Source organism: Anastrepha obliqua, chromosome 6 (genome assembly GCF_027943255.1).
Source record: "Anastrepha obliqua isolate idAnaObli1 chromosome 6, idAnaObli1_1.0, whole genome shotgun sequence".
Classification (NCBI taxonomy): domain Eukaryota; kingdom Metazoa; phylum Arthropoda; class Insecta; order Diptera; family Tephritidae; genus Anastrepha; species Anastrepha obliqua.
In genome coordinates, this window is record NC_072897.1 from 24674708 (window position 1) to 24746796 (window position 72089).

Here is a 72089-nt window from a genome sequence, read left to right on the forward strand (position 1 = left end):
TCACTCAACCATTCATTATTTTTGTAGTTAGTAATGATGTGTGGGAATACTTTGTTGATAACTTCATCTTTCGATGAGACAAAGTTACACAAGTTCTCATAAAATGAAATCAATCCGTTCGATTCGACAATTACCCATAATCAGGAATTGCTCAAAGAAATCTTCAGCAAATGTATTATTAAGCAATGCAGCTCTCATCGTTGTGGTCAGCGGAAGTTTCTTCACGTAGTGCCATAGATTTGATGATTTGAGGCAAGCGTTTATTTCGTCAGCAGACGTTGATTTTGGAATTACTGGCAGTGTTTGGCCGAGATCGCCAGCCATTAAAATCATTGCGCTTCCAAAATATCTCGAATCATTGCGTAGATCTTTCAATGTTCGGTTAAGTGCATTCGTCCGTAAATAGAAGCATTCATCATTTTTTGGATGAACTGTATACATACGACCAAGAGCGTCAGTAGAACATGCATCCGGATAACCAGGAACCGCATCGCCTTGCTTGCGTCGTTCAAAATTCTTCGATGAAGCATTCCAAATGTAATGGCGTGGCATCTCCGAGTTACGCAAAGTTCGTGCAAACGGATCGCTTTAGCAGATCGCAAAAAAACTGGTGAATGTTGTCGCTGGAGATGTTTCAACACGTTGAAAAGCATTTCGAAGTCATGAAATATATTTATGGTTATCAAATTTTCAACCCTACTCAACCATAGACAGAATTACGTTAGCTGTCATTTGCGTTTTGTTATTCTATGTTTAATAATTGCAAAATTTTCAACCTTACTAACCATAGACAAAATTACGTTTAGCAGTCATTTGCGTTTTGTTGTTCCATATCAGATGTGATTTTGTTATACCAGGTATTATAGTGACTTGTCACGTCACACGGAAACGCGATGGAATGGGATAAAAGGTATCCTGTGTCCGCCTCCTGGTTCTAAGCTACATCCCCACCAATTCGGTCCAGCCGTTCTTGAGTTATAAATAGTGTAACTAACACGAGATTTTCTTTTATAGATTGTTCAGTTTGACTTCATTGCAGTCGTCAAGTTTAAATGTCTTTTTGAAAATAACGATGAACTCTGATTTGTTTGGATTTAAGAGCAACTCATATTGATGGACACAAAAGGACAACTGACATACAATTGAATATCATCGGCATAAACAAGAATATTGAAATATTTTAGTACGTTTGGAAGATCATTGACTTATAGTAAAAACAAAAGTGGGCCAAAAATAGAACCTTGGGGAACATCCTTAGTTATAGGCAAATAGCTGTATAAGTTGTGACTTGCACATATAGCTTGCTTACGACCACTAAGGTATGATTGTAAAGGGTGTTTTTTTTTAGAGGTTAGGTTTTCAAGTTGGCACTACTTTTTTCGTAGATGGTCTTTTTGACAGCTGTCACTTGATTTATGCTCAGTTTAGTTTGCCATTTCATAATGAAAAGACTTACACCTGAACAACGTTTGCAAATCGTGCAAATTTATTACGAAAATAATGGTTCGGTTCACCTAAAAGTCCTCGAAACGTGTCTTTGGATACATTAACAGCAACTGCTTCAGCTTCACCTAAATATAAATTCGACTTTGTCACAAACAAAACAATGATCTTTTGATCTTGCTTTGGAGCGGTATTCCTCGTCCGGGGAAGTCGTCAACCTTTTTAACTTCGGTATACCGTTGCACCCATTTATTTATGAACGTGTTCAATTTCTTCAAATATTTAGATGCAGACGCACAAGACATTTGTGGACGTTTACGGTATTTACATTGGAACACTGCTTCAAATCGGTTTTGCATACGCGGAACTCATTTTGCGCAAAAAACTTACGTTTTCTAAATTTCTCACAAAACTAAAAAATTGCACAACGCGCATTGCGACAAGGATACGCCTATTTAATGGTATTTAAATTTATTTTTGTAACAGAACTTTGAATTTGGATTTTGCCGGTCTATTAAACAGACTGTATGAATTTTTTCAATATACAAAGAACATATACTATGTTTTTGCATAAATAAATTGAGACATTGTAAATTAAAATTTTCAACCAAATCTTTTCGGTAATACATTTTTTTTGCAGTGCTTGTACAGTAGAAACTCGATATTGCCTCCTGCGATGTAATTTTATTTGTATTTAGCATCATGTCGTTAGTTCCTTCTGTTAAAACGTTCTTCAAACAAAGCTAAAGCCATCCAAACACTTTTTGCCTTTGTAGACAATAGGCATATCAATAAAAAAATTTAATTAACGCAGATTCACCGATTTCAAAATAACTTACAATTTCCAGCAGCATTTGTACAAGCAAGGAACGTTATTCTCTCCTTACTGATCTTGTGCCCCGGAGCAGAGGTTTCTTTTGACCGCACAAGAGTTTTATCGGGTAAGAGCTTCCAAATGAACAACGCCCTTTTTGGAAAGTCAAAAATCTTAAGAGTTCTCTTTTTTCCGGACCCGCATGCAGATCGCGTAACAAACTTCTTTATAGACTGATCTTCTGTTTTTATTACGAGTTAATGTTGTTCTATGCCCGTGAAAGTTTTTAGGTAATGCATTAATGGAAACTCCAGCTTTTAATTTGTTCAGAATGTCAGCTTTTTCTTGTAAGCGGCGTAAATTTTCGCTTTGCCATTATGAGACCACACCATGCAAAAGTTAACGTGAAACTGTCATTTCGTCAGCAAAGGAATCAGACGGTACTTGCCCTAAACTCATTCAATTCAAAAAATGTCATTACCAGACTGACATCGACGGTACTTCTCCGAGCTTTATTCATGCAAAGTAAAAAGAGCAAAGAGAAAGACAAAAGGCAAGTATCGTAAAAGTTTTCTAATGTAGAGAGTACTGAGTACGCAATGAAAAAAATAAAAAAAATACCAGTCTAACGGTTAGACGCGATAGAAGTGAAACCTTCCGTAAAACAAACTGAGAGAGAATAAGACGAAAGCAGCATTAGGAACGGGATAATTATAGGTTCATTATAATATTGCTATAAAGTTCATATTTTATTTTCTTCATTTTATTATTATTCCTCCTCAATGTTTTCAATTTCAACAAATGATACGAGTGGCTTATGATAGATAAAATATGATACAAATGCTTTGGTTTCGATGTTGTCAACATATTTTTGAAATACCGCGTCAATGGTTGTTTTTGATCGTGTTGTCGATTCAGTGCGATTGTTACACATTTTTAAATTGAATGTTGTATTGAGAACGTCAATTAAGGGGGGAAGCTGGTCTAGAATTTTGAAAAAATCGAAAAATTTTTTTTTGTCTTAAAAGGTGCTTTAGGGTCTTAGAAATAATATACCAAATGAGGGATGCAAGCAAAAATGTCTAAATGCCCAAATTTTTCATTCGACGGCAGTGCCTCGCAGGTATGCCCCGAACGCTATTTACAACTTTAAACGCGTTTTTCTCGAAATCACTTTTTTTTATCTGGCCGAAGACATAACTCGAACAAATCTTTACCGATTCTTACGAAATTTTGACAATACATTCGAAATATTATACCTTTCTCCGGAGACGTACGTAGGATTTTTTATTTATTTATATTACATAGTTTTTTTTTTAATCAACAATTTTATGTCGTTCTTTATAGTGAAAATTGTAACTTTTTGTTCAAACGTGCACCATTTCGCGAAAAAACAAAATATCGAAAAAATTCATATCGAAAATTCATATATTTTTCCTCATTTTTGCATCAGTAAAATTAAACAAACGCCGTAGCCGAATGGGTTGGTGCGTGACTACTATTCAGAATTCAGAGAGAGAACGTCAGTTCGAATCTCGGTGAAAACACCAAAATTAAGGAAAACTATTTTTCTAATAGCGCTCACCCCTCAGCAGGCAATGGCAAAACACCGAGTGTATTTCTGCCATGAAAAAAAGCTCCTCATAAACATATCATAAAATAAAATAAAATAACTGTATAAAAAAATTTTTTTCTTGTGATTCGAACCAAGAATTTTGGAAATTTGGATCGAAAGCTCACATTGCCGCTCGGCTATCGCGCCATGCTGTCGGCGCTGGCCTAAAAGTTATTTAGTTCGTCGCTACGTTTATATGTAATATTCGTAGCCAAGAGTGCCGCTTTTTTCGTTTCACTTTTTCTCAAATCACTCCCAACGATTCTAAAGAAGTTTTCACTTCAAAAATAAAAATGGTGTCGCAAGTATCAAGTATCTGCAAGAATCGAGTTTCTATTGTATTTACTTATTTGAAGATTTTATCTTGACAAAATTGTTCTAGTAACACTGTACTTAGGCAAACACAAAGTTGTAAAGAGCTCAATGAAGAGTATAAAGAGATAGCGAAGTAGAAGAGAGTTTCAGCATGCTCTCAAAAACATAACTTCTCTTTAGTGGGACTGATGTGTAGTTACAAGGAACTGTGTGTCAAGTAAATATTGAGAGTATGTTTGTATATATTTAAATAAGCATCTATTCGCGTGATTGTGTATGCAATGAGGTGTAGGTGTGTTGCTATTGATGCTGCCTTTAGGAACGCACTGAATCGAAGAACAAATGATCTTGTGTGCTCAATCCCAACCTGCTTTTCACAGCCCAGCGTAACAGCACCGACGTTTGAATGGCTTATTAGTTGTCTGTAAGGTTGTGTGTCCGTCCATCCGCCTGTCTGTCTATCTGCCAGTCATACCTCTACTTTTTGTTGTAGTTGTGTTTCATTGAATTTACGTTGGTGTTGTTGGTTTTCTTTCTGTTGTATTTTTGCTACCGCTGTGCTTCATACGTGCGCCCATGCTTGAAATCGTCTCTGCTCTAGCTACAGTAAGCAAACATTTCAAACACAAGTTGTTTGCGCTTGCATCCATGCTCAACTTCCTGATATTCAGTACGACTGTAACGCAAGAATAGGGTGCACGCACGCGCTTAATTCGTCCACTTTTGTCACACATATTTACACAAATGTACATACTTAACTACAAACACACTCATAAAATTAATATGTTGCGATTTAATTAAATTTCCACATATGTTATACATGTCTTGTTTTGCACTAAAGATTGTGACGAGTTTCTTTGTGTTGTTTATTCTGCCATGTTACATTTGAAAAAACTATAATAAATAAATACAAAAAAAACCTAAATAATCTATTACTTAATTAGTCGCTACTTCGCTAAACTAAATCTGCATATCTTTTTTCGAGTAAAAAATATGTGTTTGAACTAAATGGAAGTACTAAAGCAAGCATAAACGTAACCACAACTCTAAACACCGACGGCAAATCACTTAATATATATATGTGCATTTTCTGGATATTAAATAACTAATTGGCTAAATAGGAATAGTGCAAGTAAATTAATTTTATGACAATGGTTTTAATCAATAAAAATGGCTATTCGTGCTTGTGAAGAATAAATATAAATACATTTTGAGAGATTTCTATGGCTAACTCTCGATAATTGTAGCGACTTGAAAAGATCGGTTGGATTATAATGTGCAAAAATATTTAATGCCTCTGATCATCGATTAGTGGCCGATACGTGCTTGCATATTTGTATAGCGATATTCAATAATAACAACGAAATCTACATATATAAAATGTATATACTTATGTATACATAAATAACTAGATTAGAAGAAAAAGTAAAGACAGGCACATCAGTCGCATGATTACATTAAAAAAGGAATGGATGCCTACACAATACCAACATATTTTCCATTAGCGTAAGTAATTCCTGTTGTTTTTTACCAACAGTAACATAAATATTTTACAATCCACCGAAGCTAAATAATGTTATACTAATATATGGTTAAATTTCACGTAATTTATGGTATATCGTATGTTTGGTAAATGAATAAGTCTGTGCTGGATGATTATATGTAGTACTGGTTTACATAGATCAGAAAAATAGGCAACTGTAAGATCTGGTGGATGATTTATTTTTCTTATAACTCTGTAACCGTATGTCGATTTGGGTCAGGCACCAAAAAATTTTGTCAATTGACTCTCTCCTTCCCTTGACTGATTTCGCCTGACACATTCCCAATTTTTGGCCGGTTAATCGGCCGACGGGCAAAGAATTTGCCGATGTCGATTTCTTAGAAATCTACTGAACATAAATTAATTCATGAACACATGTTTTTAATCAACGTTTATAATAGCAAAAGAAAAACATAAGCAGGTAACTAAATCACATTGTAGAACAAATGAGCATTCAATAATATATTCACTTATTTATGTACATACTTAAATACTTAAGTATTAAAAAAGAGGATATCACTTAAATATTGTATTGCAAAACTTTGTACCATATTATTTTTCATAATTACATACAGATAGTAAAAAAAATAAATATACGGCCGCGGAAGAGAGAAGGGAATTGGTCTCCTGTACTGGCGACACGCTTTGCGCTTCTGATTCGTATTTCCAATATTAAAGAAATTTTTGACAGTTGCTTCATTTGTTTTCTTCTTTTGTGGGAGAAAGTTCTAAGTTATGTGTTGGTTTTCAATCAAACGGAAGATAACAACGCTGACAAACATCCGAACGCTGCTTAGGAAATGCACGATTATTTTTGCTAGTAAAGTATTTATAATTTAAAATAGTTATGGGACATGTTTATGGGGAAAAACTTTTCTAGATACTCAAGTTAATTATTTATATATGAAGTATTAATAACAATTTTTTTATTCAAGTACTAAAATTTATATATATATATATGTAAATAAAAAAAACAACAAATTATTTATTATTTAACCAGTTTGCATTCTTCATTGAAATATTTAAGAATCTGTTGACGAACGTTCTCCGCCTTACATGTTAGCGGGTTGTAGAATATATTCGAACCAAAAGATGCTAAAGTAGTACACGTCAAAATGTCGCTGAAAACACGAAAAGAGAATTTCCAGTGTCTCCCTTCCAGATGTCTCCGTGCGTAAATCGGCACATGGCAAACAAAGATAAAAAGGCACTGGAAGGATTCAATACAACTATTATGAATATTATCTACGCCCATTTTCACGGTAGATGTAGAAGGCAATGGAATGATGATCTTATATAAATAATTAACTTAAAATCAGCTTGAGTATCTAGAAATGGGGGGAAAAATGAGAATTCAACATAAACATGCCTCATAAGGTTTTTAAATTATACCGACTTTACTAGCAAAAATAATCCTGCATTTCCCAAGCAGCTCTGTGATGTTTGAGAAGAAAGAAGAAAACAAATGAAGCAGCTGTCAAAAATTGCTTTAAGATTGGAAATACGAATCAGAAGCGCAAAGCGTGTCGCCAGTACAGGAGACAAACTCCCTTCTCTCTTCCGCGTCCGTCCTTCTCCGGCGAACAAAAGGTTTCCCTACCAAATGCTTCCCTGTGTAAATGGGCACCATCTACGTAAAAAGTAAAGGTACGGTCTTAAAAGTACGGACTTTATGAGAATTTGTCTAGTGTGTCTGCTTGCCCACTGACTGTCGAGGCTACCATTTTTGGTTTCTGGGCGAATCTATACAAGGTGATAGGGCTACCTTTGTTGTTTCCAAAGCGAATCTATACAAGATTTTTTTTGTTTTAACACTTTTGTAGTTTGAATATCAAAGTTTCAATCAGAATGTAAGAAAATAATCAAAGCAACAAAAATCACTTTGACGTTCAAACCAACAAAACGAAAAAAGAACAAATCCGCTGCTCTAGTACCAACTTCTTCTATTTTTTCGCCTTGATTAGTTCTTAAGTAGAGAGGTTAGAAATTAGAAGTCCCAACAGTAGTGGTTTTTCCAATACACAGATACTCTTTGTGTGTTGCAAAGATATACTTTCTTGGTTTTGTCTTGGTTCAGCGCTAGACTGACCACTACTGTTTTCTTCTCTAAACTGAAGAAATTTCTGTTACTTAGATACTTTTTTGGAGAATGGTTCAATTGAAGAAATCTCACAAGAGTGAATTGCTTTGTCTAAAGACTCGTTTTGTTTCAAAAAACATAGCTTTCGACTATCCTTAATTTTCTGCGTGCTCAATGGGCCCTTATTGGCAGCTATTCTTCATACTATGAAAAAGAGTCTTAAAATCCGTGAAAAGGCATTTGATGATTTTGCGGAGAAGTACTTCTAACCAAAAATTATCCGAACTTGCTGAAATTTATTAGAAAATTAACATGTTAATCTAATAACATCTTTTCCTTAGCCAGCTGCCTCTTTTAACTAGCTTCCCATACAGTTGTCAGAGTGTGTGTACACCACACATTGCAAAATTTTTTACCAACACTCATACATTTTCTAACTACCAAACGAATTTTATAAATTTATTTGTTTCGTGGCGTTAAAATACATATGTTATTGCGAGAATTTCAATGTCACTTAGCAGTCGGCGAGAGTAACGAAAGTAAGCTCGCTGTATATGCTAACTACACGAAATTTAGAGTTTTTTTCGCACAAATTTCCAATATTTGTGGTTAAGATATCATTAGAGTGGTCTTAGAAAGTGCGTTCAGGAAATATATTATACATATTAAGACAAACAATATATTTATTATCATTCTACAAAAAGATTATGCGTGGCTTGTTCAATAATCAGCTTTAAAAATATTTTGGTATTAACATACATATGTATTATTTAGTTACACCCGACTACGCCTTGCCGATCTATCTGATTAAATAAAAAAATTAAAGAAGAAATAAAGCGTTTCTTATACATTTGTTTGATTTCACAATTTTGGAGTATAGTATGCAATATTATTGGGTTTTCCACTGTTTGCGCAAATATACCAGGTGTACTATTTATATAACTGACATAACATGGGAAAAATAAGCGTTGGTAGTTGAAATTGGTCTTTTTATTCAAAATATTGGTCTTATTATTCAAAATATTATCCACGATGATCAATACAATTTTGCATTCGTTTGAACCAATTTTCGAAATTTATCGGGATTTCCCAATAAATACAAGGTAATCTCGGGATCTCCGCGATTGAAAAGCACTAGAGGCTATCTGGTTTACCGACAGTAGAACATGAAAAAAATTAAATAATTTTCTATGAGAGAAGCAATTCATGTGAAGGCCCAAACCTCAAAGGGTTGACAGAACTTTTTTGATGGTAATTGTAAACGTTAATAGAATTTGGTCTTTGTAAAGTCTTGCTATGATTGTTGCGTCTTTGTTATTAATTAATTTTTTTAATTCAAGATTTATATATATAAATACATATATCCTGTATATAGTTCCTCTTGTTTATTTAGTAATCTTTTCGATAATCCGTATTTCGATACTCCATATCTTTATAAATACAGTCACACAGAAAGCGTCACATACTCCTCATATTACATTAATAATGCGTTCAGAAGATAATTAGTTTTATTTAAAAAAAAAAAAGAAAAATATTTATTCCGATAATAAAATTTAAAACTAAATATTATTTTTAAATTATATAAAAAACTGAAATAAATGCGTTTACAGTACAGAAAAGTATACGTACTCTATAAAAAAAGTACCATAATTTAATTATTAGTATCAAGTTGGGCCTCCCTCTGCTTTGCTACTGTCCTTAACATGATTTTGCATGAAAAAAACTAGTGTTTTTGTTGTATCGGATGTTATTTGGTTAAATTCGTTCTTCAGAGCATACCTTAGTTCCGGCTTTTTAGTATAAGTTCTTTTGCGTATCCGGCGGTATAATTTGCCACATAATTGTTCCATAGGGTTTATCATCGGACATTGTAGTGACAAACGGAGTTGATTTTGCACATTATAAGGCAACCATTCCTTTACTACGTTGTCCTGTTGGTAATACATCCTCCACTTAGATGTGACCTCGAGCTGTTTCTTTTGATTAACCTCGCTTATAATTAATTTTTTTCTCGACACTCAGGTATTATTACAGCTGTTGTTTTCGGATTCTTTGAAATTTTGAGCGGACGGCTATTTCTAGGTTCCGACCAGGTCTAGATTAATAACAACTTTGCGTCAAAAAAGTTTTTTAATATTGTTTACACCGTTGTTTTAGCACGACCAACAGTTTTAACGATCCAATTTAAGGAATTTTTCTCTTTTCTTAAACTCATTAATTGCTTTCGCACTTCAACGCGAATTGCCATTTTTATTTGCACCAATAATATATTTTAGATAACCTAGATAACTTCGTTAATCGAAACACAACTGAAAACTAATAGAATCTCCACCATATTAGAACAAAGTAGATTTTGTTCAAGTAAATTTCATCTTTCAGTTGATCAAATGTAGGGCGTATATCTATATTCATACCATAAATAAATTGTTGCACGACAAACAATCTCGTACATACTTAGTATATTAGATACTTAGTATCTCGCCATAGGTGCTTGTCAAGAGGTCAGCTTTTGTATGCAGAAAGTCAGTTATTTATTCCTTTCAAGAACTTCGAAAACTGTTCAATATAAAAAGAACTTTTTGTCCGTAATATTTTCTATAGAAATATACTGCACCATGAAAATCGACGCTCTGTGAAAAGTGTTCATCGCGCGCTCAGGTCAACTTATGGTGTACAGAACCGTCCTACGTTTATGGCTTAATGGCTACGTTAATAAGCAAATTGACGTATTTGAGCTGAAGAGCAACCCGAAGCCATTCAATAACAATCATTACATCCATTGAAAACAACCGCTTGGTTCGGCCTATAGGCTGGAGAAGCCATCGGCCCTTATTTATTCAAATATGAGTGTAACAGTGAATGGCGACTATCGCGCCATGATAAACGACTTTTTGGTGCCGGAAATTGATGTCCGTGATCTCCGCATCATCCAACAAGACGACGCTACTTGTCATACAGTTCGTGAAACAATTAAAATTAAACAAAATCTGGTGATATCACACCTTTGGACTTTTATTTGTGGGGTTATGTGAATTTTTCAATAAGTGCTTTGTAGATAAGCATTTGAAACTAACATTTCTAAAGTTATTCAAGAGACTCCGACCGAAGTCCTCCAGCGAGTCATTCAAAATTTACACACTTTTAGTTGTCTGTTCATACTTTCATTCGATTTAATTCAATGTTTCAGAGATTTCACCATGTGACAGTAAAGTTGCATATGCACGTGAAACTATAGATACTACCTATATAGAAGTGGTAATGCTGAATACTCAGTATTTCATTTCCTCATCCACATAATTTTTTAATAGATTTGAAATTGCTAAAGGACCAAATTTTCAAAAAATGGTATCATAACACGCACAGTGTTATAGTAGGTATACATTTACAAAATTTTTTTCGACTTTAAAGTAAATGAAAATTACCATTTTTTCAATTACCAATTTATATTTTCTGAAATAATGAACAGAAATATCTATCAAACTGAGGCGTACAAATCGATGCGCTCATATTCATGGAATTATTTTAATTTGAAGGATTCCTTATATCTACACTTCAAATAGTTGGTATTTCTTTACTTTAAAACCATAATTTTAAACAACCAGCCGGTAAAAACAAGGAGAATATGTATTACATAGAGTCAACCCTTTTACCCTGAATTAGACATTCGTTAAAATATTTGATTTTTTCAATTGGTGTGTAACCCGAAAGTTTTGAACAAGCTCAGACGCATATAAACACATCCGAGAGAAGCGAAAATTATGTTTAATTTATGAAAGTTTTGAAAATTTTGCAAGTAACTTGGCGCATGTCCAAGTCATTCCGCAAAGTAGCTTATTTGAAAGTTAAACAGACGTTTAAATGCATGACCCCCACGCAATACCAAATAAGGTTTGTTACTAATTCGCGATTAACTGTGCAATCAAATATGCATGTATGTATATATATAATTAGCGCGTACACCCTTTTTGGGTGTTTGGCCGAGCTCCTCCTCCTATTTGTGGTGTGCGTCTTGATGTTTTTCCACAAATGGAGGGACCTACAGTTTCAAGCCGACTCTGAACGACAGATATTTTTATGAGGAGCTTTTTTTCATGGCAGAAGTACACTCGTAGGTTTGCCATTGCCTGCCGAGGGACGACCGTTATTAGAAAAATGTTTTTCTTGATCGTGGTGTTTTCCCCGAGATTCGAACCAACGTTCTCTCTGTGAATTCCGAATGATAGTCACGCACCAACCCATTCGGCTACGGCGGCCGAATACGGCAAATATGCATACAGTTATAAATTTCAAGTGTTGAATATACCTACAACGAGAGAAGTATTCGAATAAGATATCAGCTTAGATAAATGTAGTACGCAATAAAATGGTATAAATATGTATATGTATTATTCGCATAAATGAGTATTGCGACAGTTATTAGGAAAAAATGTTTTTATTTATATATGGAGTCATGCAGTTTAATATACTCGTTTTATTTCCTTCTGCTTCGAATTATATCATTTCGTAGTGGTAGGGTCTTTTGTCTTTGCCCTTATTTTAGAACTCTGTAAATCTCTACTGGCCCCACGAAGCTCCCAACTGTCAAAAACCAGTGTAATATACAATATATCCAGATACAATATATCCAATATTAAGAGCGTGCTTAAATTATGGAGGAAACACTTCTCGAACTTGTTAAATAGTGACAGCTGCGCATGTTGTAGAAAATGTGCAAAATATGGTCGGGTGAAAGCACGAACCATAAGAAGGATGATTCTGCAATATTACCAATGTCTTGGAAAAGATACATGAAAGGAGAATCTTGTCGATTTTAAAACTGCGTTCGACAGCATGAACAGGAGTTACCTATATGCCGCGATGTCTCAATTTGGTATCCCCGCAAAACTAAAACGGCTATGCAAAATCACGTTGCTCAATACCAGCAGCGCCATTAGAATTGGGAAGAACCTCTCTGAGCCGTTTGATACCAAACGAGGTTTCAGACAGGGTGAATCGCTGTCGTGTGACTTCTTTACCTTGATGCTGGAAAAGATCGTGCGTGCAGAGCTTAATCGCTCAGGCACCATATTTTATAAGAGTGTACAATTGTTGGGCTATGCCGATGATATTGACATCATCGGCCTTAACGGTTTGTTTTGTCTCTTCAAAACTGTAAGGCAAACTAAGAGGCAAAACGAATGGGTCTGGTGGTGAACGAGGACAAAACGAAGTACATCAAACAAACAGTCGGCGCACTCGTGTATCAGCACCAACGTCACTGTTGACAGTTATGATTTCGAGGAAGTGAGATACTCCGTTTATCTAGGAACGAGCATTAACACCGATAACAGTGTTAGCTTGGAAATCCAGCGGAGAATCTCTCTTGGCACTTTCGACTAATTAGGCAATTGAGTAGTCCTCTCTCGACGAACAAAACTAACACTCCACAAGGCTCTCATCACGTCCTAACGAATGGCGCAGAGACTTGGAACATGACAAGATTCGGTGAGGCGTCACTTGGAGTGTTTGAGAAAAAGATTTTGCGGAAGATTTTTGGACTTTTGCACGTTAGCGTAGTCGTGTATGATAGGCGATGAAACAATGAGCTGTATGAGCTTTATGAATAAAGGTCCAGCAGCTTCGTTAGCTAGGTCATGTCGTCAGAGTGGATACAAACGGTCCGGCTCAGAAAATATTTGATGCGGTAACAGCAGATGGTAGCAGAGGAATAGGAAGGCCTCCTCGACGTTGGAGAGATCAGGTGGAGAAGGACGAACCGGTGCCGGTTATCATTAGAAGAGAATGACAGGCGCGCTTTGGTAAATTCAGCCAAAATTACGTAAGCGTTAGAATGTATGTCGTCAGTATATTATTTTCTTGTTCAAATGGTAGTTAAACAGTGCTTTTGGCAATCTCATCTACAATTTCGTTTTCTGTTTTCCGGGTAACCAATAGATGTGCAGTCGTCTGTCTACGGCCAGTCTTTCTATGGCTTCCCTCCTCGTAAGAGCTGAAATTTCATATGAGAGAGATGATATTTCATATGAGTTTATTGCCTTTATCGCCGCTTAACTATCAACGTATATATATTTTTAGTTTGAAGTTGCTCGATGTATATAAATATGTCAAACGTATTAGAACTAGGTTTCATGTCTTTTTTCCACTCTTCTTCTTCTATTGTTGTTCGGGATCTCTTTAGTCTGTTGCAATTTCGGAGTCGTATAATCCGTATTGACCGTATAGCTCATGCTTATTTAGCTTTGTCCGAATGTTTTGGATGATGTAGTTTTGGCTTCCCTTTATGTCCGCCGACTTAGCTACTTTCAACACCTTCCACACATCGGAAGGTACATCTTTGATCTTCATTTGTAGAAGACGCAATGCATGTTCCGGGTTTACCGTGCGCGGTGTTAACTCTTTTGCCTTTGGTATCGACTGTACACAGCTGTGATTTGCTATTTCGAGTTCAGTACCTTCCCATAGGCCTTCAAGCTTCTTCACACCTTCTTTAACCCATGTGAGAGAAGGGTCATCCTTACACTTTATAATTTTGAAGCCGTTGAACCATTCTGGTCCATAGACAGTCCGCGGTCCTTTTCAACTTCCTCTTCCCCGTGCCAGTCGTTACGCTTCAGCTTCCGTTAGATTAGTCATGCCAGTAAACCGGTCACAGATTTTTGCCGCAGTCTTGTAACGGGCTTTTGCTTGCATACCCTCCTTACTTAGCTTAGCTCAAGATCCTTTCTTGCCTGCAAAAAGAGGAAAATGCTTCCATTTATGTAAGAATCTCTAAATCGGATACTCAAAGTTTTATATAATTTATCAAGCTAAAAAAAATTCAATTTACTTATGTATTTAAGAAAAGAATTGCGGTGTCTATCACGGCCACCACACGGCCGTCGTAGCCGAATGGGTTGGTGCATGACTGCCATTCAGAATTTAGAGAGAATCTCCATGAAGCAATAAATGAAGACAAAGTTTTTCTAATAGCGGTCGTCACTTAACAGTCAATGGCAAACCTCGGAGTGTATCTCTGCCATTAAAAAGCTCCTCATAAAAAATATCTGCCGTTCGGAATCGGCTTAAAAACATCAAGACACACAACACAAATAGGAAGAGGAGCTCGGCCGAAAAGGGGTGTAAGCGTATATATATATACATGTATCTTAATATATAGGTGCGCAACTAAGTTTTCGCTGTTTTTTTTTTTTTGATGAAAATACAACTTTATTCTGAAAAAATGGTTACAAGTGAATCATTGCCATCGCTGGCTACTACTTTTTCCCATCTTTCCGGTAGATCTCGTATACCGTCGCGGTAAAACTGCTCATCTTTTGAAGCTATCCACAGATCAAGCCAGTTTTTGATGTCTTCATATGAATGAAACTGCTGGTCAGCTAGATCATGTGCCATCGATCGGAACAGGTGATAATCGGACGACGCATTATCTGGAGAATATATCGGGTGGGGTAGGTTTTCCCATTTCAGTGTTTCCAGGTAGGTTTTAACGGGTTTGGTAACGTGAGGCCGAGCGTTGTCATGCTGTAAAATCACTTTTTCATGCCTCTCCGCATTTTGCGGCCACTTCTCGCGCAGTGCTCAGCTCAATCGCATCAATTGAAGTCGATAGCGATCCCCAGTGATGGTTTTACTCGGTTTTAACAGTTCATAATAAATAACACCAACTTGGTCCCACCAAATACATAGCATAACCCTCGCAGCGAGAATATTCGGCCGAGGCGACGACGTAGAAGCATGACCGGACAGTCCCCATGACTTTCTTTTGTTTTGATTGCTGTAATGAATCCATTTTTCATCAACCGTCACGATGCGATGAATAAAACCCTTCATTTTGTGCCGGTGGAGCAGTTGTTCACAGGCGAAAAAACGACGTTCAAGATCCCTTGGTTTTAACTCATAAGGAACCCAAGTCCCCTGTCTCTGAATCACTCTCAAAGCATGCAATCGCTTGGAAATGGATTGGCGGGTAATTCCTAATACTGAAGCAAACTCTTTTTGCGTTTAGCACGGATCCTCATTGAGCAATGCCTGTAATTCAGCGTCTTCGAAGGTTTTTGGCCATCCTTCATGCGGACGGTCCACATTAAAACCGGAAACAAAAACGGAACCAATCTCAGTACGTTGTTTCACTTAAAGCAGCATCTCAATAAACCTTTTTCGAATGAAAGAGGAAAATCAACACTTCTCGCAAATGACGATTATTCGGCACAAAATCAAATATTTTCACAAAACCAAAAGTATATGATACCAAAACAAAATCACTAATGTGTCGAAGCAGTTTGTTTACCACGTGTCTAAGCTTGGTTTATTAGGTTTAGGTTTTGTTGGAATCAACTAGTACCTACTGTTGGCGGCATCTATTGACAAACAGCGGGAACTTAGTTATAATATAATATAATTATATCACGGCCACCATAAGGAATGTCCTGAAAAACTGCCTCTCGCGGAGCCATGTATATTTGCCATTAAAATTTGTTTTCCTTGTTTTTTAATATGTGTTTTAAAATGTTATATTTAATAGTAGTTTCGGTGAAGAGAAATATTTATAAACGTCTAATTTCGACGCCATCAGTGTAGTCTTATCCCTTAATAATAAATTAAAATTTAAATTTTAATATAATAAAGACGTATAGTCTTTGTCACTAATGTCCTTTAATGGTAACATTACTATTTATAGTTATTTGACTAGGCGGCTGCCATAGCCGAATGGGTTGGTGCGTGATTACCATTCAGAGAGAACGTTGGTTCGAATCTCGGTGAAACCAAAATTAATAAAAAAACATTTTTCAAATAGCGGTCGCCCCTCGGCAGGAAATGGCAAACCTCCGAGTGTATTTCTCCCTTGAAAAGCTCCTCATAAAAATATCTTCGGAGTCGGCTTGAAACTGTAGGTCCCTCCATTTGTGGAACAACAGCAAAACGTACACCACAAATAGGAGGAGAAGCTCGGCCAAACACCCAAAAAGGGTGTACTCGCCAATTATATATAAAAGGTGATTTTTTAAGAGCTATAGAAAAGTTTTTCAAAAAAACACACGTAAAATTCAGAAAAATGCATGCAATTTTTATTTAAATCGATAGTACAGTCTATATAATTTAATGTTTGAAGATTATTTTATGCAAATGTTGACCGCGACTGTGCTTCAAATGGTCCATCCACTTAGTTCAATTTTGGCATACTCTTTCCAATCTTTCGGCCGGTATCTCACATATAAATGCTTTAATGTTGTCTTCCAATGCATTAATTGAAGCAGGCTTGTGTGAATAGACATGAGCTTTAACATATCACCGCAAAAAATAATCTAAAGGCGTTATATCGCACGGTCTGGATGGCCAATTGGCAGATCCCGAACGTGAAATAAAATGTTCACCGAACTCGCCTCTCAACAAGTGCATTGTTGTGCGTGCTGTGTGGCATGTGGCACCGTCTTGCTGAAACCACATGTCATGCAAGTCAAGCTCTTGCATTTTGGGCAAAAAAAAGTTGGACATCATTTCACGGTAGCACTCACCATTTACAGTTACGTTACGATTCGCAGCATCTTTGAAGAAGTACGGTCCAATGATACCTCCAGCCCATAAACCGCACCAAACCGTGACCTTTTCTGGATACATTGGTAGATCTTGCAATTCTTCTGGCTGATCTTCACTCGAAAATCGAAAATTCCGCTTATTTACGTACCCGTTGATCCAAAAATGAGCTTCGTCGCTTAACACAATTTTTCGACTTTAAACTTTCTTAACAGAACACGTATTTTTATAATAAAATTCAATGATTTGCAAGCGTTGTTCGTTTGTAAGACGATTCATGGTTAAATTATAGACCAAACTGAAGATGTTTGACAGTGAAACAAAACACGAAACGTGCGTCAGCTGTTTAAACCAACTCTTTAAAAAGATAATAGCTAAAAAATCACCCTTTATGTATATAAAAAAATAAATAGAGAAACAATTTGAATAAAGACATCAATACATATTTAGTGGACGTGGTAATGCATCGGAAAAGAAATTGTGACGCTTGTGATGGAATTTTTTCTGATTTTGACAGCAAATTGCTTGAGAGTAATCGTGACAGTATTACTGGCCCTCGTTTAACATATGTTTGTAGATGGGACCACTGCACTATAACTTTACTGCATTACAAATAGCAGTAATCAGTAATATTCTACTGATAATGAAATTTAATTTGCATTACTCGGAAAAAATTCCAGTAAAAATATTTTTTTACTTATCACTGAAAGAAATTGTAGTAAAAATATTTGATTACTCAAAGAAATTGTAGTAAAAATACTGATAATATTATTTGATTTCTATTTGAAATCCATTATATTATCAGTAGATGGCCGCAGTGATCAAACAATTTAAAGCTTATGCTCGTTGTCAAGATGACATTTCTGATTAACAAATTCTCTTACTGTTTTCTGTTTGTTCCATTCAGTTTTAAGTTACAGGGTGTTAACAATGGTAGTCACAAAGGATTTCTTTTCCCCCAAACTAGTATTTACTGGTATTTACAAATCAGTACCCAACCAGTATATTTCATGAATTATTTAAGAAAATGCGAAATTTTTTTCGTTACTCGCTATTAGATTTTCTCTAAACAAGCATTTCAAAATTTGCATCACTGAGTTTTTGCCTTGTGGACCGATTTATAATCCCAGCAAATAAAGCAACCGCTCTACAGGTGCCGGTGACTATAATGGGGTATTATATTTGAGAAAAACTTTTTTTATAGCCTGATATTTGTTTCGACAACTTGTTGTTTCATCTTGTTCGGCCAGGTAAAAAGTATTTCCGAGTCAGTGGAACCATCAATGCTGAAATCAGCAAGACGAAAAAGGGTTGTAAGGAGTTTGTATTAATATCCAGCTACCAAAGTCTCATTCAATTCCTTGCCTTCGGGCATTCCTCGCTTAGAAGTTTTCCTCATTATCGATAGATGCTGATTGGTAAAATTGAGAAAATCTTCATCCGCCTCCGACTGGTCAGAACTACCTTCGTTTCATGTATGGTGTTTTCACAACATTTTATTGTTCCACCTATCCAATAATAGCCTGCAGGAACCTTGACACTTTTCTAAGAGGCCACCTTAATGGTGCATAGTTCTTCAGCCATCTAAACTCCTAAAATATTGCCTTGAAATATCCAGAAGCGACCGAAAAGAAAGTCAAGAATTCCTTGACTAATTTAGTGTTCCTGATTGTTTACTGATTCTGAGGTCTTTATTGCTGCATACATTAACAAATATAAATAATTAATGTATACTAAATAACATGCAAAGAGGTGCTAAAATTGGTCCGGATCCAAATTTGTATACCCGCGCACATTTTGGCTAACTTTTATTTGGGCTGCCCGTTAATTTTTGGAAATTCAAACTTTTATATTTTAGAAACTCAATTCAATGCTTAACAAATAAAAAGTAAGAGTGGTTTTTGTCCAACCTCTAAATGAGGTGAAGAGCAATACGTGTACCAAGTTTGGTCGATTTTTATTAAAATGTTTCTTCATCGTATTTCTGCTTTATTTTCTAAGTTTACTACTTTTACCAAATTTGGGTAATTTTATAAGTAATAGTAATGTCACGTTTTTTGCTTTATAATTACCGTCATATGAAGGTGGCCATCTATATACCGATTTCGCCCATTTTAAGCATAAACCTACATTGTATCAAAGTAAGGGTCGGTGCTGAGTTTCACAAAAACTATATGGTGGACGAAAGTTTATTATTAACATATAAAAAATGGGCGTGAAATCCATCCGATCTCAACAATATTCATGCCAGATCAAATTATATTAAAGTTTTTTTCTAATAGCGATCGCCACTTGGCAAGCGATGGCTAACCTCAGTGTATATTTCTGCCATAAAAAACTCCTCATAAAAAACATCTGTCGTTCGGAGGCGGAATAAAATTGTTGGTACTACCATTTGTGGAACAACATCAATACGCACACCACAAATCGGAGGAAGAGCTCGACCAACCACCTAACAAAGGAGGTTCACGTCAATTAAATGTATGTACAATATTTAAATGAGGTGAAGAGAAACGCGTACCAAGTTTAGACAAGTTATATTTTGCCCCAATCGATGTACGCATTTACCCAAATCCGGGCGTAACACCGCCCACCGCTTAGACATACGGACAATCGACTCTCTCATCATTCTGAGCCTTTTGGTATGATATTTAAATATCGGCAGATATTTATATGAACACAATTAAAATATCCTTTTTTTAACTAGTACGCGCGGGTATAAGAATAAATGATTTCTTACAAATTTAGCTGTTAGCTTAGCTGTTGATATTTGATACAGATATATTTAAGATATACACATAGCCCATAAAGTTTGCGTATACCTTAGAAATATTTTTCAATTGATTAAAAAGACAATATAAATTTATATTTCAAAGCATATTTTATTTATTTATTCTTTCATTACATTCTTAAGTTACGAAACCAAAATAAAATAAGAAGATTCCTCACTTAACGGAAAATAATTATAGCAACATATAAATATAGCAACGGGCATGTCTGCATACAGTTTTAAAACATACGGAAAAAGCTTTAAAAATAATATATCACGAAAATTAATATTTTGTTGGATAGCCATTCTCTCTATCCTCAGTTGTAATCGTCCCCCATTTTGGCCGATTAACACTTCGCAAAGCCTCCTTACTTGTTATTTCATGCTGTCAAATTCGTTTTTCGGATTAAAATCAGGCGAATGTGCGGGTGTTTTGAGCTGTTTTGGGGCGTTGTACACAAGCCAAAGCTTAATGATCTTGGATGTGTTCTTTGAGTCGTTATTTTGTTGGAACCAAAAACTTTCATTATAGGCCAAGATTTTCGTTACCCTGTTTCAAATTCCTTATTCAAATGTTCAAATACTCCCATTTATCCATTGTCGATTCAGTTAATTCTAACTGACCCACACCACTTGCCGCCATGCATCCCCACACTATAACTTCACCACTGCCGTGTTTGACTGTACCAACAAGAATTTATTTCTCGAGGGCTATGCCTGATTTGTTCCAAACAATTTGACGATCTCTTATCCCAAAAATACAAAATTTACTTTCGTCTGAAAATTACTTGTTTCCAATACTCGGAGGCTTATTTATATAATTATTAGCAAATTCAATGCGTTTTCTTCTGTTCACAAGTGAAATAAACGGCTTTCTTCGAGCGACTTTGCCAGTATATCCAGCTTTATGTAAACTTTTACGACAGTTTCCGCAAAAATACTTTTTTTTTTAATGTTTCGTTAACGTTTTCAACAATTTTTGCTGATGTTATTCGAAGGTTAACCTCTGCCAGGTTGATTATGATGAGCTCTTCTCGGACCGATAGGGTTCTTGGACGCCTAGACCTGGGCTTAGATGTTAAAATCCCGGCTTACCTGTAATCGTTTACTACGCGTTGGACAGAGGAAAACGTTCTCCCAATAGCTTTGCCAATATTTCGGAAACTATTTCCATCTTTCCACAATTTTATAATTATTTTTATTTCTGACGCACTAATTTCTTATATTTTGAAATTTCTAGACCACCGGGCCCCTTTAAGAATGTAATGAAAGAATAAATAAATGAAATATGTTTCCCGTTTGTAATCAATTTAAAAATATTTGTAAGGTGTACGCAGACTTTATGGGCTATGTGTATGTAAGCAAGGATTTTTTGGGATTACGTATGAAAAAATCTTTGCGCTTCTAGTGCACCCTCCGTGCATACATAAGTTTTATTTAACAACTTATTTACAATCTTTACATTACATTAACCTTTCTGTTAAGCGGAAAAAAAAGAGATCCGGCAAGTGGCTGCCACTAGTGTTGATACACATTTGTGCCCGTTTTATCGCATATTCCATAACGTTCGCAAGCCAAATATCCACTCTGTTGCCCCAACTTTTGAAACCACATGTCCACCAAGTACCGCTCATCCAATTTAGTAAAAAGTTTGTTATCATGCCCCTTTAGCGTTCGATAGTAGCAATGAAGGTATTTTCGATGTCATCCTTAAAAATAGACAACCCAGTTACTCCTCCCGCGTGAATGCCGCACCACACAGTCACTTTGAGTGGATGTAATGGCTGCTCTGGCATCACATTTTCGCTGCCCCAAAAACGAAGATTTCGCTTATTGACGCAACCACTTAAGTGGAAATGCGTTTCGTCGCTCATGGTGATTATCGTCACAAGCATTAAAATTCGCTATAGGGTCCTTCTGGTGATAACCAGTTGCGTAGCCCGTCGTCTGGTTGATGTTTCTTCGTTCTCGTGACGTACGACATCATTTGCAAAAATTATAACATCTTTCGACAGAGTGATTAAGTTTGCGCCAACTTAAAGCATTGACATATTGTTCTTCCGCATGCTCCTACTTTTTTAGCTTTCAATCAATTTTTTTACCACTATTACTTGTGTCTATATCGGGGAAAATATTTTTTCTTAGCAAATCAAAATACAACCCCATATTTTCATGTTTGAAAACTTGTGTTCCGTTTAGATATTTATATTAGAAAATACGTACCTATCCCACTGCTACTTCTGCTCCACTCAAGTATATATGCATATATGCATCTATATGTATATCCATATCCTGCATACAACGTTTCAATGCCCCTTCCTGGTCGATAATGTGGCTGCTGATGTGTAACTCTTATATTCTTTTTACCAGAATTTTTTCAGTTCTATAAAAAAATTAATTAAGATCTTATTTAGCTGTGTGTGCACTAACCCTTCTGTTATTAAGTTATTTACTCTCTTTTGTTGTTGCGAAACCAGTTTTCGTTTATTTCTATAGAAGAGAACAATAGTACAATTGCGTACAGAAAAAGGTGAACTCTTTGAAAACTATAAATCCTCCCTCGTCCTAATAGTTTTTTATATGTACTTTTAATACGTCTGCTTGATGATTTGGTTAAATACACTTTGTCAAATGATAATAACACTTTTTGTTGTGTATGTACATACATATATGCATGTTATGTACGTATGTCCAGCAAAGTTAAAAAAAATTTACATCAGTAATTAAATGAGGGTGAGAAAAATTTATTGATTTTGTTGCAATATTAAGCAAAAATTTAAGGAACACATGCTTTTGACAAGAAACATAAAATCGCTCATTTGCTGTAAAGTGTCATAATTGAAAAAAAATTTTAGATAAGTATGCAGATATTAACACAATTGCTTCTTTTACCATGCGTAAAAAATGCATTAACAGTATCTTATTAGTCTATTTAATCTTATTATTAAAAATATGTCTTTACTTTGTCTTTCGAACAGTTTTTCTCGAAATTTTGGGTTTTTGGATTACGACATTCTTGTAGCAAATAAGCGAAATGATTGGTCACACAGCATACGCTTATCGCTAGCCAATGGCAAACCTTCGAATGCATTTGTGCCATAAAAAAGCGACTCAATACACATATGTATGTAATTATGTATATACAAGAATATGTATTGTATATGCATATCGAATGGTATTGTAAATTCGGATTTCAGGACTTACTATAACAATATGTAAAATAAAAGCTTATAAAACGGAAGTATCCTTTAATTTTTACGTACAGTTGTCTAATTAAAGCGTGACCGGCAAAATAAACTTAGAGTTCTGTTATAAACAAAATGTATGTTGCTAAATAGGCGTATCCTTTTCGCAAAGCACGCTGTGCAATTTGATAGTTCTGGTAGAAATTTAGAATGCGTGCGTTGTTTTTACCAAATGAGTACCGCGTATAAAAACCGATTTGAAGCATTGTTCCTAAGTACGCACCCTAAAGATCCAAAAATGTAACAAGTATCTGCAGCAAAATATTTTGAGAAGTCGAACACGTTCATAAATAAATGGGTGCAATGATATAGTGAAGCTAAAAACGTTATCGACTTTCACGAGCGGGGCCCAAAAAATACCTCTCCCAAGAAGATCATTGATTTGTTTCTTACAAAACTGAGCTTATTGTTGCGTGAAGTTGAAGCAGTTTTAAGGAAAAGTGGTGTTAATGTATCGAAGTACACGATTCGGGGACGTTTACTTGCAGAAGCCCTCAAATTACGGAGCACATTGAAAAAACCGCTGATCTCATTGTTACACATTGATCGCAGACTTGCATGGGCTAAGGCAAAATGCTGATGCCAACCATGTTGAAAATGTTTGGGCAATAGTTAAGCAAAAACTCAAAGGAAAACAAATATGGACAGTGAAACAGTTATCAGGGCAAATTCGCCTGATTTGGTGCCGATTACCTCAACAACTTTAACAGAAATTAACACAAAGTATGACTCGAAGATGTGAAGCCATTATAGCTATTAGAAGTGACTATACATTATATTGAATATATCGCGTATAACAAATATTACAAGCCCACACAATCCAGTCGTAAAATGTCTTTTTCTAATATCGGTCGACCTCGGCACACAATGACAAATCTTCGAATGTATTTCTGCCATAAAAAACTCCTTATAAGGAACCATCTGTCGTTCCAATATATGCGAGGTGTGTTCAAAAAGTATCGCGGATTTTGTGTTTTTTCAAAAATAACTTTTTTATTCATTAATATCTATTTTGTCCCCTTCAAAGTAATCCCTATGAGATATTATGCACTTGTGTCAACTTTTTTTCTTATCTTCGAAGCACTTCAAAAAATCATTTTTTTGTCTTGTTCAGCTCCTCCTTCGATGCCGTCTCTATCTCATCAATCGTAGCGTAGCGTCGTCCTTTCATGGGCCTCTTCAGTTTCGGGAACAAGAAAAAGTGGTGGCTCCGGCATCATTAGTGTGTTGATTTTGGCCAAAAAGTCGCGCACAAGCAACGATGTGTGAACAGAGGCGTTATCGTGATGCAAGAGCCAATTTTTGTTCTTCCACAAATCCGGGTGTTTCTGGCGGATTGCTTCATGTAAATTGCATAACTTGAAGGTAATATTCCCTATTGACCGTTTTACCCTGTGGCAAGAACTCATGATGCGCAAGCCCGTGCAGTCGAAGCAAACGATAAGCAAAACTTTTACATTCGACGGAACTTGGCGCGCTTTCTTCGGTCTTGGTTCGTGCGGCAGCTTACATTGAGATGATTGAGCTTTGATTTCCACGTCAAAACCATAAACCCACGATTCGTCACCAGTTATGACCCTGTGGAGCAAATTTGGGACGTCGCGCACAGAGTCGAACATCTCATTAGCAATGTTCATGCGATGCTGCTTTTGGTCGAAATTGAGCAGTTTTGGTACGAATTTTGCGGCGACCTGTCTCATGCCCCAATCATTGAAAAAAATCGAATGGGATGAGCCAATGGATATGTCTAGGCCCAGCAACTTCTCTAACGGTGATTCGACGATTGGCCAATACCATTTTCTTCACTTCATCATTTTTTTCCTCTGTTGCTGAAGTGCTCGGGCGTCTGGCCCGCTTTTCGTCGTACACATCTTCTCGGCCTTCTGAGAACATTTTGTACCACCGATAAACGTTGCTTTGGTCCAAAGTAGCTTCCTCGCACTTATTTTCGTTTTTCACACAAAATTTGATACAGGTTCTTTGATAAATCTTTGTGAATAGGTAAAAATCGAGTACGAGCTCAAACACGTGCAAGCAAAGCAGCTGTCAACAATTAACTGAACATTCAAAATGGACGAACTCGTCGTCATTAGTGAGAGACATGAGTACCAACATATCGCCACAAAAAAATCCAAATTCGAATATACGTAACCTGCGAAAATTCAAAAATCCCGATACTTTTTGAACACACCTCGTATATTCATTTGTATGTAACGTCGTAAAGCGTGACATATGGTATATTAAACAATTGTGCATTTCTTACTCTTTATATCTGTAATGTTATTTCGATCATTAAATATTTCACCAATTTTTGACATCCTAATGGTCATCTGGTTGCTTGTGAAAATAAGAGTTTTTTTGCGATAATTTTATAAATTTTAACGTTGGTGAAGTATTGCAAAAATAATATTATTATAAAAAATAATATAATAATCTATATATTGTATATAAAAAAAGTCTTATGTTAGTTACACTATTTATTCCTCTATCAAGAACGGCTGGAGCGATTTGGCTGAAAATTGTGGTGAAGTAGTTTAGAACCAGGAGACGGACATAGGACACTTTTTATCCCATTCGATCGCATTCCCGTGTGACGACACAAGTCACTATAAAACGTGGGATAACAAAAACACATCTGATATGGAATAACAAAACTCAAATGACAGCTAAACGTAAAATTTGATAATTATACGTATATTTCACTACTTCGAATGTTTTTCAACGTATTGAATCATCTCCAGCGACATCATTGACCAGTTTCTTTGCGATCTGCCAAAGCGATCCGTTTGCACGAACTTTGCTTTACTCGGAGATGCCACGCCATTACACTGTGGATGGTGGATGCACGTTCTACTGATGCTCTTGGTTGTATGTATACAGTTCATCCAAAAAAAGATGAATGCTTCTATTTGCGGTTGTTGCTGGTAAATGTGCGTGCGCCAAAGTCATTTGAGTCACAACAGACTGTTAATGGTACAAATTCGTGTCGGCTCCATAAATCCCGATCTTGAGATGAATGAAGAGATACTCTTGATCGGAGACATGTGGTACCTCATGCCTGATAGTTTATTAGTCACGTTAGGAATGCCAGCGCGAAATCGTGGAATGAAATCCGCATTAGTCGAGAATTGGAACGGGAACGAGAACGAGAATAAGACTACCAGCAATTAGATTTAGTAGTTCAAACGAATATACTCCTGTTGGAATCCCAACGAAAGGAAGTTTATGATACATTAATGAAGGAAATTGATGATAGAAATGGTGGTTTATATCTCCTATATGTCCCTGGTGGAACTGGTAAGACATTCCTCATATCAGTAGTTTTAGCCACTGTTCGTGGTTGAGTGAGCGAGCAATTTTAGCGTATAGGAATGAGAATGTAGATGACCTAAACTACATTCTTCAGAATGAGATCATTCGAACAACGTATTCATACAAATCTATTGACGGTCTAACAAATGAAGATGAATCCACCAACTATCCAATGAAATTTTTAAGCTCCTTGTTTCTCTGGCTTACCACTGAACAATTTACGCCTAGAGGTTGTCTCCATAAACCAACCAAAACTGTGCGGTGGTATGTGTTTGATGGTAAGTTATTGATGAACAATGTGATTTACGTGACGATACTCAAAGGAAAATTCGAATGTGAGGAAGTTCTGACTCCCGATGTTCCCAATCGATATGCAGCAGGGGTTTAAAATATAATGCTTCAATTTCCAACCCGTCTTGCATTCGCCATGACCATTAACAAATCACAATGCCAATCCTTGAAAGTTTGTGGACTGAATGTGGAAAATCCATGTTCTTCCCATGGTCAATTACATTACCGTCTGCGTTGTTTGTTCTTGCGCCTGATAATAAAACAAAAAATGTCGTGTATCACAAAGTGCTTAACTGAAGAGTGCAACCAATGCACTAAAATACATAAGCAATAAAGAATCATTTATGTTGATTTTGTTATCTATATTTCCTAATAAAAAATTGAAGGGTGCAACTTATGCACCAAAATACATGGGAAATAAAGAATCAGTAAAATATTTCTTTCTTTTATTTATACTTCCTAATAAAAAATTCAACTTAATAAAATCCTAAATCTGCTTATTTATTGCCTCAAAGCGGAACGAAGTTTGCAGGGTCAGCTAGTATATATGTACCTATATTTTTTCTTTTTTTTTGGCGGTGAGGTTGGGTTAAAAATGCCTTCGCACCATATAGTAACCGTCGCTACTACGTGTGTGGTGATTCCACTAAAAATATCCCCCCTCTTCTCTTGGAGTTTTCCCTCCACCCCGGGACAGCTTTCGCATTGCTTCGAGGTAGAGGGCCAAGACGGCGTCCTAAGAAGGACACTTACTTACTCACCCTGCGTCCAGGGTCGCCTGTTTTGAGAAACCTATGCTCAATGCTCTTCAGCATAACTTTCCATTTCGCGCTTCTTTTTTCGGATAATATCCTCTACAAAATTTGTGACGGCATTCCATTTTTCTTCGTCTATCATCATTTTGTCGATAATTTCTTCAGGTGTAAATACACCAATAGCTCGTTGCAGACCTGTTCTGTCTACGTTCCACCTCTCGCATTTAAAGAAGATGTGCTCCGCATCATCATACTCAGTATCTCTATATATGCAGTTTGGTTGGCTCACTTTACCCATTCGCCACAAATACTTGCGAAAGGACCCATGTCCGGACAAAAACTGTGTGAGGTTATAGTTTACCTCACCGTGCTTTCTTTCTACCCACTTTTTTAGATCGGGTATTAGTCTCGCTGTCCATCTACCATACCGTTCAGAGTTCTATCTTGCCTGCCAAAGTGTGAGCGTTTGGACTGTAATATCGGAGAAACGTAGTACTGGGGTTCCTGTGTTTTTTGCCTCCCATCTCCGTTTGCGCTCTTGTGCTAGAATATCTATAGGGATGGTTCCGCTGATAACTAACACCGCTGCTTCAGATACTGTTCTATATGACGAAGCCACTCTGAGAGTGCAGGTGCGTTGCACAGATTGCAAAGTTTTCCGCCGGCATTGCACTCTTAGCGAATCTGCCCATATTTCGCATCCGTATAAGAGAATCGAGTTCGTCGTGTTCATTAAAAGTTTTCGCTTGTTCTGCGTTGGACCTCCAAGGTTTGCCATGAGTTTACTTAACATGCCACTTACTTTGGCAGCTCTTGTGGCAGCATAGTTTATATGCGCCCAGTAGGTTAGCCTTGTGTCTAATTTCACTCCTTGGTACTTGACCACTCTTTTTGTCGATAAAGTGGCATCGAGTACTTGTATGTCTACTTCTAATGGGATACGTCTGTTCGTTAGAACTAGCCATGTCTGAACTCGGATCATCACCTGATTTAACTTCCTTTTGGCTTCGTCAGTGTTCCGGCCGATTATTACAGCTGCAATGTCATCTGCGTATCCCACTAAATGCACATCCTCGGGCATCTCTATTCGAAGGATTTCATCGTAGCTTATATTCCAAAGTTCAGGTCCGAGTATTGATCCTTGGGCTGCACCTGCTGTTATTAGTTTGGTCTTACACCCTTCTCGCGTTTCGTATAAGAGCACGCGATTGCCTAGATAGCTGGGAATAATCTTCAATAGATTATTCGGGATCTTGAATTTTACCTTTAAGGCTTCAATTACGTCGTCCCAACTTAAGCTGTTGAAAGCATTTCTGATATCCAGTGTGGCTAGTAATACTAAACGTTTGGGGTATCGGTTACCTGCCTGGGCATGTTCTACGCTAGCTATTACATCTTGGATGGCTCCTAAGGTAGATCTGCCACTTCTAAAACCATGCTGCCTGTCGGAGAGGCCGCCACTGTTCTCTACGGTTTCGCTAAGCCTATGCTTTATCAGTTTCTCAAAGAGTTTTCCTGCGCTATCCAGCATACATAACGGTCTATAAGCAGACGCTAATGTTGGGTCTCCCTTTCCCTTACTGATTAGTACTAGTTTTTGTTTTTTCCATATTTCTGGAAAAATTCCTTCTTTTAGGCATGCGTTGTACATGTTTAGCAGCAAAAAAAGGCGTTGGATTGCCAATAGTTTCAATATTTCTGCAACTATGCCATCAGATCCTGGCGCTTTATTGCATTTCAATGCTTTTGCAACATCCATAAGTTCTTCTTCTGTGAATGGCACAGGCTCCGTTGCTTCATACTCGAGTTCTTCCCTCTCAGCACAGTGTGTTGGGAAGAGTGTGTCGACTATTTTGCTTACCATTTCGGTTTCCATATCAGCAGCAGGGGATTTGGCCCCTAGCTTTTTCATAAAGATTTTGTAGCGCAACCCCCATAGGTTATTGTTAAGATCGTTTCGTAGCTCTTCCCATTTGTCTTTTTTGCTTTGGTTTATAGCTTTCCTCAATTCTTTTCTGCTGTTTTTATATTCTTTGGATTCTGTTATCGCCTGGCCCAATCTTCTGGCTCTAGTATACTTTCTACGCTTATGGATGCACATATCTCTAAGTTCTGCGATCTCATGTGTCCACCAGTATATAGCATTTCTTTTTTTGTTCTTATCTATTTTAGGCATAGATGCGTTGCAACCTATCGTAATGCATTGCATTGTGGTCTTGACTAGTGTTTTTGCTGTACTATTCGTACAGATCGTCGTTTTATTTTCGTCAATAGTTGCAAGGAGCGTCGCTGGGTTTAGCTTGTTAATGTTCCATTTGCGTGTACTTTTATTTCGATTTTCACGTACTCTTTGGTTTTCCATTTCAATGCAAAACGTGATGTATTGATGGTCACTCCCATTGTAATCTTCCAGGACTCTCCAGTCTTTAGTAAAGGTGACTATGCTTTCCGATGCTAGGGTTATGTCGGGTGTTGTGCCTTCACAACCTGGCTTTCGGTACGTAGTCGTTCCTGTGTTGAGTACCACTAAACCTAGTCTGGCTGCCATGTCCAGCACTCGTCTACCTCTTGAGTTCGTTATCGCCGAGCCCCATTCGGTTGCTTTTGAGTTGAAGTCTCCTGCTATTATTAGTCGTCCCTCTAGACTAAGGTCTTTGTCTTCAATACGTTCCAGTTTCCGGGTGAATTCATCTATATTGTAGTTCGGTGTAAAATAACAGCTTATCATTGTTAATTGGCTGTTTTGAACGTAGACGAAACCATCGCCTGATCCTTTCGCGATTATTACGAAATTTGTGCCCCTAGGCAGCCAGATGGCGGCAGTTCCCGACTCGTCTTCGATCCAAGCTTTTTCGGACTGAGCGTATTGTTCGCTTATCAATACTGCTTGAACTCCTTTTTCTAAGACCATCTGCTCCATTAGCAGGTCTGCGTTTTTACTCCTGTGCATATTTTCTTGAAGTATAATCATAAGTATATATGTATATAAGTTGTTGCGGAGAGATTCCTGTATGCTTAATGTCCACTAATGAAACTCGTTGCTTCAAAATTACAATTTTTTCGCACATTTTATTTACCAAAATATTACTTTTATATACATATTTCTTTTCAATCAAAGCCTACTTATCTTCACAATAAATTACAACAGATAACAAGAGTTGAAAAACCTTAAAGAGTTTATAATAAAAACATATATCACAAAATCGGTAAGTTCTATGCATGTATGTGGGGGGGAACAAATGTCTTATTTTAATCGAATACTTAGTTGGACTCCACATACCGCCGCCCTTGAACTATCTTGATAAGGGAAAATAAAATGGAAAGCTTTGAAAAAGTTTACCTGTAGAGCGAACCAATTCGTCATGCGATGTTTTCAACGTAACTACTCTTACGCGTCCATCGGTACCAGGATGGCATTTGATAACTCGTGCAAGCGTCCACTTCGCCGAAAGATTAGGCTCGTTGAAAACCGCAGCCACATCACCTTCTTTAATGTTGTGGAGAGTTTACGCAAGCTTCTATTTCAGTCAAAAGTGTGTTGAACTCTTCGTATGATAGTAGAACTTCGCCCAGTACGCGTTTTAAATGATACTTGACACGTTTGACTCCAGCCTCCCAGTAACCTCCCCTATGGGGTGCAGCCGGTGGATTAAAGCGCCATTCGATATTCGAATCCGCAAAGAAAGAGCGAAGTTTAGTATCAGCCATGCACTGTTGAAATGCTATTCGCAACTCCTTCTCAGCTCCAACGAAATGTGTACCGTGATCTGATGTCATGACTTTAAAAAAGCCTCTGCGATTTATGAACCTTTTAAACGCACTAAGGAATGCTGATGTTGACAGGTAACCAACAAATTCGAGATGCATTGCACCAGTACACATACAAATGAACGAGCAGACGTAGCCTTTGGTAGCCTTAGCTCCTCTTCCTTGCGTGAACTTGTTAGGTCCAGCGAAATCGACAGCGGTGTGTGTAAAGGAACAGGCGTAGGTTGTGCGAGTGACAGGTAGATCACCCATGACCCATCTTACCACATTGCGGCTCAAATAAGTGCATTTCACGCACTTATGGTACATATTACCGATCAAGCTACGAGCGCCGACAACCCAGTAACGACGTTGCAAGCCAGTTTGCATAATGCGGGGCCCAGCGTGTAAAGTGAGATTGTGTATTTCGCAAACTATTAACTTAGCAAGCGGACAATTCTTAGGCAAGATAATGGGATGCCTAACATCAGGAGCGACCTCAGCATTTTTTATTCTTCCTCCAACACGTAGAACACAAGTCTCATCCAGAAAGGGCTGCAGACGCAAAAGACTACTGCGAAGCGGGATTGGTCGTAGCAAATGACTCGACGCAGCTTAGAATACGAGGAGTAGTTTGTCATCACGGGCCAATGATCAGTCCAGTTAGTCATATGGGCACGAATGCTATTTCGTATGCCCAGCTCTGTAGTGTGCTCTTTAGATATTTTCTGCTTCCACAATTGTTCAGTGCTTTTCAGGAAAATAGGACCACAATTGATGGCGTAATAATTCGGAGGGGGATATACTTTGAGAAGCGCAGAACTAACGTGGTTCCAACATTCGGGAGGCAGAACTTCTTGAATATCAGTGACACGGTCGGCTATAAATTTCACCCATCTGCTGGGGTGAGCTTGTAACCATGCCAATGTTATGGTAGAGTCAGTCCAAGCGAAAAGCGGGTAGCGGAGATCAGACCAGCAGTGTATCACGCTTCGCACCAGTTCAGCAACAAGATGCGCGGCGCATAGTTCAAGACGTGGCAACGTTGTTGGCTACCTTGGTTTTCGACGCGTACAAAATTTCGGCAAAAGCGCGTTCGGATGCGTCTGCGAATACGTGCAATTGCGTAAATGACCCAGCTACTTCAGTACCAAGCCAACGGTTCACCTTCAAATGTGCCAATTGCTGGAGTTCTATGCGATATTCCAACCCCTTAGTTGCGATAGACTAGCCTTATGTCTGTAACCACATTTTTAAATTTATATTGTAGTTGCGGGAGCAAGTAGGCCCAGAGGATCGAAGAGCGTACTTGCATCTGATAGAAACATGCGCTTGGTCAACTTAACAGGCGGTTCCTTCAAATTATTGGTAAACGTGAAGTAGTCTTCCTCTGTGTTCCAGATAAGACCTAAAGCGTGAATGTCCTTATCATCAATGATATAATTGGATATGTTAGTAGATGCATTGGAAATGATTGCGTTTAGTTCAGCGCAGTTCGATGCCCACTCACGAAGTTCAAGGCCCCCCTTCCCCCAATATTTCGGAAATCTTTTGCTGCAACAATCGAAGTTCTTGTTTACTAGATGCACCAGTAAGTAGATCATCCACGTAAAAATCCTTGAGAATGACACTAACAACCCTAGCACAACCAATCGACGAATCTCTTTCCGTCTGTTGAGGTGATCGGACAGCTAGATGAGACGCTGCCACTCCGTACGTTACGGAAACCATGCGAAAATCTTGGTTGGGCAGGGAGGGGTGGCTACGTCATACGATGCGTTGCAAATCGGCGTGTTTTGAGGATACGCAGAATTGGCGATACATTTCGGCGACATCTACCCGTACATCTTAGCGGTGTGTTCTAAAGCAAAGCAAGATCGTATAAAAATCTTCTGGCAGTTGAGGTCCTACAAATGAAGCGTCATTCAGCGAATGTCCGGAAGTCGATTTTGTGGACGCGTTGCATACAACCCTCAATTTGGTTGTGATACTACTTTCCTTTAAAACAGGATTATGAGGCATATAATACATTTGATTCACAGCCTTTGACATGACTTGCATATGTTTCATGTCAATGAGTTCATTCATGAATTCATTGTAGCGTAAACGAAGATCGGAGTCACAAACGAGTCTTCTTTCAAGTCGTAGCAAATTCCGGATGGCAAAATTACGCGACTCTCCCAGAGGTAGAGTCAACGAACCGTCGGTTAGATTCCCTTCGATACGTTGCTTCAAAGTGGTCTTCGCAGTAACGGTCCTCATGCGTAAGATACGTTTTTTGCGGTGCTTCCTCTAACTCCCACAACCTGTTCAATGCTCGATCCAATAGAACATCACAATGTAACGACTGTAAGCGTGGCATATCAGGTTCAGATCCATTTACGCTTCCAAACAGAGTCCACCCAAAGACCGTCAGTTGGGCCATAGGGGAGCCAGATGGACCCTTACGAAGTTCTGTACAGATCAGTTGATCCATAACGTCCATACCAATCAATATATCGACTCGCCCAGGCTTCATAAAGTGTGGATCGGATAAAAACAAACCTCGGATATCCGGCCACGATGATATAGCTATTGTCTGTGTTGGTAAGTCGCTCGTAATTTTGGACAAAATTAGCGTTTTGACAGTGACGTATTGATTTGTAGAAAAAGAAGAAAGAGAAAGTGATACTTCACCTCTAGCTCGTCCTCCTTGCGCTGACAGATTTCCAGTAATGTTAAAGTGGGAAATCTTGAGAATCGGCTCTGCACGACTGCGTTAGCATAATCGAAAAAGGGCTGGAAACAAGAGAGTACAGTCTTGGTGTGTTTGTGGACATTGAAGGAGCTTTCGACAATGCTACCTTTGACTCTATGTGCTCTTCTATCAGAAGTCATTGAGTAGAAGAAATCATTGTCAGATTGACCCACTCTAGCTATCCAAGAGACTGCTCTCCATGTATAGAGAAAGCGATGAAGGAGTCAGGGTTGAGGTTAAGAAGGGTTGCCCACAAGGTAGACTCTCTTCTTAATGATCTGCAGGAAATTGGACACATCCAAGCCAACGCAGACGATGTGTGCGTATTAATCTCAGGAAGATCACTTGAAGCTATATGCAATAAAATGCAGGTAGCTCTAAAAGAGATTGAGTATTGGTGCGAATTGCATGGTCTTTCGGTGAATCCTACAAAAAGTACCTTAGTGCTTTTCACTAGAAAACGCAATATTCAAGGCCTGTTTCTTCCCACATTGAAAGGGGTAACACTGCAACTGTCTTCTGAGGTTAAATATCTAGGAGTAATTCCAGATAGTAAACTTACCTGGAAGAAGCACGTCGAGCAGAAGGTCTCTCGAACACTAAAAGTCTTCTGGCAGTGTAAGAGAACCTTTGGCAAGACATGGGGTCTAAGACCGGCGATAGTACACTGGCTGTATATCACCCTGAATAGACCCATTATTACATACGCCTCTGTAGTAAGGTGGAAAGCCACAATGGTTAGTTCCAGAGTAAAACCCCTAAGCAGACTACAGAGAAGTGTGTGCTTGGGTATCACAGGTGCCATGAGCACAACATCTGGGGATGGCCTTAATGCCATTCTGAGCTTGCAACCTCTAGATCTTCAAATTCGAAAGGAAGCAATGAAGGCGGCGTACAGGCTTAAGTTAAACGGAGTCTTGTGAAATGAAGTAATCACTGGTCACATTCAGATATAACACCAGTTGTCGGCGGTGCACACTGTTCTCGATGCCGGTGGGCAATCGGGTGCCTGTCGTTAGCTTCGGTAGGAAGTATGATGTTTTGATCTCATATAGAGATCAATGGTTAAGTCCAGAGAACCTATTAACGGGATATCAGCACACTTTCTACACCGACGGATCCAAAACCAGCGATGAAAGCGGATCTGGATGGTACTTAGACGAAGATCCTAAGTACTCCTATGCCACAGGACAGATGGCCACGGTATTCCTTACGGAAGTCTATGCCATCTTGAATGTGGCGTACTGGCTAATTGAGAAAAAGTGGCGGGGCAACAGTATTGGAATTTATAGTGACAGTCGAGCTGCACTGAAAGCCCTCGCTAACCCGTGCTGCTCTTCGAAGTTGGTCAGTGAATGTAAGACAAAACTGAACAGTGTTGCAAAACACAACAAAGTTAGTCTTACTTGGGTGCCTGGACATTGTGGTATTGCAGGGAACGAGTTGGCTGATAAATTGGCAAATGAAGGCTCTGCAAGTATGCCACTAGGCCCTGAACCCTTTCTAGGTGTCAATTTCGCATCGATTCAACTATGGATTAACGATTTCATGAGGCCTACTCACAGAGGTCGTTTGTCTGAGTTGAACTCGTGCAGAGTAGCCAAGTGCTTTGTGAAAGAACCAAACAGGAAAATAGCGACCTTCCTCATAAAAAACTCAGCAGGAAGGACCTGAGAGTACTGGTGGGTGTAATCACAGTGCACAACGTCTGTGGTCAGCATATGGCTACCATGGGGGTCGGGGACAGCCCGATATGCCTATCCTGTCTTGAGAATGACGACACTGCAGAGCATTTTCTGTGTAGCTGTCCTGCATTTGCCAGAATCAGACTTAGGATATTGGGTTGCGATACCCTGAGTATGGACAAAGTTCATATTCTTCCTCTTCCGGATCTCTTAAAATTCATCAATGAATTCAAGAGATTTGGGGAAGAGTGACCTCATACTAATCTATCCGTTTTTACCATCCAGCTTCTATTTTTCCTATTTCTATTCTTTCTACTGATTTCTATCCGGGTGTAGTACAATGGGCTACTGACTGAGTGGGCAGGCCTAAGCGTTGCACACACGCCTCGGTCACAAAGGAAGCATGCGATCCAGAATCGAAAAGTAAACGTGCGGGCTGCCAATTACCGGAACAGTCACGTACCTTAACAAATGCGGTGGATAACAGCGCAACTCTTTCTACTGGTATGGGAGGACTGGAGCTCGAGTTCAAGCATGAGAGACGCGTGGAACGTCGGCGCTTGCTGAAAGTTCAAAAGTTTTTGCGCCTACCTTTGATATGGCGTCACCAGCGCACAACGGATGTGACGCGTTGCTGCTGTAATTATTCCCTGCGGTAACGGTCGTTGAAGGCAAAACTCTGTGCAATAGGGTGTGATGATGTTGTTTACACATGCGGCAAGTGGAAGCACTGTTACAACGATCTTTATAGTGACCTGAACTTAAGCAGTTGAAGCTTAAGCGACCTTGCTTCCCGAACTGTGATTTTGTGGACAAATCTAATTCACGAAATTTTTCACAACTTTAACTTTTATGAGGTTCACTACAATATGTACACAGGTTATTTTGTTCTGATACCGCGTGGAACACATTTGTCGACTTGCTTGCTGATGCACCCTTGATTGCGTCAGCATTGTCATAGCCCTTTAATATCGGCCAACGTGCGAAGATGAGACTCCACAATTGCACGAATAACCTTATAGCGCGATATTAATAAACCCCAAGCTTCAACGTAATTTGCGACAAATATTTTAAAACACTGATAATTTTCAACGCGTCACACTTCAAGCAGCTTCGGAGATAGTGTAACTTTTGTCCATCCAATAAAGCAGAGTTATTGTCGACTAACGAGGAAAATGCGTCGAAAAAACCAATCCACTCTGTAAAGTCACGGGAAAATGTGGGTAACTCCATCTTTAGTAAACGTATAGTCGCGGATACAGGTGCCTTTGTGAAGCTATCTTGCGACTTAGTGCGACAATCTTTCACTCGGCTGCAGCTGTAGAGTACCAAGCTTCGGCTTGGATACGCATATTTTCTTCAATTTCAATAACATCGGCACCACAAGTAATTTCTACAGCGTCTTAAGCAACGTTAAAACGAACCCACTGTTCACTCAATAACCGGAGGTAGCTCGCAACGTTTTCTGCATCCATAGTGAATTCCTCATCAATACTTTTTGACAATATACCGTTTAATGGCATTGAGAGCGGAATCGCGCGTTTTAACAGAGTTCAACATTTTTATTTTTTTATTTTAATGTAACAGAAAAGGAACGGGTTTTTAGAACTTTCGCGAAGTTAAATGCAGGAACGGCTGCACAAACGTACACACGATTTAATGCACCAAAATATACTTTTCTTGATATTAGTCGCGCCTTTTGCTACTCGTATATGCCAAAGACAGGCGGAGTGACTTTATCCGGCTCGAAGGACCAATAATGTTGAGGTAATGAAAAGTTGCGGGGAGAATCCTGTATGCGGCTTCAAATTGTTGCGGGGTCCTGTATCCTTAATTTGCACTAATGAAAATCGTTGCTTGAAAGTTACAATATTTTCTCACATTTTGTTTTCCAAAATATTCCCTTTATAATCATATTATTTTCAATCAAAGCCTACTTATTTTCACAGAAAATTTTAACAAATAACAAGAGTTGAAAAACCTTAAAGTGTTTATAATAAAAACATATTTCACAAATCGATTCAATGGTAAAGAAACAGAGTTGTACAATTCTCGCTTCTTTTCTCAGAATCTGCCACTCTAACCGTACAAAAATGCAAAATTTTCTACCCTATACAAAAGGTGAGTGTGAGCATTGTCTAGTTTATTTTAATTTATCTGTCTACACAAGCTCGTCAAAACAATTGTGCGAGAGCTTTAATTGCTAAAACAAAATGGAAGTAGATCACTTAATACTCTTATATTCAATATATGTACACACATATTTACATTTTGTCAAGAAAGGACCGGGAATTGTTCAATAAAACGCAAAGTAATTGTTTAACCACCAAAATTTATTTTGTCGCCTTAAAAATATGCTCTATCCAAAGCAATACCTAAATGCCAACGATTAGTGCAGTCATCAAACCTCTATCGACTCAAAGCGGCGCACATACCGGTATTTTGATAATCTAGGCGGCCAAAACTATTTTAACGTTTTTTATAGTCTTAAATACTTTTATTCATCATCATTTAGACAATGGACTATTTTTATTGAACTATTATATTATTAATCCTTAAATGACCGTGGTATCTTTAAAGATACAACCATTTTGTGCTAGAATAAATAGAAAATTAATTTTTTTTGGGTATTTATAGGTTAAATTATATAAAATAGACATCATTATTAATGTTTTAATTATTTATTATCAAATGCCAAGTTTCACAGAAGGTGTCAAATAAAATACATTATTTGAACCAAAAAAAAAAAAAAATATTTAATTCAATCAGAACTAAAGCAAAATGAGACAAATTAAAGGAAAAAATTACAAATTTTCATTATCTGATGAATCAGGTTCGTTAGGTTGGGCCGGAATGAGTAAACTTAACGTTTCCCGTAAATATGATTTTAATTTTCCTCTTTTCACATTTCTAGTGCTGCTAAATAAAGGGTCTGAACTTAAAAAAAGTCGATTAAAAATGTCAGTTTTCTCGGGAAATTTTTTTTGCGAAGTCTTGGCGGTAAGTTCTAAAATGTTTATTCCTTGCTTCTGCAGCTTCCTCCGAAAGTTGCCCAATAGACACCAATGCATTTTTTATGATTAATGCACCATGCACAAGTATTTTGTGCATTGTCGGTGTCATCGGGTGCCATGGGTATAATTCAACGTACAACTGAGCTGTGTCAAATGCATATTTATCATACTTCTCCGAGTCCACTTTATGTCCGCATGAAATTGTCTCTAATATGACTTTTAACCGATAAATGAGATCATAGTTGATTCCGGTTATTTCAGCAGCTAACTTTGGATCTTCGACAAATCTCCTGCTTGTGTTACCATCATTCGTGTTTCCAAAGTTAGCTTTTGGCATATCAACAAGCAAGCCAGTCTCGTTACGGAATCTCCATTGGATTTCAAGTTTCCTGTCTTTCTCGAGCGTTTTTTCCGCTTCTGTCTTTCTTTCTCTGTATTTTCGAACAGGCAACTTGTAGGCAAGATGAAGAATACTCTCAAAGAGTCTTATCCTGGCGTGCAAAACAGATATATCAAACTCAAGGCATTCGTGGTTAATATCGTGCTTTGAATGCAGTTGATTAAAATCTTTGGATGTAGTGCCACAAATATAGCACTTATTGGTAGAAGTTGTGGCAGAAGCAGCGTTGCTCACTTTGCCATCTACCATTGTCATGACGAACACGTGACTGACTTTAAAGGTTAAACTATTTAATTCTAATTAATTCTAATTGAGCTTGCATGCGGTCGAATAGGTATTTTCGAGTCACAATTCGAACCCCTGAAGTGCCTTGAGAACCTTAAACAAACCAAAAAATAACAAGTATAGAAAACGCTTTTAAAAAAAACTGTTCCATGAAACTTTTGAAATTCCACAATTAATTAAACTGCGGTTTTCTGCGGCTAATTCTACTTTATTCTACATCTCAAGGCATATGTACACAATCTGAAAAAAAAAAAATTCAAGCTTGAACGGACTTGGAAGTATAACTTTCAGCTTAACAAATAAAAAAAATATGTGTAAAAAATTCACTATTTCTCTTTGTACTAAATTCAATAAATTACCGTATTAATGAACAAAATCTATAAAATATTTATTAAATTTGGAAAAAACATACCTGAAGCTTCAATTTCCATCTTTAAAACGAGGCATATAACTTTAAATAAGTTAACTTTACTTTTTTGAAGATTTATTGCTTGCCGAACGCCGAGCGAGATATGTGTAGAGTGATAAGCAATGAACTTTTGACTGCCAATACGGCGGTAGCGCACGCGACGAAAAAGCGCGAGAGGGGGTGGAGTGAATACTCTATTGTGTTATCTTTCTATTTTAATCATTATTAAAATCAATTAATGCATTTTACGAAATTGACTTTTGGCCGCCTAGATTATCAAAATACCGGTATGTGCGGCGTCCGCGGAGTGACAATTTAAGTAAAAGTAGGAAGAAGTAACAGTGGGCTAAATCCAGTGAATACGTTTGTTCGATGATATTTGTCGAGTTTTTGGTCAAAAAAGTGTTCATAATATGTGCCTTGTGAGACGGTGCGTTATCATGGTGCAAGATCCATGCGTTTTCTTTGCACAGATTGGGCCGTTTACTACACACATTCTCTTTCAAACGTCGCATTACTTCCAAATAATATTCTTTATTTACCGTAGAGCCATTTGGAATGAGTTCCGAGTGCGCAACACCATGATAATCAAAGAAAACGAGTAGCATGACTTTCAGTTTTGACCGACTTTGACGTGCTAATTGACAGATCACGCTCAAACTCTGCGACACTTTAGAGTACAGTTGTACCACTATTCCAGCAAAAAAACATTAAACAAATGTGTATCGCGCGCTTTTTAAATGAACAATTCCCGATTTTATTTTGACAGAATGTAGCTTATGAAAACAAAAACTTGGTTTGAGTTCCTACAATAAAGTACATACAGTCTATCTAATGGAGGCGTGAACGCAATAACTTACATAAAAGCTATTTGATCAATTCGATTCTAACAACCTGTATGTTAAAATATTCGCATACGCAAAATATTCACTTCTTCGAGTCATACTTTGCACCACTTTCTTTAACATTTTCAGTTTCGATGCTTGGCATCGTGTCTTTTTGTTAAATCCATAGTTGGCTAGTTCTGATAAATTGTATTAATCGAAATTGGCAGTAAACACAAACAAAACGCATAATCAGCCTCAAGCGCGAACCTTAACTGGATGCTTAACAGATCGTTAAATTCTGTTAGCTGAACTATTTGCCCAAAACGAAAGTTTCAGCCTTGAACATGAGTGTGGCCAGGACGATTCTTCTACATATGGTTCAAGCAGCTTACAACTTCCGGGATTAGCCCAAGTATCCTCTTGGTAGCTTCCAAACATCCGTTCAGGAGTGAGCCAACTTGAGAACGCGAAGCATCCCAGGATAACTGGTGAAAATCCCCCCAATGAAAACATGTAGAAAGCCTCGAATGAGAACTTCCTACACTGATGACGACCCCTACAAACGAACTAAGGACTACGATTTGAGGGCATGCACCTGGAATGTTCGGTCCCTTAATGGGGAAATTGCCTTTGACCGGCTGGCTGATGTCCTCATGAGAGTAAAGGCTGACGTCACTGTCATTCAAGAGATGCGATAGAGGCTGATAGACTTCGCCGGGGCCCGAAAAATTGTAGTCTGTAGCACCAGATTCCAGCACAAAAAGATGCACTAAGCTACCTCCCTGTTTCCTGATCGAAAACCCCGAAAAGAGATCGATCATGTTGTGATAAATGGTAGACACTCTTATAGTGTTTTAGATGTACGTACGAGCCGAGAACCATTGCCTTGTTGCAGCCAAACTGCGCACACGCCTCTGTGCAGCAAAAAATGTCATCTACCTACGCAAAGAATGTTCAACATCGAAAACGATGAGGAATGCCAAGCTGCCGCAGAAAGAAAAGATGCTGCCTATAGAGCCACGTTGCGTCGGGCACAACGCGAGCCATGTGGCATCGCTACCGAGGGCTAAAAAAGGAAGACAGACGTATTATCCGAAGAAAGAAACGAGGCCAATAGGAACAACGCCCGAAAATTCTACCAGAAAGTTCGGTAGCTTAAAGAAGGTTGTAAGACTGGGACGTTTTCCTCTAAGAACAAAGACGGTGATCTGGCGACTGATATCCAGGGCATACTTAAACTATGGAGGGAACACTTTTCGAACCTGTTAAATGGCGACAGCTGCGCATGTCATAGAGAATGTGAAGATTCCGATACCAAATCGTTGTCGACGGAACTGTTCTTCCGATACGCGATGATGACGAGGTGAGAATAACGATAACGCGGCTAGAGAACAACAACTCCGAGGGCGCTGACAGACTGCCGGCTGAGCTATTCAAACATGGCGGCAAGGAGCTGGTAAGGTGCATGCATCAGCTTCTATGCAAAATATGGTCGGATGAAAGCATGCCCGCCGATTGGAATTTAAGTGTGCTCAGCCGAATCTATAAGATGGTTGATCCTGCAATCTGTGCCAATTACCACGGGATCAGTCTTCTAAATATCGCCTATAAGGTTCTAGCGAGCGTATTGAGTGAAATCCTGAAGCCTACCATCAACCAACTGATTGGACCTTATCAAGACCTGAAAGTATACATACTATCGACCAAATGTTTACAATACGCCAAGTCTTGGAAAATACCCATGAAAGGAGAATCGACACACACCATCTTTTCGTCGACTTCAAAGCTACTTTCGACAGTATGAAAAGGGGTTTCCTGTATGCCGCAATGTTTGAATTCGGTATCCCCGCAAAACGAATACGGCTATGCACGATGACGTTGCTCAACACCAGCAGCGCCGTCAGAGTTGGGAAGGACCTCTCCGAGCAGTTTGACACCAAACGAGGTTTCAGACGGGGTGACTCGCTGTCGTGTAACTTCTTTAACCTGATGTTGGAGAGCATCGTACGAGCTGCAGAACTTAATCGCTCAGGCACCATATTTTATAAGAGCGTACAATTGTTGGCCTATGCCGATGATATTGACATCATAGGCCATAATAACCGTGGTGGTGAACGAGAACAAAATGAAGTACATCAAACAAACAGTCGGGGCACTCGGCTATCGGCACCCACGTCACTGTTGGCATTTATGATTTCGAGGTTGTAAATGATTTCGTTTATTTAGGAACCAGCATTAACACCGATAACAATGTCAACCTGAAAATCCAACGTAGAATCTCTCTTGCCAACAAGTGCTGCGTAGGGCTAAGTAGGCTACTGAGCAGTGAAGTCCTCTTTCGACGAGCAAAACTAACACTCTCGCGACGCTTTGAGTGTTTGAGAGAAAGACTCTGCGTAAGATTTTTGGACCTTTGCACGTTAGCAACGGCGGCAACCCAGGGAGCAGCGGGTTTTTCAATGTGCACTGGAATTTGAGGGCTTCTGCACGTTAACGTCCTTGAAACGTGTCTTTATATACATTAATACCACTATTCCTTAAAACTGCTTCAGCTTCTTGCAACGATAAGTTCGGTTTTGAAATCAATGATCTTCTTGCTTTGGGGAGGGTTTTTTTGGCCCTCAATCGTGAAAGTAGTTAACGTTTTTAGATTCAGTATTCGATTGCATCCATTTAAGAGTATTTATGAACGTCTTCGACTTTTCCAATTATTTTGGTTTCAACGTAGGCTTTCTAAATTTCTCACAAATGTAACCAGTTTACACAACGTGTATTTCCGAATACTGTGCATATTGAATAATATTTAATTTTTTTTTATAGCGGAACTGTAAGTTTGAATTTAACCGGTCACGATTCTATAAGACAAACTGTACAAACATACATAAGTATTTACAAATACTTTCCGTTAGTAAAAGCATTTTTATGTTTTGAATTGTTTACTTGCAGAAGCTTGATGGATTTATTGAAAAACATGAGAATGTCAAAAAATTCGATGAATGAATGAATGAATTGGTGCGCGACTACCATTCGGAATTCGAAGGACGTGGGTTCGAATTTCTGTGAAACACCAAAATGAAGAAACAGTTTTTTCTAATAGTGGTCGCCCTTCGGCAGCCAATGGCTCCAATGATTTATTTATTTATTCAGTATTGTTCATGACCACACTTGGGTAGGTCTACTGTTCTAAACTCACTGTGAACGGCCGTCCTTTTATGACCATGAAAAAAGCTTCCCATACAATACGCTCTGCCGTTTTAAGTTAGAATAAAACTTTAATAAAAAGTTTTAAACAGTAGATTGCCTTAAACAGTATTTCCTTCCAAATAGGAATGGGATAACGGGCTTATTCTTAAGAAAAATGATTTAAACATCTACACAGACGGCTCAAAACTGGACAACAAAGTAGGTGGAGGGGTTTACTCCGATAAACTCGGAGTATGCCAATCATTTTGCCTACCTGACCATTGCAGTGTATTTCAGGCGGAAGTCACTGCTATAAATTGGGACTTACAGAAATAAAAACGAGAGTATTATCCACAAATGAAGTCTTCATTTACTCGGACAGTCAAGCGGCAATAAAAGGGCTTGAATCAAAAACGCACTCGTCAAAAACAGTTCTAGAACGTTTTAAACTACTAAATGACGTATCTAAGAGCTACAAGGTGCACCTTATCTGGGTGACAGGCCACAGGAACATTGCAGGAAACTGCAAAGCGGATGAACTTGCACGAACCGGTACAACGGTCGATCTCGAACCGGATAAGGCGCTGGTACCCATGCCTATAGCCACTGGTAAATTACTTATAGACAGGGAAACCATCAAAAAGGTAAATACAAGCTGGCAAAACCTCACAAACTGCGAACTAAGCAGACAGACAAGGCCGCACTGGAAGATTTAACAGAGAAGCTATAAGACAAATGATAGGTGTATTAACTGGTCATTGTTTAATAGGCAGCCATGCTAGAAGGTTAGGACTCCCGTACTTCGATTTCTGTAGAAGCTGTCTTAATACAGAAAAAGAGGAAACAGTCAGACACCTTTTATGTGAGTGTGAAAGCTTAGCTATGAGAAGGCTACGCACTCTTGATACAGCATTTCTAACCGATGTAGCAGGCATAGCCCATCTAAAACTAACGAAGCTCTGCTCGTTTATTAAAGCTACCGGATGGTTTGAAAAGGAACACGTAGAGTAAGGATGGGCTCCAGTGGTATCACAATGGACCTACGAAAGGTCTAAGTGTATCTTTATGACAACCACCCTACCTACCTACCTACCATGCCTTAAACATCCATCGAACATATGTAGTATTAATTGTACCTAAACAAAATTTACTTGATCCCAAATTATTTGTCCCTTAGCTTTCACTTCACAACGTTAAACATACGCAGCATTATCATCAGTTCTCATTTTAACAAATTATTCCCATAAATCCCAGTGCACAGCAAAAAAAGATGTAGAAAAAATCTGAAATGTACATATAGAATTCACCTTAAGGCTCACGCCATTGTGCTATCTTTTTCAATGTTATAGGTTATTATCCCGATTCTTGATGATTTTTTACCAATAATTTGAATTCTGCCTTTCTATCACAAAAAAAGGCTCTTTTATTGATAAACAATCAAACATGTACATAATTTATGAAAAAAATGATGGAGGATGATGTAGGGTATGTAACTGAATGTAATAAGACTATTTTTAAAAACTCTGTGTATTGGTATGTTTGTCTTCTTAAAAACAATCATTTGCAGTGCCGATAAACTGAATTTGACACATCCTTCAAGCAGGTAAACTAGTTTTCTGAACAGATTATTGACCGCTTTTTATATTATCCAAGTGGCGCTTCGAAATATTCAATAATCGGAACAAATTATAATCCAGCAGAATATTTGGAAAATCGACCAGCAGAGTTTTTGGAAAAGGGGGGATGAGATAAGAGCATACTTGAAAAGCTCATCCCTTCAGCCACATCTGCACATTATGCTGCTTATGCTTTGGTCGTTATCTTGCTCAAATTTAAAATTTGGTTTATTCTCAGTGATAAACCCTAATTTTTTAGCACTGTCGACTAAGTAGTTTTTTCAATATATTGTGTTTAAATAATTTTTGGCGTCCATTGTACTGTCAATCAACACCAAGTCGCCTCCTGCTTTTTTACTTCAAACGCACCATAACGGAAATTTTTCCAATTAAATGGAGCTGTCTATGAAGAAGTTCACCAAAAGTGAACTAATAAAAAGCTGAAAGATCACAAGGCACCTGGGTATGATCGCATGACGGCCGAAATTCTGAAACAACTACCTCCTAAAGTATATAATTCCATTACTCATTTGTTCAATGCTTCCTCAACCAGAAACATCTTCCTAGCTCAAAGGAAAGTGACAGAAATTAAAATGGTGCTCAAGACGGGAGAACCAGTCTATGAAGTGAAATCGTATAGCCCTATCAGCCTTCTACCAATAATGGCAAAAGCATTTGAAAAGGTCTTTCTTAAGCGTTTAATGGATTCTATTGAATGCATGAAAAGATAATTCCGAAACATCAGTTTGGTTTCAGAAAAGAGCATTCGACATTCAGCAGATCCATAGACTTGTCAAAAAAATACAAACAGCACTCGACCAAAAACAAATCTGTTCAGCAGTCTTCCTGGACATATCACAAGCTTTCGACCGGATACACCACCCACTAAATGTCTATTTGCTCCTCGAATCGTATCTAAACCTACGAATGTTCTTCGTAAATTACTAAAATGAAATCTCCAATTTCCAACAAATATATATTAGGTGCAATCCTTACCTAATTTTTTTACACACGATCTCTACACCACAAATAGTGTACTAACCGGCACTTTTGCCGATGACACTGCAATTATGATGACAAGAGCGGATCCCGCAGAAGTCTCTTCTATCCTCCAAATAAGCATAAATAAAATCTCCAAATGGATCCAGAGCTGGCGGCTGAAAATGAACGGAAATAAATCTCAACACGCAACCTTCACTACAAATGGAACCACCTGTGCACAAATAAACTTAAACCGTATCTGAATCTCGCAATGTGAAACCGCTAAATATCTAAGAATTCATTTGGATAAACGGCTTACGTGGAAAACGTATATATTTGCCAAAAGGAAAGTAATAGGACCAATTAACTCGAAATACTATATGTACTGGCTGTTAAACCGTAAATTCACCCTCTCAATGGACAACAAGCTTATCCTTTACAAAACTGTGATAAAACTAGTATAGACTTATGGAATCCAATTGTGGGGCACAGCTTCAAACTCAAACTTGGAAATCCTGCAGCGTTTTTAATCCAAGACCCTGCGCAACCTAGTCAATGTTCCGTTTGAAATATTGAATTTATTCTATTTATTCTAGAGAGGGTATTTCACAGGAAATATACCTCTAACAATACAATCAAAGTCACTTTTGAATTTCATCAAATATTTGTAAAATGTCTTCTGAACTATAAGTATAGGCAGAATAAAAAATAAAGTTTACTAAAAAAAAACTGCCCGTGGGAGTTATGTTTCAATGTTGCAAAGCTGTCAAGGGGTTGCGCCATACTTTAGTCGCTTTAGCGCTATCGTTGTAATGCACATTATCTTTGTCTCGATGCAAAATATAACGTCGTTGGTTTCAATGGGTGGTTAGCAATGGTTTCTTGCGTGCTGATCTCGACGAATATTTCTGGCTTGATGCACTGCTTCATGAGAGACAACTATACCACAATCTTCGTTAAGCTCAGTTGCAAGTGTTCCCAAGGAAATTCTTGGGTTTTGATCCAAATTTCGGATCATCAAGCATTCTGCACGTCCAGTAATTTTGTTTTAGGCCCACCTGAACGCTAATCTACCCTCTTTTTCCGCTCGATTCATAACATTATAAATAAATCGAAGTTAATCATACAAAACGCAGAGAACGTTAATGTATAGAGAAGTCTCAATGACAGGAACGCATGGAATTTCGAGGGGTACTCGTTTTGCGCACGGAGTTCACCACAGACATGTTTTCCACCAAAACTTAACAGAAATATACTCAACTGGTCAAAGGAAGAACGCTGTAGGCTAGCTACAAGCACTCTATAGAAAACGCTTCATTACCAGGCACATAGAAAGGTGGCATATGCAAATTTAAATATGTGAATTTATATGCATATGCGCAAGAATGATGGAAACAAGATTGCGCCCATCAGAGCGTACGTGACGTCACGTTTGCTGAGTTGTGCAGTATTGCCAACCATTTGCTCTTCGCAATAAATTTAGTGCTTTTTTATACCGAAAATGCGAAAATTTTGAAGTTTCGTGTTTGTTTCTTTTTTTTAAATTTAAAGCTACCGAAACTTTAGGTTAAAAAACAAACTATATTATTAGACAAAAAAAGGTTAAAAAAGGCCACTCTGAGAAGATTATAGTGCTAATGAAAATTTTTTTATTCTTATAAAATTTGATAATTGGAAAGTGCAAATTTAATGTTTGGCTCCATTTAAGGTTATGCAAAAATATTAAATGCCCCTCTCCTAACTCTTCTTAAGATTGAAAACCTTTTACATATTTTAAAAAGCCTTTGAATTTATTGAATGCGAATTAAAACCATAGAGGTGTAATCGTTTCTTCCGGTCATCAATTCTTAGTGAGACATAGGACATTAAGAGTTATATTCATTGTAAAAATAAACAAGAAAATACCAGAAAATACTAAAGAAACCATACTGACATTTTTACAAAAAGAGTACCTTATCTAGTTCAAATATAGCAAAAAAGTCGTTCCCTTAACAAAAGAGTCTCGCTTAACAAAAAGACCTCATAAATTAAATTGTACATAAGCATGACACATTTATTTAAAAAAACGCACATTTTAAAGACAATTTGTCACGCAAACAAAGTTCTTTAAGTGATTCAATAAAAATTTGTTGGGTTATTTTCTTTGAATGGGCATTTTAATGCGTTTTTATATCCAAAGCTAGGCAACACTGCAGTAGCGAGAGAGAGATTTGACACCCGAAAGCAGAAGAACACTAACAACACCTGCACTCGCGGGCAATGCCACCAGATGTTAAAAAAAATTAAAGCTTAATAAAACTGAATGAATTATTTAAATAATTATTAAAAAATGTATATTTTACAAAATTATAAACATGACATTTTGATTAGAAGAGCTAGAAAAATGTCATGAAGAAAGAACTAAAACTCCGAGACAAAAAATAATAAAAATAACAAACAAAAAATGCTAAATCAAGTTACGAAAATGGTAATCTGGCCATACTGGAGCTAAAATCACGTAACTAGTTGTCAAATTCGCTGAGCGCAAAGTAACGGGACCACGATAGGCGCCATCTCATTATTCTTTCCATCATGGCATATGCGCATATATACATATATGCTGTGTATATACATATGTGCACTTAACACAGCAAAAAATATTACGGTAAAACTTCTCCAGAAATCCAGAGCGCATTCATAGCCACAGCATTGTATGCACAATAACCTTCAAATATGGACATTAACCTCCAAATACTGTGATTTCAGAGTAAATTTCTACCCTTGCAGATATATAGTGTGCATAATATGCATTGCATATGTTTTCGTGCACTTATTATCAATTGAAGAACTATATACGTGAAGTACTATACTAATTAACTATTTACCTACTATCAGAGAACATAAAATAATTGTTTCGAGATTTTCTCTCAGTATTGAAATGTCCGACACAGGACTTTTTATAAGCTACTTGTGTTGTTTCTGCAAGTTACTGCATGCTCATGCGCACACTTTACGCACAGCAGCTGCGGTTGCATTTAGAAAGACATATTTACATACATATATTGATGCATACATATGTACAGTCACTCACATTCAAAGTCGGGCAGATGCATACGAAAGCTTCTAGCCGTAATATCTATGTTTTGATGAAAGAAAACACTTTCTACCTTTTTCTGTTTTTTAACAAAAAGTGTTTTATTTAAAAGCAACAAAAAAAAATATATTCCAAAGTCTCTTATAAAATATATACGAAGGCTTAACTTAAATAAGGTCACTTTTCAGTCTCACATTCAAAGTCGGGCACGACATAAAAAATCGAAAAAATTTGTACACAACGCAAAATTAATACTTCGTTGCTCCACCTTTTTGCTTTTCAACAGCTTGTGGCCGGCTTGGCATCGATTCCACTAACTTTTTGCAAACATCAGGGCTTATTTTATTCCATTCTTCCTGCAGAGCAATTTTCAAGAGTTGAATTGATGTACACTGCCTTTCCTGCATCCGGCGACCTAATTCATCCCACAAATGCTCAAAGGCATTGAGGTCGGGACTTTGTGCAGGGGTTTTTATTACCTTTGGACAGTTATATAACAACCAGCTCTTGACGTCATATGCGGAATGTTTGGGATCGTTGTCCTGGTAGAATTGAAAACTACTTTCGATGCCTAGTTTTCTCACGCTTTCTTTCAAATTTTGTTTCAAAATTGTTAAATAAATGTGTTTATTCATTATTCCATCAATGAAATGCAATTTTCCAACTCCTGACGCCGCCATGCATCCCCAAACCATTACAGATCCACCACCGTGTTTAACCGTTTTTCTTAAATTCTTGCCTTCCAGCTCCTTGTTTGGTTTGCGCCACACTTTACCCCTTCCATCACATCCAAATAAATTAAATTTACTTTCGTCAGTAAATAATACCTAAAGAATGAATATTAAAACCATGAAATTGTTATTTTTCCCCCACTTACAGTGCTCCAAAAATCGAAATCCTTAGCCATATATTGGCGAGCAAAAACAAGGCGGTCATTCTGGTTTTTCTTGCTTATTAGGGGCTTCTTCCGCGCAACTCGGCCGTGAAAATCATTTTTTCGAAGAAGTCTTCTTATTGCTTCGGGATTCACCTCCACCTTTAACCATCGCAGTTAATTTTGGAGCAGAAATGAATGGATTTTTCTTCACTTCCCTTAGCACCATGCTCTCATCTTTGGAGGAAAGCTTCTTTGGACGGGTTCCACGATGCTTATTTGCAATGAAACCATTTTCATGTTGACTTACTTTTTTTTATCAATTTCGATATTGCTCGCTCAGATTTTCCGTCTAAATGCAGTTGAATTACTATTTTGCGTTCCTCCAATGTAGACTGTTTAACATTACGCGGCAAATACTTTTATAAACTCACCCAATGATTGACAAGGCAACAATGAACAATAACTTTTAATACAAATATAGAAAATTTAGAAATAACGGTATGCATATTTGCAAAACATGGTTTGCCCGACTTTAAATGTGAGACAGAGAAGTGGCCTTTTTCAGTTTTTTATACATTAACATTTTATAATTGCTTTATCGGAATATATTTTTTTGTTGTTTTTAAATAAAACAATTTTTGTGAAAAAACAGAAAAAGGTAGAACGTGTTTTCTTTCATCAAAACATAGATATTATGACTAGAAGTTTTCGTATGCATCTGCCCGACTTTGAACGTGAGTGACTGTATGTACGGAGCCGCGAGCTCGAATTTATCAATGAACTTTTTGATGATGAGTTTTTGTTGCCCAGTACAATATTTCAAACTGTTCGGCGCCACCGCGACTATTTCAGACTGTTCAGAACTATGGCAACTAGAATGATGGCAGCTACGACTGCGCCTATTAATGCATTTTGTTCTTGTAGTCGCTAGGCATAGAATTTTAGCTTTGAACGACATACATACGCACTTAGAGGAATAAAGTGAGTGCCCTGTGTGTGCGGTTGTGTGTACATGCACATGTGTACATACATTAATTAATTTAGCATTGTTTTGCTCCTATTATCTTTTGTTTGCATCGATGGGCCACGCACTTTCCGAGCAGCGCTTCAATTCTCACGAAGAAGCCAAAAAATGACTCGATGATTGGTTTGCGGCCAAACACGGATTTTTTTTTGGCGCGCCATCCACAAATTGCCTGAGATATGGGAAAAATGTGTCGCTAGCGATGGCTATTATTTTGAAGATTAAATTTGTAACCATTTTTTGTTAATAAACGTTTGAAATTGAAAAAAAGTCTCATTTCATAGATATACACCAGTAGTTGCCATAGTAGCACACATACATATGTATATAAATTCTCATATTTAAATTTGCATAGCCATCTTTCTGTGTGCCTGGTAATGAAGCGTTTTCTATAAAGAATTGTTTGATTTTATTGAAGGAATTCAATGTACGTACATAGGCTAGGGCATCAAGTGTGCATACGCACATACAAATATGTAACTTCTACTCAAATATGAACGAGACGGTATCAATAAAACGGTCCGCGGATGACATATGGCAAAAATAAGTTTTTTGTTTTTGTACATGCATATGCAAAAGATTATTGTTTTAGCATTTCGATCATTCGGATATTTACTCCCTAATTATTGGATGAAATATATACATACATGTGAGGTAGGTCATGGTTGCTTCAGTGCATACATATGCGCGCAACACTATATTTAATTAAGATGCAATTGAACTTAGTTGTCCCATATACGCAAATACGTTTTTTTGAAGTTTCCATTTATTTATTTTAAATTTCAAAGTTTTATACTATCTAGAAAATGCATACATATATTATTCCCTGTAATAAGATGTAAATTGAAAAAAATTTCGTTTGTCAAAGGAACAAATAAATGCATATTGAAATGTAAATATGATAAGGCGATGCGTCGTGAGATAGGCCATTGTTGCTGCAGTGCGCATGCATATACATTCATATGTAACACTATAAGAATTGAAGATGCATTTGAACTTTTGCACAGACATAACAAACATAATCTATGTATATATTGATGTACATATGTACGTATATGTCAATATACCAAAACACTTGTATGCTCTATGAATTATCGTCTAAAATTAATTTCGACTCAAAAACTTAGTCAAAATCATTCATCAAATTTGTATAGTTTTAAATTTACTAAAACGCACACACACACTAAATTTGAGGTCGTTTTATAATGTATTTTTTTTAATTTCTTCTTATTAAATTAAATCAACAAACATTAAAGTTACTTTGATTTTAAATGTTGGCGCATATAATAAATATTCAATCATCCATTCCACTCCATTGATCCAATCATTTAGTTTGTTTGAAAATATAAATTGAATAAATTTTCGTTTATCAAGGGGACATACATAGAAATGCACAAGCAAATTTTTTGCAAAATGCCGTCGGCTATTCGTCAATTTGATATCGTACATAAGCCAAAAACTGTGCAGAGCCAATAAACTAAAGAGAGAATTCGCTGTAATCAGCTCTGTTAAAAGTTTCACCACACCCCGGCGGTGGTTAGACTTCATTTTTGACAATTCACACTATTCGTAGCTCGTGAGACTTCTCTATACATTAACGTTCTCTGCAACACATTCTAAGGAAATTGAAAAAGCAAAATGTAAACATAGTTTGTTGACAATGTCGAAATTGTGAGTTATTTGTTTTTGTTGTTTTAGTTGTTGTTTTTTTTTTCAAATAATTTGAAGTTTTTTTATTAATTCCCTTTAAATGCTGTGAATAAATCTGAATCAGTACAAAAAAGAAGTCCAAGCTAAGTAAAAAGTGCTATTTTTTGCCATTGAAGTCGAAAAATTGGATATATTTTGTATGTCAAATCTCATTCTTGACATACTGTACATTGCATACATACACCCATGCATTGAAGCATCACATGAAGAATATTTTCCTAATAAGATCAATAATTATTTGTAGAGTCCGACGAGATAACCCACAAGACTCAAATAAAGCATTGGATAAATACCCATACTTCGCATAATTTTGTATCACCATCAATTCCTAGAATTCCAAGTTGGAACACATAACTTCTTATAGAAATCATACGTAGAAATTAGTATTTCTTAAAAAAATAATTATATTATATTATACTCTTATATTGTGTAATATGTATATAAATATAGTGAAATACTTTTCATGAAAATCTTTAAAAATATTGCTAAATATTTAGCAAAATCTAAATTCAACAAACTGCTAATTGTGCGCAAGTTGTGCTAATTTTCGTATAATCAGACATGTACGAAATGCAATCAGTCCTTTGGGAGTAAGATCGTGGAAACAGATATCAGGCGATTTTACGATGCTGAATTTCTTTCTTTGGAGAAAGAAAAATTTATGACTTCAAAAACGAAATTCGAGCCGCCATTAATGAAGCTGATTCGACATAACATCAAAATGTGTTTTTGTGATTTTGTGATCTATACATAATCTTCACTTCTAATCTTGATATCATAAGAAGTAACAAGAAACATTGCATTTTTAGTACAAATAGGATACCTAGTATAAAGTTTCTCTAAATATATTGTACCTACTATAAACGAGACACAACTAAAAGTTTTCTCTTAGAGTTGGTTCGCTTCTAGTGAACTTCAAACCAGGACTGGTTTGCATTCATGTTCTTTTCCATATAAGCAACAGGTTTTATCTACTCATCGAACCCTTAAGAAGTCAAATATTCCGCTTCATGTCTTTTTCGATAGTTCAGAACTGGTTCTAAATTCTACGAGTGCGATTTAGTGACCACTGCATTCCTTTCCCCATGGTTCAGAACTTGGATTAAATTCGACATACATATATTATACTTGCACTAAACTACCTGTAAACTGTTACTTACCACGTTCGCGGACACTAAAAATTTCAGGGAGCCTCAAAAATAGACAGGTAATTATTTTATTATAACTGGTATATGAAAGTACTTAATGAATCAATTGTTCATTGCTTTGAAATGTATATTAATTACAAAAACTTAAAGTTACATGAAATTAGATGACCAAAACTTGACTTTAAAATTTGAATGCCGTAGCATTCACGTCATTTTGCATCACTATAAAAATGAAAGCTATAGCATTCAGGTCCGCGAACGTGCTAATTGGCGTTGATGCACTTGCCGGTAGTCTAAACGTGCAATTATGGAGATGGCAGGGCTAATTTTATTTTATATATTTTTAAAACTCAAACTTACATACAGTGGCTCGCAGAAGTATTTTGCATAATTACTTGTATGTACAAATTTTAAATTTTGTATGCACTAAGTATCCGAACATAATAATTTAAATGCGTAGTTGTATTATTGAACATAGTCTTAGGAAATGGGCTACACAGCATGCACGAAAATTGTACCGTTATAATACGTTCACATATGCATTAATCACCTATAAATCCACCAAATTAATTTACACGTTCACATATGGCAGATTACCTGCAAAACTGATAATCAGCTGCCAATACTGCTTTGAGAGTTCATAGAAATTATTTTGGTAGAATATTTCGGTGTTTTTGGTTTCTTTAATTATTACTAACGATATGAAGAAAATACAAGGAGAAGGAATAGTTAATTTAATTGCGCGATTCGCTGCTAGTAATGAACAGTTGGAGGAGATCCGCATGCGACGTTTACTGAGGTTGCAAAAAATTATGGCAGCAATGCGCATGGGATATTCTATATTACATATTATATTATAATAAGTAATAAGAGGACAAAACGTTTATGGACACACACTTTTTTTTGTAAAATGAATCCATAATTAAGAATATTTAACAAAAATTTTATTAGAATTATGTTTACAGACCTGTTTTCTTTCCCGCCATCCATTTCTTTTAGTTTTTATTTTGATGTTTCTCCTTACATTCGTAATAATAATTATAGATAACACAAAGTTGTTTGTCGAAAAGTATCGTTATTATCTAGTATTATTTTATAATCTCAGATTTTGGGAGAGAAATTTTGTATGGGAAATCTCGCTTTTTAATTACGGATTTTAAAGTACATCATCTACTTATGTATATGTAAACGTATTATTAGGTGCATACAACAAAAAACGTGCGTAGCAATGAAATTCTGTGCTCACAAAAGTATTTTTCTTATTAGTTTTGAAACCGTTACTTGACGCAGTTCAGTTATAGCTCCCGAACACGCTCATGCATTTGTCGCCAAACGATCGAACACGTTAGTGAAATGGTGTAAAGAACGCGGCAGTTTAGAAAATACATATAACGCGTGGTGGTCGGCCAAAGTTGCTAACAGTGAGAGAAGAGCGCCAAATATTAAAAGAAAATCGCGAGAACTCACATTTATTAGCCCCAAAAATCAATGACAAGGTAAAGACACAATATTCACGGTCGTGCAGGACGGAAAAAGCCACTCATTTCAAAAGTAAATAAGGAAAAGCGGCTTTTATTCGCCAACACATCTACATATTATATATAAAAATTCAGCCGTTTTTCGCGTTGTGATGAACTTTACGGAGAATGGCTCAACCGATTTTAACCAAACTTTGCCACATCGAAGAAACACATGTGGAGAAGGTTTGCGTTTTGAAATTTTAAGAATCGGATACCAGGGTCTCGATAAATAGGCCAAAACGTGGACCCGGGTAACTCTAGAATGTGTTTGTACAATATGGGTAGCAAATGGAAGCTGTTGATGATTTCTATAGTATAGAGTATTTTTCATACCGTTCCGTGACTAGGGTCTCGAGATATAGGCCAAACGTGGACCCGAGTAACCATAGGATGTGTTTGTACAATATGGGTAGCAAATGGAAGCTGTTGATGATTTCTATGGTATAGAGTATTTTTCATACCGTTTCGTGACTAGGGTCTCGAGATATAGGCCAAAACGTGGACCCGGGTAACCCTAGGATGTGTTTGTACAATATGGATATCAAATGGAAGCTGTTGGTGAATGCTTTAGTACAGAGTATTTTTCATGCCGCTCCGTGACTGGGGTCTCGAGATTTAGGTCAAAACGTGGACCCGGGTAACCTTTGGTTGTGTATGTACAGTATGGGTATCAAATGAAAGCTGTTGATAAGTGCTTTAATACGGGGTAATTTTCATACCTACCCGCCGTGTCTTTGCACCGAATTAAACCAAACTTACACACATTTTTAATATAAGTAAGTATTGAAAATGGGTTTCGTAAAGTTTGGTTGTAATTCGGAACACCGGCAACGCGTACAGCGTTCTTTTGAACCAGCCATAATGTCGTTTACTTTTTTAACGCTTGGGGCGGAACTGAACTGTCAAATTGACAGTGTGAGTTACAATGTGTCAATATTTCTTTCTAATTTGGACGCCATAAGGAGAAGACGTAAGTGCAAAGTGTAAAAATTTTTTGTGAATTTTTTTGGAGTGGATTTTGGAACAGTGAATAATTTCTTACGAAATTTGAGAATTTAATGTGAAATCCGAATGTTCAAATGAAATTATGTTTTGTGGATTTATTTTTCCGGTTCATATGCGATAAGCTACGATACACCATGAGTGAAAAGAATGGTAAAAAAAAATGAAAAAACAAAAGAAATTGTTAAACGATGCAAAAGAAGAGCACGAAAAATGCTTAACTTTGATAATAATAATAGTTTTATCATGCAAATTGTAAACAATTTTCCGAAGAAACGAGATGATTTAAGAAAATCACAACAAAATAAAATAATCCTGACCATGTGGACTTGAGCTTTTAAACACATATGCATCGAAAATATAATCCACAAAATTGAAAAAAAATACATGTTTTAAAATCTCAGAATACCATAATTACAATCATGTTTATTACAGTACAAATGGCAAGACAATCACGTAATCATATTGGTCGTTCGACAAATAATAATAGGCGCATGAGAAATGCCCGGAATAACGCGACATCAGAAGAACGTCAAGAACAAAATGAAGTAGTCAAACGATTGATGAATAATGTTATCCAAGGAACTATTTTAATTGGCAAATTCAAGAATGAAGACGTTCTAATACCAAGAAACTTTAGAAATATGCGGGATGAATTGAAAAGAACCAGTATTCACCCATGGTCAACTATACGTTGGCTGTTCACGTGTTGGGAAGCCAACAACATTATATATTTACTCAAAAACAAATAGAAAAACAAAAAATATTGTTTATGCCAAATCGCTTGAATAAAGAAATAAATAATATGAAAACCATATATTTTCTGTTCTAAACCATATCTATTCTATTTTAGTGTGCCCAGCGAAGCGGGCCGGATTTGCTAGTAAAAAACAAAAACATTTGAGTTTTGGAAAACCGTTATCTTTAATGATGGAAGCAAATACAACATTTTTGGACCTGACAGACGTCGTATGGTATGGCGGAAGCTAAATCAAGAGATACGAGTCAAAAATATTAAATCCACTGTTAAGAACGGTGGAGGTTCCGTTATTGTGTGGGGTTGTATATCGGCTCAGGGGGTTGGAAAACTAGTCTTTATAGATGGAACGATGGATAAACCTCTTTAATTGTCTATTCTCAAAGACAACTTACATTCCAGTGCAGAAAAAATGGGTAATGGTACTAACGCGTTTTTGTTTCAACACGACAACGATCCTAAACATACAGGTCATGATGTTAAAATGTGGATACTTTTTAAGACAAAACATTTGCCAACACCTCTCCAAAGTCCCGATATGAACCCCATAGAAAATCTTTGGGCCTATCTCGAAGACAGAGTGCGGGAACACAAAATTTCGTCAAAAGGTGACCTAAAATCTGTTTTGCTCGAGGAATGGAAAAAAAAACCTACTGAATTTTCCAAACATAATAGTTATCATACCAAATATTGAATTAATAGAGACTAGTACATTTATAATTACATCACCTAGTCAAAAGCAAAATACTTTTGTGAGCAAAGAATTCTGAATTTTTTATGCTTTGTTACGCTTGCATTAGAACATATTTTTTTTTTTTTTAAGTTTTAATACATTATTTATGTATCATTAAGATTTATATTTATAAACTTATAAAATAATAAACAAATACATTAAAAAAACTCAAAAGTTTAAGGGTGGAATTCCTATGCAAAATACTTTTCTGAGCCACTGTATATTGAATTCAAACATCATCTCCTAACACCATTAGCACCAACAACCCAATTCACCACTTATCAACGTGTCGCCATGGAAATGATTCGCCATCTGTGTTGTATAGTTTTGAATTTGAAACTCGGTTCACTAGTTTCAACTTTTTCTGCAGGGATTCACGGATGCTCGCGCTAAATACATAAAAATTTACATGCATCACGTTTTCAAACTAAAGCACATAAAACTGCTTGCATATGCGTATTTTCAATGATGCTGTTAATAGATTTGTTTCATATATCGTTTTTATGCTGAGTCGTTGAAAACTGTTAAACCTTAACACTAGTTTCGGTGCCGCAGTGTAAATTACAGAAGCGATTCACTATGGTATGTCCATACATACACTCATACCTATGTAAATACATATATGCAGATATAGATGTCAGTAAGCCAACACATTGTGCATATATACATCTATTTGCATGTGGTTGGCGTTGAAGAAATCGTCTCGTGGCACGCTAAACAATTCCTATAACGAACTGTGCTGCTATGTTATTTATTGGGCGTTGGCACATGCTTGCTCACATACGTACATACATATATGTATGTATAAACCTGCGTTCTCGAGGTCTGATGTTTCGTTCTCTATTTTATAAAGAAATTTGCAAATTCATTCATTTTTTATTGAGTCGTTTTCAGTTTATATGGAGGTACGTACCTACGTAATCATTTTCATAAGCATGCTGCATAGTTATATATGTACACTTGCCAGAAAAAGTATCCGTACACAAGGAAATGAAAGCAACATATTAAGAAATTCATTGTAAAGAAAACTAAAATATTTTATTTGTATAAATTTTTTCCTAAGTGCAGCTTTAAAAATAAATTTCACAAAACAAAAACAAAAAACTTCACTTCAACGAAGCAGAAAAAATTTCCGTACTCATGAAAATAGGGATTCTCCGCAGTATGCAGTGGCATATTCATACCCATTTTTAATTTTAAATTAGGTTGTAATTGATTTTGCTGTGACTGCATTAATTTGGAGTTATTTTAAAGTTTTTATGCACAATAAATAGCTATGGCCCTCAAAACTAAGAAAATTAGTGTTGGCGAGAGAAAAATTATCATGAACTTTTTTTTTTTGTTTTTTGTGAAAGACAACATTAAGTACATTGTACTGCACTCGGACTCCCTCCTAAGAAATCTGAGTAGATCTTGTGGTGCCAAGGAGCCAAAGTGGTCGCTTCTTAGCATATCAGTGCCAAAGACCTCATGCCAGAAAGTGGTCGGCGGTCTCATCCTTCTCTTCATAAGCTGGGCAGAGTACACTATCTGAGATGCCTGCCTTTTCCACGTGCTTCGCCCACAGAAAGTGGCCCGCCATCAGTCCAACCAGCTGCCTGCAGTCCCCTCTGCTTAATGGCAGAAGGATTTGCGACAGTCGGTCGGACATGAAAGGTAACATCAGTCTTCTCCATGTACATCCTCTCTCAGCTTGCCTAGCTCGCATGTGGGTTGTAGTAGCCCATTTGCTAACCGTGGTTTTGATAGCTGGAGACGGGAGGGGCAGAACGGGCTCCGGGCCAAAGAAGTTAGCCTCAGAGCCCATCCTAGCAAAGGAGTCAGAGGTCTCGTTACCTACGATATCCTTGTGTCCCAGGACCCATGTTAGCATCAGGCTATTATGTCTACCGACACAGTTCATACTGGACTTACAGGACTCAACTACTCTTGAAGTGGTTGGAGGGCTGTCTAAGGCCACGATCGCAGCGTGGCTATCGCTGCAGACACATATAGATCTGCCTCTACATCTGTTTTCCACAACAAAGCTCATCGCTTCTAGAACAGCATTACACCTCCATTTGAAACCCCAATGCGTGCATTCCAAGAGCAAAGTGCAGTTTTGTCTCGCTGAACTCCACGTAGATCCCAGAGCCGCAATTGCGTTTCAGCCAGCAGGTGGCCTTCAAGGCCTGTCCTTGGATGAAAACATCAAGTGATGGTAGACCAACCATCTAATGCCAGGCCTGAAGTAGTCGGAAAAGTTCCGGGTGCAGCAGATGGCCACCGTGCGTTGTAGCCTCCATAAGGTCCTTCTGACTCCCACGAGAGAGAGTCTACTCATCCAGACCACTGATGCATAGGTGATAATAGGTCTTATCATAGCCGTGTAGATCCATAGCATCTTGCTAGGAGAAAAACCCCACTTTTTCCTAAAGACACCCCTGCATCGCCAGAAAGCTTTCAGTGCTTTGGATGCCTTTGTTTCAATGTGTGACTTCTAAATAAGTTTACTATCGAGGATTACTCCAAGATTTTTGATTTCTTCGGATAGTTGGACTGTGACTCCTTCTAGCTTAGGCAGAACGAGTTCATCAAGCTTGCTCCTTCTGATAAAGAGGACAATACCAGTTTGTGTGGTGTCTGCCAATAGCCCATTAGCACAACACCAAGCGCCAATCATATTTTACAGATGTTCATAAGCGAAGGGCCAGTTACCAAACAGGCAACGTCGTCCGCATATATGTGTGTGTAGACTCCAGCATTGTTTAAGATGCTGAGCAGCGGTTCGATCACCATGCACCAGAGCAATGGAGACAACACACCACCTTGGGGACAGCCTCTACTAACCCCGGATGACACCAGCAGATCCTCTTTCGTCCGCACCGTGACGATTCTTTGATGAATTCACTGAATGAAACCAATTCACTAGCACCCGGTTAACGCCATGCCTTCTGGCAGAGCTGCACATACTGTCGAAAGCGGCATTATCAAAAGCCCCCTCTATGTCCAAAAATTGTCCAAAGCGTAGTCCCTCCTTTCAATGGTCTGATCTAGCCTAGCAGCAAGGTTTTGCAGTGCCGCCTCGCAGGATTTTCCGCTTGATAGGCATACTGAAATGGAGAGAGTGGGTGAACCTTCAGCGACTTCTGACGCATATGCAACTCCACCAGCCGTTCGAGATTTTCAGCATGAAAGAGGTCATGCTGATGGGTCTAAAGCTTTTGGGGCTGGTGTAATCATCTCTCCCAACCTTAGGGATGAAGGCGGCCCTCACCATCCTCCAAAAGCGTGGTATATAAACCAGTGCCAAGCATTCCGTGAATATTTTCTTCAGAGCTACAGTCACGGACTATATGCCTTCCTTCAGCATTGCAGGATAAATGTATCTGGTCCGGAGGACTTGTAGCCACCGAAAGATTCGTTGGCAAATCGAATGGTGGCTTCATTCACCACAGATCTGGCAACGTACCGGTCACGCTGAGAAGGTAAAGCAGCTCTGAGAACAGCCTTTTTCGTTAACGGCTATTGCCGGCCAAACCTTATCTGATTAAATGTAAAGTGAAAGTCCATCGGCAACCTGAGTGTCTTACTTTGCTTCTCCGTGAAGGAGCCATCAGCTTTCTTAAGTGACCCCAGCTTTGCGGTTAGATCCCTTTTCAGGACCCTAACCAATTTCGGCGTGTCACTTAGAGATTCAATACCGCCGGAGAATTCCCTAAAAGAAGCCTTCTTCGAATCCCGAATTAGCTTCTTGTAGTTCCTCGGAGCATGACGGTATCAATCCTAGTCCTCAGCAAGATTAGTCTTGAGGGCCCGGTTTAGAAGTTTTCTCTCGGTTTCACCACGGAACGGGAGTCTAATCAAGGAGATATCGAATTGCTTAGGCTAACTCAAAAACCTCAAAACCCTGTTCTTTCTGAAGTCTTGGTGGCGTCACGTCAAAGCCCTGCAACGCCCCCTATAATTCTGCCAGTCTGTTTTTCAGGGGTTTCTAGAGGGCATGACATTTGTGCCTCCTCGCCACATTGAAACTTAATATACTCAATATATATACAATACAATAGTAAATCAATTGGATGGTGAAGTTTGATATTTGATAAGGTGGGAATAATCACCTCCTGCCTTCTATCAGTTAAAAAAGTAAGGTGTCTGCCCTTGTTGTGTAAGCGATAAGCTCGAACAGCCGAGAGCCCCGCCCATTGCATTTTCTGCTGCCCCAGATTGCTTGCATTAGCATCGCAACAGAGAATATGGCCAGATTGCGCCGCTCACCGAACCTCGCGAGACTGGTGGCCTTCCCAGGTGGTGGCGCTTCCAGGGCATCGTAAGAAAAAAAAAGCAGATGCAATCAGAAACCTCAGCCATCCGCTTCTACCCTAATAACATACTTTAGCAACTACTAGGTCTTGGCAACAGATTTGCTCAAGACCCGTCACAGTGAGATGGGATGATACTATAAAACCGGTCCTAGGTCCACTTGAACTCCTGTCATATAATACCATGGCCCCTTTCAACGCGTCAAAGCCACAGAGGCAGCCCTTAAAGACCCAGGGCTCTTCCACTGTTGTTATGTGGGGTAATGTGTGCCGCTGGGCAAGCCGTGTACCTAGTAGTGCAGGAGCGGCTTTGGAATACTGCAACTTTATCTGTGGCATCGTCAAGAAACGGAAACTACAGCAGCCACAGCCTGAGCCAGACATGGGATACACATGGATGGTGACAGTCCCAAAGAACCAACTCTGGCCTCACCCATCCGCACCACAATAGAAGCCCTTTCCTTTCCTTCCCGGTCGCTACCCTTGATGTGCGAGAGGATACCCCAAAGCCTCATGTTGATGCCCGGATTCTGGGCACGCAGGCTGGGTAGGACATCCGCTGTAGACAGATCGGGATCTGGAATTCAGCAGATGGCCTTCCTGAGGGATACGCTCGCCTCGCTATAGACCGCGAAGCGAGTGGTCCTCATAGGGGTCACGTTATGTACCCAGGTCGTGATCCACTTCAAGTTGGCCAGAGACGTGCTCGTTACTCTAATGATGCCGTTCTTTGTCTCATAGCCTTTCGCGTTGGCTTCAGGACCGGGGGCAACAACCTGACGCATCAGCTGGGTTCTGCAGTATTTGGTTTCTGCATCAGTCAGCTGATGGTCAGGCTCCAGTTTTCCAATCACAGCCACAGATCGTGGCCATCGCCCGCCATATTGACTTGCGCCGAGATCACGCTCGAACCTTGGGGGGTCGTGACGCGGACATCAACAGCAACTTCAAGGCAGGAAGTCATGCTGCTTTCATCAATGTATTCCTCCGCTTATGTCGAGCGTGAGACGATTTCGGAGCGGCCGGGCTCACCGAGGTCTGGGTGGCTTCTGTGGGTGTCACTTCCGCCGACCGAGGTCTTTTGGATGGCACAGACGCATAAGGGGATTTCTCCAAATGAAAATTTCTCCCGCATGAGCTTCGCCAGTCGCATTCTCCTTTACCTCCTCGCTTTACTCTTCAGTTTCCCAGCTTCCTTGGGAGGTTGTACCGCCACTGCAGTGACTCCTCCTCCGACTCCTCCAGCATGCGCTTTCACTCATAAAGGCGAAAGACTTGGATAATGGTTGGGACCTCCACACTCCCCTACTGCCGATGCGGGTAGATTTCCACTTGGGTGGGTCTCTGCTGGAGTAATCAATACTTTGATTTTCATTGCGTTTATCGGGTCTTGTTCGTGACTCCTCCCTCTTGAACCAAGAAATGAAGGCAACTCTTTCCGCGAAATTGGTTAAATCAGTCACTCTTCTGTGCAGTATGTCGTGCAAACATACAATAAAAATGGTTGAATTATGTCAAAGCCCCGTTCTGGTCGACCTGGCAAGCTGACGTGAAAGCCCACCATATTGCAACCAGTGAAGAATAATCCTCCAATTACGACTCCTCAAATATGTATAAAGATTTCAAATTCCTTTGGCACATAGCACGACGATACTGTAGGTGAAATACTTAAAAAAGGTGTGTATCGCCGACGTGTACCACGTAGAAAACCGTACATTTCCTAAATCAACAGAAAAAAATGCATGGATTTTGCAAACGAATATATTAACAAGCCTCCACAATTTTGGGAGCGTGTTCTATTTTCGAATGAAAGCAAATATTGCATATTTGGTATTAAAGGAAGAAAACTAGTGTGGCGTATGAACGGTACTACGTTCGAAAAAGAAAATCTTGTACCAACTGTAAAGCAAAGCGGGGGAGGTGTAATGGTGTGGGGGTGTATGGTGGCGCAAGGAGTTGACAAACTTGTTTTGTAGAGTCAAGAATGGGTCAATTTTCATACATATTTAAATATTTTAAAGGCTGGCATAATGCAAAGCGTTCAACAATTGGAGCTTGGTCATGATTTTTGGTTTCAGCATGATAATGACCCAATCATTCGGCGTATAATGTTAAGCTCTAGTTGCTGGAAAACACAATCAACAATTTCGCACATCGCTCCAATCCTCTGACCTCAATCCATTGGGATTTACTGGAGCGTAGGATCCGTCAGCACAGCATAACCTCCAAGGAAATTACCAAGGAGGATACTTCTAAATTGGTCCATTTAAGATGTCCTGAAGAGGAAAGGTTATCTCACATGTTACTAGCACGTTATTTTTTGTTTTAAGTATGAATATTGCAATGTAGGAATACTTTTTCTGCTTTGTTGAAGTGAAGTTTTTTGTTTTTGATTTGTGAAATTTAATTTCTAAAGATACACTTAGGAAAAAATGTGTACAAATTGTAGAAAAATTACTGACTAAACAATTCTCATAAAAGTTTAAAATGTTTTAGTTGTTTTGTGCAATAAATTTCTTAATATGTTGCTTTTATTTTTTTTGTGTATACGGATACTCTTTCTGGCAAGTGTATGCGCATACATACATATGTATGTACATATAGCAGCAAAGAGGTAATTTGAAGCTAAAAAGAGTCATGAAGAAAGAGATGAGTCCGAGTTTTGATATTCCATGAACCATTTAATCTATGCAGCTGCTGGTCGGAAACCTCTGCTTTTCGTTTTCTGGGGTACCAACTATGTTTATTTGCATATATACAAATGTATGTATTTACTTACTTAACTTTAAGCCATATACAGTTTTTCTCATAAATCTTCATATGAAAATATTCGACATGGAAAAATATTTGAAGTGGATTTCGAAAGTAATGCACGAATTTATTTATTTATTTTCATAACAAAACAAACTTATTTTATTTTTCCGCTGTTTACGAAAAAAAAATTATTTATGTAAAGTAATTTAGAAAAAAATGCAATTAAAAAAAGATGCAATAGATGCACTGTCTCAAAATTCTTTTGATACAGTAGATACTGCTTTATTATTACCTATTGTAACCTCCTGAAAATTGATGAAATTAGTTTTTCTAGGTCATATTCCTGTGGAATATTTTCCTATTCCTCTTTGATATACCGTATCAAACTGTTTTATTTATAGGACAAACTTTTTGGATTTTCTGGACCAATGAATCTAAATTTTTGGACACTTCGTTTCAATTGTTACGTGAAATGTCTAAATAGATTTCTTTTGTCATGTTTTCTTCAATAATTTTAATCTCACCAACACCTTTGCTACAAATACAGGGTGGGCCATATAGCGTTTGCTTTTTGAACCACCTATTTTTTTGAGAATGGTAACATAAATGACATGTCGAATGTGTTCATAATTTACTTAACATTTTCGAAATGGGACGCTATACGCTTGAACAAATTTGGGAAATATTTAAAACCTATTTCCTAAGTGGTGAGTCTTCTTCTTCTTCCGCGGTGGCGAGCGTTACCGTGACATGCTCAACGAGTTTTTGTTTCCAAAAATTCAAGAGGATGACATGGACGACATTTGGTTTCAACAGGACGGTGCAACTTGTCACACTGCCAAAGTTACACTCGAACTTTGGCTACCGTTTTTGAAAACCGAATAATCAGCCGAAATTCCGATATCACTTGGCCGCCTCGGACCTGTGATTTAAGCCCGTTGGACTATTTTTTGTGGGGAGCCGTTAAGGACAAATGCTATACGAACCATCCAGAGACGCTTTACAACACGAAATCGAAGTTGCCATTCATGAAATTGGAGCCCAAAAACCGAAAATGTGCTTAAAAATTGGGTTGATCGAATGACCTACTATAAAGCCAATCGTGGCAGTCATTTGAACGATATTATTTTTCATTCGTAAATAACAATTACGTGGCCCACCCTATACAACCCCATACCAAATTTCTTGTTTTTCATGGCTGTTAGCTTTCTCTAAACTCCGCTGGGTCCATCAAGGTTATATAGCGTCACAAAAAACAAAAAAAAACATTACACTGAGCGTGAAGTGTGAGTTAGAGAAAGAGATCTCTTCTGACTGTTTCGGGACCTAATTGTATACCCTGGCGGTCTTCTAAATCTGCGCCTATCTTTCTAAAGTTGCACCGCTCTATTCTTTGTGTGAGCTTTTTTTGGTCTGCCGTTGGAGTGCTTTAACTCCGATTCTCGTTTTCTGCGTGGTTTATGTTGTTGTACACGATCTTTGCATTAATAGAAAACATTTCAGACATTTTTTTCGCTGATTTATCTACACATATATACATATCTTAATTATAATAAATAATTGCAAAATTTGCATTATTGCAAAATTTTTTTCTAATTGATGTGATGTAATGAATAATATGAATCACCAAAAATATACAAAAATACATGGTATACCGTTAAGTTTCGGGTGCTTGTGTATGTTTCTTCGAGTTGTGAAAACACTTGTGACACATTTTGTTTTTTATTGTTGTTTTAACATATTGCGTGTTCAAATAACTATTCTTGTTTACAGGATCAAATACTAAATGAAAAATACAAAAGGAAAACAAATCCCAACAATCGGTTGAAATTTCAACAGATTGACGCGTGTGTGGCGTATTTGGCAAACCGATCGAAAACTGACAAAAAATTTTGTCAACTTGCTATGGGTTGCGTGTGTGTGGCCAAGGCGTATCTATACTCGGTGATAGCAGTTGTACAAAAACTAAAAGTTACATATATTTTGTTTTTGCTTTTTTTGGCACAAGTGTCAAAATAATTATTTCCAAGGCAAATTGCATTGTGAATAGTAAATAAACGTAAGCAAAGCTTTCGAGTGTCGCTTTAAATTGTTCGAAGTATGCATGTATGTATATTTGTGTTATTATAATAGCAAAAATAATTAACAACTAGAATTATTATTTACTTTCGTTATTAAACGAAAATGGAGAGCAGGTAAAACATAATTTGCGGAGGCATAGATATAAAAGTACATTTTGAATTTTATTAATATCTTGCAGACACAAATTATACATGTGAACCATCTCATCAAAATTTTGGGTTTACGTTGTGGTAATGTGCATGAAAATGCAGGTAAGTAAGGGAATACTTACCTCTGCTTTCATATATGTACATATGTATGTATGTATGTAGCTAATATTTCCACCTACATACATACCTATATGCAGCGCCTGCTATGAGGATTTCATAACTCCAAATTAGAAAGCTGCCGAAAAGCTTGTGAGTAAAAGGATGCTATACAAATTCGGGACAAATGTTATTTATGTAAATTAAAGATTAAAAAGATTAAAAATTTTGGTTGGCAACCCTTAACCTAACCAAAAGTGAATCCATCAGTGAATATTTTATGTGAAAAATTACCTGAGTATAAAGTGGTAGAAAAATATAAATTTGTGCAAACCCGATTAAAGAAAATTTTCTTAATCGGTGGTGTATAAAATAACATACAAATAGTGTGCAATAAAAGTAAATTTTCCTGATTAAAAATTGGCGCTCAGAGCTTGAGCAAAGTGAAAAATAAAACAATAACAAAAACATCAAACATCAAACATCAAACAAAGGCGTCAAAACAATAAAACAAAAAAACGAGCCCAGCCAGCTGCAATAAGCTCGGCCTATATGCAAGCTTTTTGTGCCTCTGCATAAATTAAATTTACTCAGTGTTGCCAACTGACATATCTTAAAAAAAAAAAAAAAAAAACAATGAGCGTGAATAACGCTCAAACTCTAAGGCGAGAGCCTCAAACAAAAACAAAAGTGAATAATGCATATTTCACATATTCACACGCACCAAGCCACACCCAAGGTAACAGTTGCCTTAAGGCGCCTGATAGAGATATTAATACCAATACTCCCTGCAGTGCCCAGTGCGCGTCACCATCAACTCCAATTCTCCCGCACATATCAAAAACATCAACCGGTACATCCTCCTCCACTTTGTTAACAATACCAAGCCACCAGGTCGCTCTCTCCACTCTTCCTCTCACAATTACATCAACAACCAACACAACAACAACAGCAAACACAGCAGCTACAACATCAGTATGTTCCCTGGCACATCTGATTTGCTCTTCGGCAGTAACTTCAAAAACTTCCTCAACATCGCAAGTACAAAATATTTACACCATTAGCCCCAAAGAACCAAATAAGAAAGAGAACCTAAAACGACACCGTGACGGACAGTCCTCAAACAACTCAAACGAGCAGATGAACAGTAATAAAAAACATAAAAACAAAACTCAAAGCACTGTACAAAAGACACTCAAAGAGTACTGGCTGGACAAACCTAATTCAAGCAACCGTTTTGAGTTGGTAGCACAAGAAACTGAAGCGAATGAACTACATACTGACAGTGGGACAGAACCGAAAACAAAACCACAAATCCAAACAGAACAACGCAAACTTAAACCACCACCTATCTATGTGCAAAACGTTGAAAATGTACATGCATTAACAAAAGCCCTTAAATCACTAACTGATACAAAATACGAACTAAAAGCACTCTCAACAAATGAAGTTAAAATCCAACCACAAGAAAGCATTCACTACACAAACATTCTTAACCTATTAAAAGATAAAAAAACAAAATTCCACACATATAGACCTAAAGACCAACGAGGATTCAAAGTAATACTTCGCAACGTTTATCATGCAACAGATAAAAACGAAATCATAATGGAACTAGCAGAACTTGGTCATGAAGTGCTAAACATACACAACATTCAACGCGGTAACACAAAACAACCTCTCCCGCTCTTCGCTATAGAACTAAAACAGCAAGACAATAACAAAGAAATCTACAAAATAGTAACCCTTCTACACTGCAGAGTCACGTTTGAGCCACCTCACCAAAAGCGGACAATCCCCCAATGCACAAACTGCCAAAAATATGGCCACACGAAGAATTATTGCACAAAAGATCCAGTATGTGTAAAATGTGCTGGTAAACATAACACCCTTAACTGCAAAATTCATCACTCCTCCAGCAAAAATGAAATTAAATGTGCCCTATGCGGCGAAAATCACACCGCAAATTATAAAGGATGCATGGTCTACAAAGCCCTACAAATAATTACAAAAATTCCCCTCCGTCCGTAAAAAAGTATCAGTATCAGAACTCTGGCACAAATAAACAAATAACCCCAGGAATATCTTACGCAGAAGCACTTACCAAAAATATGCTTTCATCAACGAGCCATAAACAGCATTCTCCCACAACTAACACTTACCCGACGCAACCACAAGACGACTTACAAGAATTGAAACAAATGATGAAACAACTAGTTGCTCAAATGACCAACATGATGAATATCATAACCTTGCTTGTAACTAAACTTGATAAACAATAAATTAATAATCGCAATCTGGAATGCTAACGGACTATACCGCCACTTAATAGAATTGAAAATATTTTTAACCGACAATGCAATTGATATCATGCTCATTTCCGAAACCCATGCCATTGAGAAGACCTATATAAACATACCAAACTTCGATATTTATTATACAAATCACCCTGACAACAAAGCTCATGGAGGCACAGCTATCAGAACACATACAGGCGACTACAGTCTGCATCAACACTTTGACTGGCCCAATAAATATATCAGCTGTTTATTGTCCACCCAAGTATAATAATACAAAACACCAATACCTTGATTATCTTAAATCAGTTGGAAATCGATACCTAGCAGGGGGAGACTACAATGCTAAGCACGTAACATGGGGATCTAGGATAACGACCACGAAAGGAAGACACCTATATGAGGCCATTAAGGCAAATAACAACAGCATATTAAGCACAGGATAACCGACGTATTGGCCAACTGACACTAAAAAACTTCCTGACTTAATCGACTTCTGTATTACGAAAAACCTGACTCATGAAAACATTGCAATAAAATCATGCCTTGACTTATCATCAGACCACTCACCATTAATAATAACGCTCCAGGATAGACCTGTTAGAAAAACAATCACCTCGCTATATAACCATAAGACGAATATATATATTTCGTGATATCATAAAAGAAAACATGGAAACTCGAGTCTCTTTGAAATCCTCCTCCGAACTGGACAATGCAATCGTATACTTAAACGATAACATAATAAAAGCAGTAACACAATCGACACCAATATTAGACACCTCAATAACAAAGAAAATCCCTGCTTTTATTTTAGACAAAATCAAACAAAAACGCAAACTCAGGAAAGACTGGCAACGCTCCAAACACCCAGCCGATAAAACTAAACTAAAAAATCATCAAATGAACTCAAAAAAATTCTCCAAGAACATAATGACAATCAACTGAAGAAGTACCTTAGCAGCCTCGAAACAACTACAGCTACCAACTATTCCCTATGGAAAGCAACTAAAAAACTCACTAAAACAACCATACACAAGCCTCCAATAAAAACAAATTCCAACACATGGGCTAGAACAAGCAAAGAAAAGGCTGAAACATTAGCTGACCACTTTAAAACAATATTTACAAATAGCATGGATAATAAAGACATTGAGCTGCCGAACACACAATACAAAACACGACAAAAGAAGAAATCAAATATTATATAAAGAAACTTAAAAACAAATAGACACCGGGATATGACCAAATAAATGGGAAAATACTAAAGGAGCTACCCGATACTATAATAAAATACATACGAGACCTCTTCAACGGAATAATTAGGTTACAATACTTCCCAAAAGCATGGAAAGTTGCACAAGTTATAGCGATCCCCAAGCCAAACAAGAACGCCACTGTTGCTAGCTCGTACATACCAAATAGCTTGCTGCCCATCCTCTCTAAATTGTTTGAGAAAATACTGCTTGACAGAATTGGCCCGATTCTAAAACAAAAAGACACTATCCCCTCACACCAGTTCGGTTTCCGAAAACAACATTCAACTGTGCAACAGATTCACAGAGTAGTAAACAAAATTACAGACGACTTCGATAAGAAGAAATATTGCATTGCCGTATATTTGGACATCGCGAAAGCTTTTGACAGAGTATCGCACAAAGGACTTCTATATAAGCTAAAAACCATTTTACCACTTAACATATTTAATATCCTTAAAAGCTACATGACTGATAGACACTTCTTCATAAAATATGACGATGAGTGCTCTGTTATCTTGACGGCGTCTGCTGGAGTACCTCAAGGAAGCGTACTGGGCCCCATACTATACTTAATATACACAGCAGATATACCAACGCCAACTACTCGAGGATCAATGATAGCTACATTTGCAGACGATACAGTTTTAATGTCAGCTAACCACAATGAAGAAGCAGCAACAAAAACACTGCAAGATACGCTATCAGCTACAAC